The following is a 72,089-nucleotide window of genomic DNA, read 5'->3' as shown; positions in this document are numbered from 1 at the left end:
AATCGACTATTCGCAGACGATTAATCGTTTTACACAGCTGGATGCCTACCCCTTACCGGGGATGGACGCCCTGGTACGCCAGGTGGCCCTGTATTCCGTTTATAGCACTCTCGATCTGCGTGGTGCGTATCATCAAGTCCCCATCTCTAGGGCTGATCGCGTCTTTACAGCCTTTGAATCGGGTCAGCGGTTGTACCAGTTCACGAGACTTCCCTTTGGGGTAACGAACGGCGTCGCTTGTTTTCAGAGAGCTATGGATGACCTCGTTGCGAAGGAGAATTTGACCGATGTCTTTGTCTATCTGGACAATCTTACGGTTTGTGGGTATGACCAGGAGCATCACGACGCTAATCTGAAACGCTTCCTCGAGGTCGCGCGGAAATATCGCTTAACCATGAATGAGGCGAAGTGTCAATACTCTCTACGCACGGTAGACCTTTTGGGGTACACCGTGACCCATGGCTCCGTCTCTCCGGATAAGGAGCGTCTGCGCCCTTTGCTCGATATGGCTCCGCCTAGCGATCGGGCTTCGCTGAAACGCGCTCTAGGGCTGTTCGCCCACTACTCAAAGTGGGTGCAAAATTTCTCCGCTAAGCTCCGCCCCCTCGTGGCCTGCGACACTTTCCCCATGGGCCCGGCCGCCCTGGCGGCCTTCGAGGGCCTTAAAGTCGACATTGCTGGAGCCGCTATCGCGACGATTGACGAGAGTGCCTCTTTCGTTTTGGAGAGTGATGCCTCTGATCATGCGATAGCGGCGACTCTCTCCGAAGGAGGCCGCCCTGTGGCTTTCTTCTCGCGGACTCTCACCTTCGCCGAGCGGAGGCATTCGTCTGTCGAAAAGGAAGCGTACGCGATCGTCGAATCAATTCGGCGATGGCGTCCGTATCTGCTTGGGCGGAGTTTCCAAATCATCACGGACCAACAGAGTGTTGCGTTTATGTACGACACCTTACATGCTCAGCGCATTAAGAATGAGAAAATCACCCGTTGGCGTATCGAACTCGCCGACTTCTGCTACACCATCAAATACCGCCCGGGGAAGGATAACCTGGTCGCTGACGCCTTATCGAGGCCAGCCACTTGCGCGGGGGTTGTAACTTTGGAGGGGCTGTGCACTTTGCACAGCACTATGTGTCATCCCGGGGTAATGCGCTTCGCGCATTTTGTGCGCGCGGGCAATCTGCCGTACTCGATGGAGGACATCCGCCGCATCTGCCGTGATTGCACGATCTGTGCGGAACTCAAACCGCGTTTTTATAGCCCCCCTCTGGGGACACTCGTTAGGGCTACTAGACCGTGGGAGCGCTTGGCGATGGACTTCAAAGGGCCGCTGCCGGTGTCGAGCAACTCTCGCTATCTGCTCACTATCGTCGATGAGTATTCCCGATTCCCCTTTGCTTACACGTGCGGGGATATGTCGGCTGCCACGGTTATTCGGTGCCTGCAGAATTTGTTTTCTATGTTCGGGTATCCGGCCTACGTGCATACCGATCGGGGTGCGGTGTTCCTGTCCCAGGAGGTGAGGGGCTACTTGCTCCAGCATAATGTCGCTTCGAGCTACACCACCCCGTACCGGCCCCAAGCAAATAGACAGATCGAACGCTTTAATGGGATTATATGGCGGGCCGTCATGCTAAGCCTTCGGACCCTCGGCCGAGGCCTCGATAAATGGGAGTGGTCGCTGCCTGCCGCTCTAAACTCGATCCGGGCTCTCCTATGTACTGCCACCAACCAGACTCCTCACGAACGACTGTTCCACCACCCTAGAAGCTCCGGCAGTATCCAATCTTTACCCAGCTGGCTCGCTGAACCGGGGCCCGCCTATCTCAAACGAGCGGTTCGCACTAGCAAGTACGACCCCCTTGTTGACAAGGTGCAGGTCCTCCAGGCTAATCCCGAGCATGCCCACATGTTAACGGCGGATGGCCGCGAGTCTACTGTCTCCGTACGCCATCTCGCCCCATGTGGGGACGACGACAGGGATATCGACGAACCCGTCTACGAGTCTATGGACTCTATCGAAGCTTCCTCTATGGAACTACCACTGTTACTCCCGTCGTCCCCCGCTCCCGTGCCCGAAGGCGCAGGGGCGCCCCCTCCGACTCCAACCTCCGGCGGCTATTCCGACGCGGGGGACTCCGGGCTAGGGGACGCCGTGCCCGGTAGATTCCGAACACGAACTGGCAGGGAGGTTCGCCGCCCCGACCGCTACGGGTGGACCGACTGACGTGGATTGACGTGACCCTTTGGTTTATTGCTGATGCTTGCTTGCAAACTGCCGAGCGGTAGTATAGTTCTAACGGCGGGGAGAATGTAGTGAAATTATACCAAGGTGAACCCAGGGGTGCTCGCTACGGAAGGGGCCGTCTATAAGACCCGGGACAACCGGGGCGTGCGGACACTTCAGCGGAACTCACTGTGACATTATCCAGTAGTTTGAATGGTATGTACGCCCCCAAATGCTGCGCTGACGATGCGCTGCGCTAACCATTGTTATATTGAAACTTCCATTGCTGCTCTTGAAATACTCTGATTTAATGCCTGTTGCATGTATGTATTTTTACAGGATGTACTGCAGATCTAAATGATATTAAAACCTACCCAGAGGTCAAGTCGTGTCTGAGCTTGATTTTCACGACAATCAATATGGATTCAGACCAGGCCACTCTAATCTGGACATTCTGCTTCTGCTGTTTCAACAATGGATGGAGGTCCTCAATGCCAAACAGGAAATTAGAGCTGTCTCCCTTGACATAATTATGTTATGCCTTCGATACGGTCAGGCACCCCGTCCTGCTCACCAAACTCTCCTCTTATGGTATCCATCAAAATCTCCACACATGGCTTGCGGACATCCCCTTCCTGTCCAGGCTGGAGTTCCTCAAGGCAGTGTTCTGGGCCCTGTACTTTTCTGGGAGATATGAATGATCTTGCCGAATCTCTGGAAAATCCTGTCGATCTCTTTGCTGATGACTCCACTCTCTGCCGCTCCATATCTCAACCCTCAGATCGGCAGCAGCTGCTTCACTCTCTGCAGACCTCGATAAAATTACAAGACATGATGGAACATGTGTTTCATTCCTGACAAATCTCACACTCTCACCTTGTCTCTCCAAAAAGACCATCTAGAAAACCCTCCCATCTACTTTCTGAACAATCCACTCGAAGAAGTTCTGTCACTCAAGTGTTTGGGTCTTGTTATCTGCCGTGATCTTTCTTAGGAAAAACACATTTCCAAGCTGGCCTCCGAAGGCAGTTTCCGACTGGGCATCCTCAGTCATGCGAAGTCCTTTCTTGGCAATACTGAGCTTCTCACCACATACAGTGCATTCAGAAAGTATTCAGACCCCTTCACTTTTTTCACATTTTGTTATGTTGCAGCCTTATGCTGAAATCGTTTAAATTCATTTTTTCCCTCATCAATCTACACTCAATACCCCCATAATGACAAAGAGAAAACAGGATTTTAGAAAGTTTTGCAAATTTATTGAAAAGAAAAAACTTAAATATCACATTGACATAAGTATTCAAACCCTTTGCTATGACACTTGAAATTTAGCTCAGGTGTCTCCCATTTCTCTTGATCATCTTGGAGATGTTTCTACACCTTGATTGGAGTCCACCTGTGGTAAATTCAATTGATTGGACATGATTTGGAAAGGCACACACCTGTCTATATAAGGTCTCACAGCTGACAATGCATATCAGAGCAAAAACCAAGCCATGAGGTCGAAGGAACTGCCTGCAGAGCTCAGAGACAGCATTGTGTCGAGGCACAGATTTGGGGAAGCCTACAAAAACATTTTGCTGCATTGAAGGTTCCCAAGAGCATAGTGGCCTCCATAATTCTTAAATGGAATAAGTTTGGAACAACCAGGTCTCTTCCTGGAGCTGGCCGCCCAGCCAAACTGAGCAATCGGGGGAGAAGGGCCTTGGTAATAGAGGTGACCAAGAACCTGATGGTCACTCTCGCTGAGCTCCAGAGATCCTGTGTGGAGATGGGAGAAACTTCCAGAAGGACAACCATCACTGCAACACTCCACCGATCTGGGATTTATGGCAGAGTGGCCAGACGGAAGCCTCTCCTCATTGAAAGACACATGAAAGCCTGCTTGGAGTTTGCACAAAAGCACCTAAAGGACTCTCAGACTGTGAGAAACAAGATTCTGTGGTCTGATGAAACCAAGATTGAACGGTTTGGCTTCCGTCTGGCCACTCTGCCATAAAGCCCAGATCGGTGGAGTGTTGCAGTGATGGTTGTCCTGGAAGTTTCTCCCATCTCCACACAGGATCTCTGGAGCTCAGCCAGAGTGACCATCGGGTTCTTGGTCACCTCGCTTACCAAGGCCCTTCTCCCCCGATTGCTCAGTTTGGCCGGGCGGCCAGCTCTAGGAAGAGTCCTGGTTGTTCCAAACTTCCTCCATTTAAGAATTATGGATGCCACTGTGTTCTTGGGAACTTTCAATGCAGCAGAATTTTTTTTGTCGGCTTCCCCAGATCTGTGCCTCGACACAATCCTGTCTCTGAGCTCTGCAGGCAGTTCCTTCGACCTCATGGCTTGGTTTTTGCTCTGATATGCATTGTCAGCTGTGAGACCTTATATAGACAGGTGTGTGCCTTTCCAAATCATGTCCAATCAATTGAATTTACCACAGGTTGCCTCCAATCAAGGTGTAGAAACATCTCAAAGATGATCAAGAGAAATGGGAGACACCTGAGCTAAATTTCAAGTGTCATAGCAAAGGGTTTGAATTCTTATGTCAATGTGATATTTAAGTGTTTTCTTTTCAATAAATTTGCAAAACTTTCGAAAATCCTGTTTTCTCTTTGTCATTATGGGGGTATTGAGTGTAGATTGATGAGGGAAAAAATGAATTTAAACGATTTCAGCATAAGGCTGCAACATAACAAAATGTGAAAAAAGTGAAGGGGTCTGAATACTTTCTGAATGCACTGTATGTGTTAGCTCTTACACGAGCCTCATCTTTGTATGCAAAATAAATAAATAAATATATATATATATATATATATATATATATATATATATATATATATATATATATATATATATATATACATATATATTCTCCACCCTCTTGGAAATTCTGATCATGTTGCCATCAAAGTTAAGGTTTCTCATTCTTCATCAGCACACCTAGGAAAGTTGCGAAGATTATTCAAAGGCCTGACATTTCAAAATATACTGCAGCAGATAGAATCCCCACAATAATTGTTTTGAAGATGTGTTCATCTTTGAAGATGTTGCCATCGCAGTCTGTCAGCGACCAGGTGATGTTGATTAGTCAACTAATGGCACAGATGACGATGAAAATGGAGGAGGGACAGGCTGGCTGGCTTAACGCATGACATGCATGTGGAGCAGGCAGAGGTAAAGGCTGATATGAAGGCTATGGCCAATTAGATAGCCGCAAGTCTCGAGGCTGTATGGGGAGAGGTGAGGAAGCATGTGGATGGTGTCCGGAACGAGATGGGAGCAGGTGAGGCTAGAATGATGGAGGAGACCAATGGGATAAAAGAAGAGGTAAATGGACTTAAACAGGGTAAAAAGGACTTGTGGAGGGCCAAAAAGAACTGAACAAGCAAATCGGAAGAAATAAAGGATCGAAGGGCAGCTCAGAAGGATGTAAAAAGAGAAATGTTGGTAAGTAAGAAATAATGTAAAATGGGACATGATAACCTAACCCAGAAGATAAAACAAATGGGATGAACGATAGAGACAAAAGAACAAAAAATAAAAGAAAGAATGGAAGACACAAAAGTAATCTTAGAAGACGAGTTAAAGGGGGCAAAGCGGGAAATAATAAGGATAGAAAATGAAATGAAATGGATAAAGGCAAAGAAGAATGATTAGAGACAAGCGAGAGGGCAAATAATGTTAAGAAGGAGATCATGGAATGTGTGGAAACAATGTGTAAAGATCAGGATAGCACATGGCAGGTGCAGGTGGAGAGGATTTGAGCGATCAATGCGGACCATTACATGACGAGGTGAGGCTGTGTGAACTGGAGCGAATGCATGGTGTGAAAGGGTGCGTGCTGAGTGGGCAAATTAATTGGCAGGCTATGGATGTGCCGCCAAACTTTCCCGCAGAGGGAGGCTGACATGGGATAGAATATTGAGTGCAGAAGTGGCTTAAAAGCTGGAATGCCAGAGCAATCGCTGCTGTTTGAACGCGCTGGGCACCCGAGGAGAAGCTGCCTACCTGTTCATGCCATGGAAGGATCGTCTGCCGAAATCAATTGTGTTGCCAGGTTTTGTGGTCTCAATCGGTGTCAGTAGTTGCTTAACATTCCGCCGGGCCGCGCTCCGATCCACGGCACAGCGGCCCGCGGGTCCAGAGGTCGGGGAGAGTCCGAGAAGTCCCACTCATGACGCACCTCAAACCCCGCATCTGCAACAATATTTTCACTCTGTCTGCTGCTTTGCAGTCAAACAAAATTGCAAATCATTCCAAACAGGAAAAGTGCTGTTTATAATGACATCATAAAGGACATAAACAACAGGCACAAATAACCAATGTAACGTGTTTGATAGAGTGATGTAATACACACTGTGCAACGCCAGTAAATGCCAGAAATTTTTTAAAATTAGTTTTTACAATTTTTCTTTTATTTCAACTGAATTAAATACTTAAACACTGTTGAACACAAATCACGTTCTTGTTACTTCCACTATCCTCCAGTTTAGTGGTACTTGGACGTGTTAAATATGGTGGTGTATAAGAGTGATGTAGAAGACTGCTTCAATTGCACTTAATGTCCAGAATTTTTCTTCTTAACAATCCTTAACTTCATTATCTATCTATAATTCCAGTAATCTCTGTACGTTTGTACGTTTGTTTGTCTGTGACCGCTGTTTCTCGACAACCACGGGTCCGATATACTTTTAACTTGCCAGGTATATTGCTGGGGACCCGAGGATGTGCCTTTTCAAGGTTTCATATTAATCGGACAATTACTTACCGAGCTATGTCCAAAAAACGATTCAACCAATCAGAGAGCAGCGAACTATCGCGTGTGCCGAACGTGGCGGACACACTCTGCCTCGGATGGCACATTTGAGAGCGTATTCATTTATTTCACGTTTGCAAACTATGTTGGCGCTAAACTATGTTTTAAAACTAATAAAAACGAATTTGCGATTCATTCGCTTTCCTGCGCGTTTGTGCACGCGATGGCGATTTCTTTACCAAACTCCGGAAGCCGTTCGCTTTGGACCAAACCATTGCATGTAAATAGAGGGGGGGGGGATTGTCACCGTACTCGCAAGCCGTTCGCTTTGGACCAAACCATTTCATGTAAATAGAGGGGGGGGGATATAATTTTAGATATAGATATAGTACGGGCAATGCCCTAGTTATATTTAAATTGAAGTATACATTCCATGACGTAACATGTTCGATGAAATCTCAAGATGGTTCTCAATCTCATTTCCCTGCAAAAGACTGACGCTGATTTGTACACAGGTGATGTCTATCCTGTAAATGTGGAAAGCAGACAACATAACGACGATTCATCTGTCACAGAAGATTCAAAATGTGCTTCTGCAAAGGAAGGCTCAGATGATATTCACATGACAAACGGAAGTGCTTCCTGTTTTGCAACTGGTGAGTGGAAACGTAAAACATTAACATACAATCTTTTGTGTTGAGAAAATTTATAATTGTCAGAGAAGTGTTAAATATTTTGCATTTTGATTTTGACCAAAAAAATAAAATGTGTTCTTTGTTTCTGTAGAACAATCCAGAAGGAATGTGAGACAAATAAGGACAAATCACAGCTTGACAGTGAGGAAGAATCCTTTTTTGAAGAAACAATCACGACATCAAGACTCACTTCCTATAAAATACAAGTGCATGTCTGGACCTCGCAACACCAAGATTAATATTAAATTAAACAAACACAAGAAGGTTCTAGAAAGGCGAATATGTTATAAGTGTAATGTGTGCAGAATAGATTTTGCTTCAACGAGTGACACCAACATACACATGAGGATCCACACTGGAAAACTCCCACACAAGTGCTCTGTCTGTGATAAAGGTTTCTTGACAAAAAGCCAATTGAATAGACACATGCAGACCCATACAGGAGAGCAACCTCACAAATGCTCGATATGTGACAAAGGTTTCTCTCAAAAAGGTAATTTGAAATTACATATGAGGATCCATACAGGAGAGCGACCTCATGAATGCTCGATATGTGACAAAGGTTTCTCTTATCGTTGCAATTTGAAATTACATATGAGGATCCATACAGGAGAACGTCCTTACAAATGCTCGATATGTGATAAGCATTTCTCTCAAAAAGGCGAATTGAAATCACATATTATGATCCATACAGGAGAGCGACCTTACAAATGCTCAATATGTGATAAAGGTTTCTCTCAAAAAGGCAGTTTGAAATTACATATGATGATCCATACAGGAGAGCGACCTCACGAATGCTCGATATGTGATAAAGGTTTCTCTCGAAAAGGCGATTTGAAATTGCATATGAGGATCCATACAGGAGAGCGACCTCACAAATGTTCAATGTGTGATAAAGGTTTCTCTCGAAAAGGCGATTTGAATAAACATATGAAGATCCATACAGGAGAACGGCCTCACAAATGCTCGATATGTGATAAAGGTTTCTCTCGAAAAGGCGATTTGAAATTGCATATGAGGATCCATGCAGGAGAGCGACCGCACAAATGCTCGATATGTGATAAAGGTTTCTCTCGAAAAGCCGATTTGAATAAACATATGAAGATCCATACAGGAGAGCTAAATCTGAAATACCGGGATATGAAAAATGACGTCTAGATGATTTCGAAATTGAAGAAACCTGAAATTATACCAGTGATAGTCAGAGCAACAGGGAATCTGGATGATCAAGAAACCCGTAACTGAGTACTTTTTTATATATTTTTTGGATACAAGATCGAGGCTCATGAAAGACCTAACATTAATCGCACAAAAAGTCAAACCGACACATAAAACACAAAATAAGGGGAGCGGTAGACAAGATGGGGAGAGAGGGGAAGGAACAAACACAACATTTGAGAGCAGGGACATCGAGAGATCTGTGGGAGGGAGAGGGCTTGGGGGGAGGTGGGAGAGGTATAGAACATATGGACACTGCGAAGGCCTTCCAGGAAAGAAGTTGGAATTTCAAAAAAAGTGGATCTGGGGTGAATTAACGGGGGTAGAAAAGATCAAGGTTTTGGATAGGGGAAGATAAGAGATGGTGGTGAACAGCTATTTTAAAGACCTGGAGGGAGGAGTGGGATTGAAGGGAGTGGGGGAGTTTGTTCCAGAGGCAGGAGAAAAGAGGAATGAAGGAGTGAAGGTGAGCAGAGAGTCTAGATTTTGGCAGTTTAACCATAAGAGGGTTGCTGGCAGATCTTGTGCGACCTGTCGGAATATTTGGGGGACAGAGCACAGAGAGAGCTGGGGGAGCAAGGCGGGAGAGGAGTCGGTAGAAGACAGAAAGACCACCAACCTGCCTGCGGTGAGTGAGTGAAAGGCTCTCGGAGTTAGCTTCATCGCAGGAGATTCCAATGATTCTGAAAACTTTGGTTTCAACAGCGTGAAGCCGAGCTAGGTGTGAGGCAGGAGCACCGGCCCAGAGGGGGGAACAGTATTCCATCGAGCTGTGGATGAAAGTCTTGCATGTGGTGAGGAGCTCAGGTGTGCCAAGGAAGGACTTTGCATGATGGAGAATGCCCAGTCGGCGACTGGCTTTGGAGGCATGGCCAACTGATAAGTAATCCTGATCAAACCGAGAGATGTTCACCAAACCAGTTGAAAGCCTTGCAATAGCATTTACCATCATGGCATGACTGCACTTCATGCCATCACTGATTACTGCCAAGCAGCTCAGTTACACAGGTCCCAACGTGGAAGGCCACACAGCTGGTTGCTACCACATTTTAATCAACATCAATGGTAATGCATTGTTAATGGAGGGAATACCTTTAAAAATGCAGACTTCCAAAGAAGAGAAGAGGGGACTGACCCTCCCTCCCCCCCCTCCCCCCCCCAAGAAGTAAGAATGATTCCAAAATAATAATTATTTTTTTTTTCCAAAAACAGATCCTTGCAACTACAGACCAATGAGACTGCTCCCAATCATCAGCAAGGTAATGTAATCCATCATCACACCTGACATTAAATCCTTCCTCTTCTCCAATGGTTTGATCTTCGATCGTCAATATGGATTCAGACCAGGCCACTCTACTCTGGACATGCTGCTTCTGCCGTCTCCACAAGGGACGGATGTCCTCAACGCCAGACAGGAAATCAGTGCCTTCTTCCTTGACATATCTCGTGCCGCTCTAGCACCCCGCCCTGCTCGCCAAACTCTCCTCTTATGGTATACATGGAAATCTCCATGCATGACTCATGGATTTTCTCCTGTCGTATTCAACGTGGGGCTCTAAATAGAATTCTCTCATCTCCTCTTCCTGACCAGGCTGGAGTTCCTCAAAGCAGTGTTCTGGGCCCTGTACTTTTTCTCATTTTCATCAGTGATCTTTCTGACTCGATGGAAAAATCTTTATATTTTTTCTGATGACTCCACCCTCTGCCGTTCCATTTCTCATCCTTCAGATCAACAGTTCAGGCCAAAAAGCAGCCTCTTGACTCTGCCAACTTGGATGAAATTACAAGCTGGTCAAACACATTTAACATGTCTTTCAATGCAGACAAATATCACACTCTCACGTTGTCTCTCCGAAAAGACCATCTGGAAAACCCTCACATCTATTTTCTCAACAACCCTCTTTACTTCGGTTCTGTCACTCAAGCTTTTGGGTCTTGGCATCCTCCATCATGTGAAGTCCTTCCTTGGCACTGCTGAGCTGCTCACCACCTACAAAGCTTTCATCTACAGTTTGATGGAGTACTGCTCTCCCCTTTGGGCTGGTGCTCCTGCCTCATACCTCGTGCGGCTTCACGCTGGCTTTTAGGATTTTGGCATCTCCCATGATGAAGCTTATTATGAGGGCCTTTCACTCTCTCACAACAGGCAGGTTGTCGGTCGTTCTATCTTCTATCGACTCCTGTCTGGCCTTGCACCCCTGCTCTGCCTGTGCTCTGTCTCTGAAATATTCCTGCAGGATGCACAAGGCCTGCCAGTAAACCTCTTCTGGTGAAACTACCACAAATCAAGTCATGGTCGCTGAACTTTGTGTTCGTCATGGGTATGCAATTATGCATGCAGAGGTTGGCCTCGATCTGTTCAGTCGTTTCGGCCAAAATTGGTTTTTTGTGATTTTTAAGGCTTTTCCCTTTAAAGAACATGATGGCCGAACCACGTTCTATCTATCCTATTTGGGCCAAGTGGCCCATAAGTCTGCAGTGCGTGCTCTCCAGTCTGCCCTGTTTCTGGCTACCGGCTTGGCTTCATTCGATGATCTCCATCCCATCTCTTTTCTTTTTCCACTGTTCTCCTCCAGGTTGTTCTAGGACATCCTACTTTCCTTCTTCCCTTAGGCTTCCATGCCAATGCTGTGTCACACAGTTGTTGTCATCATTCATTCTTATCACATGTCCAATCCATTTCCATCTTCTGATCTTGACTTCATCACTGATCATTTTGGTTCTTTTGAGTATTTCTTCATTTGATACGATGTAAGGCCATCTAATTTGCAATATTCTGCGCAGACATTTGAATATAAATGTGTCGAGTTTCCGATTGAATTCATTCATTCATTCATTCATTCATTCATTCATTCATGTGTTGAGTTTTCGATTGTCTCCTTTGTTGATCTTCCAAGCCTCACATCCATATAACAGTACTGATTTGACAGGTGAGTTAAACAGTCTTAATTTAGTTTTCAATGTATAAATTGTTGAGCTCCTATTTGTTTGAGTTTCATGAAGGATACCAAAGCTTTACAAATTATGTTCCTAATATCTTCTTCCCCTCCTCCTTGTTTGTTGACGACGGCTCCTAGGTAGGTGTACTTATCGACTTCATTTCGATGTTGGTCTCCAATTTGAATTCTGTTGTCATTTTTATTATTTATCCTCAAAACCTCGGTTTTCTTCTTGTTTATTTGGAGTCCTGTTTTTGATGTGAATTGATTCATTTTTTGTACTTTCGTTTGCATATGTTGGTAGTTTGATGATAAAAGGGCAATGTCATGAGCAAAGAGCAAGTCCTCCAGGTTGGTTGTACACTTCCACCTTATCCATGTGCTATTTCCTTCTGTTGTCTTCCTAATTATCCAGTGTACTACGAGCAAAAATATAAAACCGGACATTACATCTCCTTGCTTCACTCCCGTTTTTACCATGAACAACTCCGATTCCTCTCCCTCTTCCAGCACTGCACACTCACTATCCTCATACAAGATCTGTACCATTCTGATAATTTTGTAAGGGATTCCATAACTAGCCATGATCTTCCAAAGGCTTTCTCTGTGCACAAAGTTAAAGGCTTTCTTCAAAGTCCACGAAAGTGATGTATAGGGTTGCCTGCCACTCTGCGACCTGTTCAATTATGTTGCGCAGAATAAAGATTTGCTCCACTCTGCCTCGACCTCTCCTAAAGTCTGCTTGCTCATCCCACAACTTGTTGTCAACTCCATCTCTAACTCTGTCCATCAGCACTCTTCCAAATACTTTACTTGAAACGGATGTTAAAGTAATTCCTCGCCAACTTCTACATTCCGTAAGATTGCTTTTCTTTGGTATCTTGACAATTAAACCCTGTTTCCACGCTTTAGGTACTTCCTCTTTATCCCAAATTGTTCTGAACAAGTTGTCAAGCCATTCCTCTGTTGTGTTTGTCCGCTTTCAATAATTAAGCAGTAATTCTAATCTTGCCTCCAGATTTACCGTTTTTCATCTTCTTTATTGCTGTTAGCTTGTTTATTGCTTTATTTTTGACATATGACTTGTGCTGATTTCTTTGATAACAGGATCACACTCCTCTTCTGTTATACTTTATAGGATATCATCAGGTATTGGTCTATTTAAGATTTCTTCAAAATGTTCTCTCCACCTTTCCTTCCTTGCTATTTTTTCTGTTAGTAGAATTCCGGTCCTGTCTTTAACTGCATTCATAGTTTTGCTTTTTTCATTACCGAGGGTCTCGGTGATCTCATATAGCTCTTTCGTCCTTCCATTACCTGCTGCTTTTTCACCTGTCATAGCAAGGCCATCTGCGCATTTTCTTCTCTCCTCTCATGCTTTTCTTAACTTCTTTATCCTTATTCCTGTATTCTATTTCTAGGTTCTGGTTGATTCTGTCTGACTTTGCCTGTTCCACATTGCTCTTCAATCTTCTTCTCTCCTCAACTAGCTCCCAAGACTCCTTACTGATCCATGGTTTTTGACCCTTCTTTTTGTAACCCAGCACTTCTTTTGCCGTTTATTGTATTCTTTCCCAAATGCTGCCACTTTCTCTCCACTATGTCTTTTGATTCACCATAATCTTGCAGCACATCATACTTGTTTCTTATCTTCAATGAGAACGATGTTTTGATAGCTGGTTGTTGCAGTTTGATTATATCAAATTTCTTTCTATTCTCCTTGGTATTTTGTTTTCTCTTTAATTTCAGTTTGATTTATGTTTTTCACTAGTTGGTGGTCACTTACAATATCTGCACCCCTCAAGACTCGGGTGTCCATTATTGGTGTCTTATGTTGTTTGCCTTTACCATCACATGGTCAATCTGGTTATTTGCCTTTGCTCCTGGGGAGGTCCATGTTTGCCCTCCGTTTACACATATCAAAATCCCCCCACCCCCTAAGTCTTACCTTATGTGGGAAAATGGTGCCAGTTATCACAAGATTATCGAGTCCACAAAATTCAAGAAGCTTTTTTCCATTTTCATTTCTTTCACCTAATCCATGACTTCCAATGACTAATATCCTACATTGTTGTCTCCCACTTTGGCGTTAAGATCACCCATTATTATCAATAAGTCGTGTTTGCGGACCTCATCGGCCACTGACTGTAATTGTTCAAAAAAGCTTTCTTTGTCTTCCTCACGTGCATCATTGTAGGTGCATAAGCTTGAATCACAGAAATCTTCACATATTTGGAGAAAGATCTAGCATATATTATCCTTTCATTGATCGGTTTCCATTCAAGTAGTGTTTGCTCAGCCTTATTGGACATAATAATTGCAACTCCATGGTAATGTAAATTATCTTCTCTCCCTGAAAATATAACATTCTCTCCAGAATTCAACTTGACTTTTCCATACCCTGTCCACCTGCATTCACTCATCCCCAATATATCAATATCGTAGCTAGCCATCTCCTTAGCAAGTTGAGTGGATTTACCAATCGAGTATCGTGTTCTTGCATTCCAGCATCCTACATTAATTATTTATTTTGGCCTGATTAATCGGCCACTGAACGTGATTTCGGCTTTGGTCCAGAAGCATCTTACTGTTCACAAATCTGATGTCTTCAACTTCTGAGATTTGGATCGTCGCTTCACCATAACCATGACCAGCATCAGCTGGTATTTGAGTTTCGCTTGCAGTTACCGTCTCAATAGCTTTGAACTGAGCGGGTTGTTAGCCCTATGCAGGAGCTTTATTTTAGGGGTTTTCCTTCCCTTAGCTAAAGCCTCGTTGGCCTAACACCTCAAGGTGTTAGTTTCCGGGGTGCACCTACGTGGAGGTGAGGTTGACTTAGGTGCTCTGTGTTTCACCGGCAGACTGCTATTTTTCAGACTGCTATACTGAGCTAGCCGGACCCGACACCACTGGCTGTGATGTCGAGCACATGAACACCCTCGCACCCCAATCGCAACCGAGACCGCTTTAGACCCCGATTAATTTTTTTTTTTTAAATGCTGCAAATGAACGTTGATACATCATGGGTGATGAACAGAACGTTGTGGTCTAGTTTAATCGTAATTGTATGTGTATTTTCTGAGAAGAAATAAAATACCTATTTTGGGGGCCATTCTTAAAATTTCAGGTCAATCAGATGAAAATTGACAATTTTATATGATGCTGACTTTTGACATTTGGACAAAATTATTCATTTGCATTCTCCTATTATCATAATAAAGGTTTGGTGAAAATTTGATGCCAATAACTCAAATGGTGAAAACGTTATGGCCTGTACACACACTCCACACACCACACACACACACACACACACACACACACACACACACACACACACACACACACACACACACACACACACACACACACACACACACACACACACACACACTTAACTGCACTAACAAACGGTAATTTTGGAAGTCAGACCGAGCTAACCATTATTAATACGAGTGGGCCCATTGGTACCAAATTTTCATTGGTAGTCACTGCCTTGTAGCATACCTGCCTGCCGGATTCAGAGGGTTCTTTTGGATCGTTGATTTATCTGGGTCTTTTGGGTCCTTGGTGACTTTGGGGTTTTTTGTGTCCTTGCGGAACTTTTGGGTCATCAAGGACTTTTTGGGTCCTTGGGGACTTTTGGGTCATCAAGGACCTTTTTGGGTCCTTAGGGTCTTTTGGGTTCTCAGGGACATTTGGGTCATCTGGGTCTTTTGGGTCCTTGGGGAATTTTGGGTCATCAAGGACTTTCTTGTGTCCTTGGGGTCTTTTGGGTTCTCAGGGACTTTTGGGTCATCTGGGTCTTTTGGGTCATCAAGGACGTTTTGGGTCATTGGGGACTTTTGGGTCTTTTTGGTTCCTAGGGGACTTTTGGTTCATCTGGGTCTTTTGGGTCCTCTGGCACTTTTAGGTCATTTGGGTTTAAGTGTTAAAGGGTCTTTCAAGGTCTAAGCCTCTAAGGGGTCTCAGCAGTCGAAAGGGTTAAAATGTACATTTGAATGGCATGTAATAAATTAATCGACGTCAAAAATCCTCACACACAAACACAACTTCTCCATTCATAGTAGATAAAGCCCCTGCATCCTCCTCACCCCACCCCCCCCCCCCCCCGAAATGTAGAAGTCAAACTACACCTATGGTTGCCACACAACAACCGTTCACTGGAGCCAAGCCTTCGTTAGTGATCACCATTACATCTACAACAGTGGAGTTTACCCCCTCAAGCAGGGGCAGTGTGACGACTTCTGGCACTTGCAGCATCTCAAGGGAGCCGGAATTTAAACATGCACTGGGAAAGACGAATATCCAATTTATTTGAGATGGGATGGAAGGGGAGCTGAAAGAGAGAACCACCGAGGAGGTGTCAACCTTAACCCCATCCCTGACCGTGGTGAGACTCCGAGGGTCGACAACTCCACAGTCCGCTAAGTCGCTCTTAATTTCATCAATTTCCATGGACGGTTCCACCCCTTGCATGACTCCGCGGCTGTCCCTTATCTACCTAGGAATTTGACACGAAACCTGATCCTCGACAATGCGACCCTCTCAACACCTCGTCACGATCCTCTCAACACCTCATCACCATCCTCCTAGCACCTCGTCCGGACCCTCCCAACACCTCATTCCGACCCCTTCAGCACCTCGTCCCGACCCCTCAACACCTCGTCCCGACCCCTCAACCCCTCGTCCCGAGCCCTCAACACCTCGTCCCGACCCCTCAACACCTCGTCCCGACCCCTCAACACCTCTTCCCGACCCTCTCAACACCCCTCTCCCGAACCTCTCAACACCTCGTCCCTCTGAGCACCGATTTGCATTCAATTAATAAATCGCCAGATCTAAACTTTTTCGCGCTCAAAACGTCGCCGAATTCTTTTTTGGATAAATTCCACCAACCTAATAGGATTATTCGGATCTAACGGTTTGGATCCATGGGAGGCCGATACTATCACCAATAAATTTGACTTGGGGATCTTCAGGGAAAGGGGGAGCCCTACGTTTATATCCTGAGGGGGGGGGGGGGGGGGGATGAGGAATCCATGTACTAGGCATAGGTCGAGATGATTAGTGATGACCACACCCCAGAACTTTAATTGGTGTGTTCATTAGCAAATTTTTAGTTTTTGCCAAATCGAAGATTTCTCAACTCAGCAAAGGACTTCTGTGACTCACTGGGATTGACACAATCTGTCAATTTCCCGACCCGGATCTCAGCCAATGGAGTTTCTTCTCTTCTAGACTTGGTTATGACAAACTTCCCTGCTAATGTCTGCTGCTCTTCTTCTGCTCCAATCGGTTCTTCTGATCATGTGCTTGTCAAAGTGGACATCTCTCTGGCCATTCTCAGAGAGCCTCCTCAGCGTCGAAGAGTCTGGCATTTCACTCAGGCCGACTGGGACGGGCTTCAAGCAGCCATCAATCGTCTGGATTGGTCTCCCATCTCCACTGCCTCTGACATCAATTCTTCCTGGGAATTCTTCCAAAGCAAACTGATCTCTCTCATGCACAGATTTATCCCATCTCGTCTTCAGTTGTCTTACCCTTCCTCCCGTCCATGGTACACCGAATCTTGTGGTGAGGCAGTTGCCCTGAAACAACTTGCCTTTGCCTCTTGGAAGGCTAATCCAACTGAAGGCAATCTCAGTTCCTTCCACCAAGCTCGGAACAAGTGTGTGTCTACCCTCAGGAGTGCCAGGAAGCACTATCTCTCCTCACTCAAGAATGAACTCTCAAACCTGTCTCCTTCCTCCAAATCCTGGTGGCGTCTGGTCAAATCCGTTTCTGGTGTTTGTTCCCCCTCCATCCCCTCCCTTACCTCAAATGGCCACACAGTTGACATCGCACGTGACAAAGCCGAATGCCTCAACTCTGTGTTTGCCTCAAAATCTTGAGTCCCAAACCCATCTCTCTCTGTTCCCACCTTTCCCAGTCGAACCCAACTGCTCCTGGACTCTGTGTCCTTCTCTCCTGACAAGGTGGAGGAGTTTTTGTCTAACCTCGACTCTGATTCTGCAACTGGACCAGACGGCATCAGCCCACGGGTCCTAAAATCCTGCTCTGCCGCTCTATCTCACCCTCTCTCTGTTCTTTTCACCCTATCATTTGCTCAAGGTCATCTGCCAGCATCCTGGAAATCAGCAAACATTACCGCTTTACACAAAAAGGTGCAAAAACAGATCCTTTTAACTACAGACCAATCAGCCTGCTCCCAATTATCAGCAAAGTCATGGAATCCATCATTGCTTCGGATATGAAATCTTTCCTCTTCTCCAATGGCTTGATCTCTGATCATCAATTTGGATTCAGACCAGGTCACTCTACTCTGGACATGCTGCTTCTCCTGTCTCAACAATGGATGGAGGTCCTCAATGCCAAACAGGAAATCAGAGCTGTCTCCCTCGACATATCACGTGCCTTCGACACGGTCTGGCACCCAGCTCTGCTCACCAAACTCTACTCCTATGGTATCCATGGAAATCTCCACGCATGGCTTGCGGACTTCCTCTATGGTCGTAGTCAACGTGTGGCCCTGAATGGACTTCTCTCATCTCCCCTTCCTGTTCAGGCTGGAGTTCCCCAAGGCAGTGTGCTGGGCCCTGTGCTTTTTCTGGTCTTTATCAATGATCTCTCCGACTCTCTGGAAAATCCTCTCTATCTCTTTGCTGATGACTCCACTCTCTGCCGCTCCATTCCTCTTCCCTCAGATCGGCAGTCTGCAGCCTCCTCACTCTCTGAAGACCTGGACAAAATCACAGACTGGTCAAACAAGTGGAACATGTCTTTCAATCCTGACAAATCTCACACTCTTACTATGTCTCTCCGAAAAGATCGATTGGACAACCCTCCCATCTACTTTCTCAACAACCCTCTCCAAGAAGTTCTGTCGCTCAAGCTTTTGGGTCTCACTATCTGCCATGATCTTTCTTGGGAAAACCACATTTCCAAGCTGGCCTGCAAAGCCAGTCGCCGACTGGGCATCCTCCGTCGTGCGAAGTCCTTCCTAGGCACACCTGAGCTCCTCACCACATACAAGGCTTTCATCCGCAGCTCAATGGAATACTGTTCTCCCCTATGGGCCGGTGCTCCTGCCTCACACCTAGCTCGGCTTCACGCTGTTGAAACCAAAGCTTTCAGAATCATTGGAATCTCCCGCGATGAAGCTATCTCTGAGGGCCTTTCACTCACTCACCGCAGGCAGGTAGGTGGTCTTTCTGTCTTCTACCGACTCCTCTCCGGCCTTGCTCCCCCAGCTCTCTCTGTGCTCTGTCCCCCAAATATTCCTACAGGTCGCACAAGATCTGCCAGCAAGCCTCTGATGGTTAAACTGCCAAAATCTCGGCTCTCTGCTCACCTTCACTCCTTCATTCCTCTTTTCTCCCGCCTCTGGAACAAACTCCCACACTCCCTTCAATCCCACTCCTCCCTCCAGGTCTTTAAAACAGCTGTTCACCACCATCTCTTATCTTCCCCCATCCAAAACCTTGATCTTTTCTACCCCCACTAATTCACCCCAGATCCACCTTGTTTGTAATTCCAACTTCTTTCCTGGTCATCCTGGCAGTGTCCATATGTTTTATGCCTCTCCCACCCCCTTTCCCATGCCTCCCCCCCAAAGCCCTCTCCCTCCCACAGATCTCTCGATGTCTCCATGTCTCTCGGTTCCTGCTCTCAAATGTTGTGTTTGTGTCCTTCCCCCCTCTCTCCCCATCTTGTCTACCGCTCCCGATGCTTTTTGTTTTATGTGTCGGTTTGTCTTTCTGTGTGATTAATGTTCGCTCTTTCACGAGCCTCGATCTTGTATACAAAAAAACAAAAAAACAAAAAAAAAAACTCTTTTGGTTGATCTTGTGTAGTTGGTGTAGGTGTAGTTGGTAGTATTGTGAAAGAAAAGAAGAAATTATTTGATTTTGGTGAAGATCTGGATCCAGATTTTAAAGAGATTTTGACCATTGAGAGATCAGACAAAAACCGATATATATCACGTGATGTGAAAAACTTGTGGACGGATTACAACAAAACTTGGTTCATGAGTTGGAGAAGAGACAAGAACAAGCGATTCGGTTTTGGTTCAAGTGGGATCCAGATCCGAGCTATTCGGGTCCGATTTAACAAAACAGAAACTGTTCACCTGGTGCAGGTGTGCTCTCAAACAGAGTGCTGTTCTTGTTGAGCTATGTTTCGCTTTTCATCACCGCTCGGTTAGTTTGGTTGCATCAACATCCTCGGGTAGTTTGGTTGCATCATCATCCTCGGGTAGTTTGGTTGCATCATCACCACGCTGGTAGTTTGGTTGCATCATCACCGCTCGGGTAGTTTGGTTGCATCATCACCGCTCGGGTAGTTTGGTTGCATCAGCATCCTCGGGTAGTTTGGTTGCATCATCACTGCTCGGGTAGTTTGGTTGCATCATCACCGCTCGGGTAGTTTGGTTGCATCATCACCGCTCGGGTAGTTTGGTTGCATCATCACCACTCGGATAGTTTGGTTGCATCATCACCGCTTGGGTAGTTTGGTTGCATCATCATCCTTGGGTAGTTTGGTTGCATCATCACCGCTCGGGTAGTTTGGTTGCATCAGCATCCTCGGGTAGTTTGGTTGCATCATCATCAGGTAGTTTGGTTGCATCATCATCCTAGGGGAGTTTGGTTGCATCATCACCGCTCGGGTAGTTTGGTTGCATCATCATCGCTCGGGTAGTTTGGTTGCATCATCATCCTTGCGTAGTTTGGTTGCAGCATTATCATCGGGTAGTTTGGTTGCATCATCATCGCTCGGGTAGTTTGGTTGAATCATCATCAGGTAGTTTGGTTGCATCATCATCCTAGGGGAGTTTGGTTGCATCATCATCGCTCGGGTAGTTTGGTTGCATTATCATCCTCGCGTAGTTTGGTTGCATCATTATCATTGGGTAGTTTGGTTGCATCATCATCGCTCGGGTAGTTTGGTTGAATCATCATCAGGTAGTTTGGTTGCATCATCATCCTAGGGGAGTTTGGTTGCATCATCATCCTAGGGGAGTTTGGTTGCATCATCACCACCCTGGTAGTTTGGTTGCATCATCATCAGGTAGTTTGGTTGCATCATCGCTCGGGTAGTTTGGTTGCATCATCATTCTCGAGTAGTTTGGTTGCATCATCATCCTCGGGACAGGAGTTCTGATTTTTAAAACCACAACATTCCACCGAACTCACTGGTTATTTCATTTACTAATGAACCTTCTTTTGTCATTGTGCAATATATTATAATGTGCATTTGATAAACAATATCGATATGTATTAACAAAAGCAATTATAAAATTTTAATATGATTATTGTTGCATTTGTATATATCAAATGAGTTATTCATTATTACACTTTACCTGCTTTTTTACCAATACTAACTGTCTAACTTCACCCCTTAATTTTATAAAAGTCCCGTCCAGTTAAACATCAGGGGAAAACGTTTTTTAAAATCGATTAATCACATGACAATGTTTTCTTTCCTTGAGCATTTCCTTTACGCCGTGTTTATCACCACTCACGAGGTGATGTGTTTTGTGGGTAAAGTGAGACCCACCCTCGGTCTCATCTCGAAACATTGTGGACCACGATTGGTCTCGCGTTACCTCTCATCTCTCGTGATCTCAGGTTGCATTGATTGCATGACGTCATTTAATTTGGGGATCCATGAGCACGTGACCATTATACACGTGCGTTAATCTGCCATTGCGGAAAGAGCAGCGCTCATTCACACGTGTTTCATTCCTAACCCGGAAGCCATCCCTGCTTCTTTAGCTTTTGTTTTATTTTTGCTCTGTAATGTGGCGGTGGCACACGAATTACTGACGTCACAAAGGAGCTTCTTACAAAGAGGAAGAAAAACGTTGCGCCTAAATGGGAAATATTCAATGACGATGAAGAGCTTCCGGGTGATCTTGCAAATCTCGTGCTGTGACTGTGGCGAAGGTTCACGTGATCGGATTTCATCTGAGGAGGTTTGTTCGAAGATTCTCATTTTACTAGTACCGACTGCAAAGCCGCAATGAGCCGGCGAAGCCAAAACCTCTTGCCACTATTTTACCCATCACCATGGCATCAGTAGGTTAGGTAGTTGGTAGTAGGTAGGTAGGTAGTTGGTAGGTAGGTAGTTGGTAGTAGGTAGGTGTAGTAGGTACCGTACCTGGTAAGACTTGGTAAAAGAGAACAGCAGACAGTCCTCCCCAATACCTGCATACCTCTTGCCACTATTTTACCCATCACCATGGCGTTGGTAGTAGGTAGGTTGGTAGTAGGTAGGTGTAGTAGGTACCGTACATGGTAAGACTTGGTAAAAGAGAAGAGCAGACAGTCCTCCCCAATACCTGCATACCTCTTGCTACTATTTTACCCATCACCATGGCATCAGTAGGTTAGGTAGTTGGTAGTAGGTAGGTAGCTAGTTGGTAGTAGGTAGTTGTAGTAGGTACCATACCTGGTAAGACTTGGTAAAAGAGAAGAGCAGACAATCCTCCCCAATGGCAATACCTGCATACAATACAATAAATGTCACAAGAAGCTTAAGGAAGTAACTATACGATGTGCTAGCTTAAGGCCTATTTTTAACTGGGCTTAACATACGTTTTCACAGTAAGTGTGTAGTCTTCTAACTTCAGTCGCTGTCAGGCGCCAGGACTGGTTCTCTGACTCTCCGGGCACGGCAGCTTCGTCCACCAGAAGACGTTAGCTTGCAGTGATTAATTAGGTGAATTCCATCTCAACTTCGGATATTTCCGGCCGTGAAAAACTATCCGTATTTTAAAACTAAATATGTAAACCGCTTATACCATATTTCTGGCCGTGAAAAACTATCCCGTACGGCCGCAAGATTTCTACAAAATAATTCTTCGTCAATTTTAGAATATTTGACGCCGTTTTCACCGTCCGAAACGCATAATAATAATTGGTTCTGGTGTTTGATGACGATTTTCGTTGAAGATAACGAGGTTGGTCTTAACGTATTTTAATTACTAATGAGAGGTTTCATTAGATTATGAATCAAAGAACGACGGGTGAAACAAGCTCCGATTGAACTTTTTCGCAATTGTTTTATGCAAACTTCCGCATCCGGTCGATGGCTGTCTCCAGCACTATCCAGTGAGTGATTTCATTTTAGACATATTTTTGCAAATGCTCGACTCTCATTGGGTCCGGTGTTTGGTGACGCGTTTTGTTGAAGATAACCAGGCCCGTGTGGGCCGATGTTGGTCTTAAATTATTTTATTAATACATCGGAGGTGCATAAGATTGTGAATCAAACGACGACGGGTGAAAGAAACTCCTAATGAACGTTTTAAATTTGTTATGCATACTTCCGCTTCCGCAAGATGGCTGCGCCCACTGCGCTTCGGATTCTCGAGCCAAGGCATAATCAGGTTTTCAACATAATACGTACTCGTTTATTGACAACACCGGCTTTGCCGGCTATTAATATGACCCTACTGCATAGCCCACTGATCTTTATACGAACTGGATTGCAGGCTCGACGCCAAATCAACGCTAATCGGTCCATTCGCTGTGAAGTCACCGGAAGTAGATTCGTCACCATATTGGTTCCCACAGAAAATCTGCGTCCATTCATTGTCTTTATCAAAAGACAATGCCTGCTATATTTTATACTAGTACCGACTGCAAAGCCGCAATGAGCCGGCGAAGCCAAAACCTCTTGCCACTATTTTACCCATCACCATGGCATCAGTAGGTTAGGTAGTTGGTAGTAGGTAGGTAGGTAGTTGGTAGTAGGTAGGTAGGTAGTTGGTAGTAGGTAGGTGTAGTAGGTACCGTACCTGGTAAGACTTGGTAAAAGAGAAGAGCAGACAGTCCTCCCCAATGGCAATACCTGCATACAATAAATGTCACAAGAAGCTTAAGGAAGTAACTATACGATGTGCTAGCTTAAGGCCTATTTTTAACAGGGCTTAACATACGTTTTCACAGTAAGTGTGTAGTCTTCTAACTTCAGTCGCTGTCAGGTGCCAGGGCTGGTTCTCTGACTCTCCTGGCACGGCAGCTTCCTCCACCAGAAGACGTTAGCTTGCAGTGATTAATTCGGTGACTTCCGTCTCAACTTCGGATATTTCCGGCCGTGAAAAACTATCCGTATTTCTAAACTAAATATGTAAACCACTTATACCGTATTTCTGGCCGTGAAAAACTATCCCATACGGCCGTGAGATTTCTAAAAAATAATTCTTCGTCAATGTTAGAATATTTGACGCCGTTTTCACCCTCCGAAACGCGTAATAATATTTTTTCAAATGCTCGAATCTCATTGGTTCTGGTGTTTGATGACGATTTTCGTTGAAGATAACGAGGTTGGTCTTAACGTATTTTAATTACTAATTAGAGGTTTCATTAGATTGTGAATCAAAGAACAACGGATGAAACAAACTCCTATTGAACTTTTTCGCAATTGTTTTATGCAAACTTCTGCATCCGGTCGATGGTGCCCACCATTGAGCGCTTTCATTTTAGAAATATTTTTTCAAATGCTCGACTCTCATTGGGTCCGGTGTTTGGTGACGGGTTTTGTTGAAGATAACCAGGCCCGTGCGGGCCGATGTTGGTCTTAAATTATTTTATTAATACATCGGAGGTGCATAAGATTGTGAATCAAACGACGACGGGTGAAAGAAACTCCTAATGAACGTTTTAAATTTGTTATGCATACTTCTGCATCCGCAAGATGGCTGCGTCCACTGCGCTTCGGATTCTCGAGCCAAGGCATAATCAGGTTTTCAACATAATACGTACTCGTTTATTGACAACACCGGCTTCGCCGGCTATAAAATAATTCAATCGAAATTTCAACAAAACATTCGATTCAAATTGACTTCAGACAGCAAGTTGCTGTGAGGAAAGATGCCGTCCTGTACAGCGTATGGATGTGCAAAGTCCAATGACTAGGACTCCAATGTATCAAGGGCCGAGGAAGACTGCCTTCATCGGCTTTGTGGCGAGTATGGAAAGCATGAGAAAATTGTTCTCAGAACTTGTAGACAGTGCGGATGCCCCCATGAAGTATCTACTGACGTACAAATTCAGTCAAGACCATCTGGAACTTTTCTTCGCAGCGGTACGTTCATGTGGAGGATTTAACAACAATCCTACGGCTCGTCAATTTCAGTCGATCGACAAGAGCCTCCTAATGGCGACATCATGTAAAAAATGGAACTGGAAACTGTTCTCTCTTAGATCATCACACTGACATTCTTCCAGTTCAGAACATTACACAATCGACAATCAACATTGCACGCAAATATGACATCATCGACAGACAACCATCACAAGATGACCATGACTACACGCCATGATTACACGCGTGTCAACGACTGCTTATGAGGCGCCTTTTTTATAATAAAAAAGGTAAAAAATCAAACATTTAAACAGCCTTGGACGTGCACCTTGACCCCATGGCCAAGGCACAGCGTCTATCAAGGCTGTCCCATTAGCATACACATGCACCTCAACCCAAAGGCTGAAGCACATGGTCATTCAAAACACATGCATCTTGACCCCGAAGGGCCAGAACGCATGGTCATACAATAGGACCCCCCCTCCATAGGAGTGAGTCCACCACTCCACCTGACCCAGGATCACAGTGTTTCTCCTGTCAGGTAAGGTCAACGCCAAACTTCGAAACAGTTTCACAATACAAAGAGGCGGCTGTTAGCTACATCGCTGGCTATGTAGTTCGCATGATGAAGAAGAGAATCGACTGCATGTCTTGTGCGATAGCACTTACTACTTCAGATGGTAGTTGCCATAATTTCTTGAGGATGAAAGACCACGGGGGCCTCCAGAAAGCATCAAGCGTCATTGCCACATGCTTGGAAACAGAGAAATGTTTTCAACGACGACTGAAGACGACAAATGGGAATGTTCCTCAAGGATCCGGGATTTCAGCTGCGGTATCCATGGCTGTTGTGAGCAATACTGTTCATATGGACTTATTTCCTGAACTGCACTCACACCAGTTTGAAACTGCAGTGGAAGATAATCATATTCACAACCTCGTGAAGATAGCAGCTTCTTGTTATTGTCGAATCAAACTCTTTCATCTTGGGGAAAAAGAGACGGACACCATCACCGGAGAGAAAGTCAGGAAGCAGATGTCCAAACTGATTTTATTCAAGCACCAGTGAGATTAGAGAACACACATGATACAGTGTACACATGTTGCTATTTTATATTCTGTAATTATAATTTATCACAATTTGGCAATATCCTGACATGTCTTGGAGGAGAATAACAAAAATATTTACTATGACCACCATGTTTCTCTGCCCAGAAGTATAACTCAGAAGTTTGTTTTCACTATACTCTTCTGATTCTGATTCTTTGATAAATGGATGCAATTTATTTTCAATGGTACTCACTTCAGTAGGAATATTGTGCCATGTGGAATGAAAAAACAAAACAAAACAAAACCAACACTTAACCACAAATATGGTATACAAGTATTCACATACCAATTTATTTTGCAGTTTCATGTTATATTAATCAGCCATGAAAAAGTAAACGCAGTCCTATTTTCCTATTCTTTAAATTTTTAAAGAATATTTAATTACTATTAATATTTAATATTAATATTAATATTATTTAATATTTAATTTAATTTATTTAATTATATTTAATTATTTAATTATATTTAATTATTTAATTATTTAATTTTTATTATTAATTATTGGAATATTTAATTTATTTAATATTTAATTAGAGGGAATTTAAAGAATTTAATATTTAATATTATTATTTATTATTAGAATATTTAATTTATTTAATATTTAATGAGGGAATTTAAAGAATTTAATATTTAATTATCAGCATATTTCCGACGAAAATTCCACCTTCCCACTTTATTTTATTCCATTCCGAATTGATGTTAATCCGTTCCAGGGTTGAAAAAGCATTATTACAGGATGGATGAAATGCCATCGTAAGTTGCTTACGGTTATAAAAACCGCAGCGGTCGATTCGAATGAAGAAGAGGAATCACATTACATCGGTAAATGACATTCGTTTTGGGGAATCGTGGGGGAGCAAAGATGGCGGACAAATGGCTTCACAAAATGAGCTTCCCTTCCTAACCAGTTAGTATAGAGATCAGTGGCAAAGCCGCAATGAGCCGGCAAAGCCAAAGCCTCTTGCCAGTATTTTACCCATCACTATGGCATCAGTAGGTTAGGGAGTTGATAGTAGGTAGGTGTAGTAGGTACCGTACCTAGTTCAAAATGACACCATTTGCATTATGGATGAGATTAAAATTTATAAAATTTACTTCTTGATTAATTCGGTGAATTCCGTCTCAACTTCGGATATTTCCGGCCGTGAAAAACTATCCGTATTTCTAAACTAAATATGTAAACCGCTTATACCATATTTCTGGCCGTGAAAAACTACTCCCCACGGCCGCGAGATTTCTAAAAAATAATTCTTCATCAATTTTAGAATATTTGACGCCGTTTTCAGCCTCCGAAACGCTTTTTTGAAATAATTTTTCAAATGGGTGCCCGCGGAACTACGTATCTTCCGGTTGGTGCACCCTTCGTGACAACAGTCACGTGATTGGATACGTTGAAAACAAACCACAAAAGGGCACGTGTTACAGCTTACTTCCGGTAGTTTCGCCCTCACCTATGCTCGAATCTCATTGGGAACGAGGTTGGTCTTAAAGTATTTTAATTACAAATTAGAGGTGCATAGGATTGTGAATCAAACAAAAGACGGGTGAAACAAACTCCTATTGAACTTTTTCGCAATTTTTTATGCATACTTCCGCATCCGGAAGATGGCGGCCTCCATGGAGCGATTTGGTGCGTCAAAGCTTCGAAATTCTCAAAGGATCCAGCAAAATCTGGCTTTTCAACATAATACGCATTCATTCACGACACCGGCTTCGCCAACTAATACTAGTACCGACTGCAAAGCCGCAATGAGCCGGCGAAGCCAAAGCCTCTTGCCACTATTTTACCCATCACTATGGCATCAGTAGCTTAGGTAGTTGGTAGTAGGTAGGTGTAGTAGGTACCGTACCTGGTAAGACTTGGTAAAAGAGAAGAGCAGACAGTCCTCCCCAATGGCAATACCTGCATACAATAAATGTCACAAGAAGCTTATGGAAGTAACTATACGATGTGCTTGCTTAGGGCCTATTTTAAGAAATTTTAACTGGGCTTAACATACGTTTTCACAATATGTGTGTAGTCTTCTAACTTCAGTCGCTGGCAGGACTGGTTCTCTCCGGGCACGGCAGCTTCCTCCACCAGAAGACGTTAGCTTGCAGTGATTAATTCGGTGAATTCCGTCTCAACTTCGGATATTTCCGGCCGTGAAAAACCATCCGTATTTCTAAACTAAATATGTAAACCGCTTATACCGTATTTCTGGCCGTGAAAAACTATCCCATACGGCTGCGAGATTTCTAAAAAATAATTCTTCGTCAATGTTAGAATATTTGACGCCGTTTTCACCCTCCGAAACGTGTAATAATATTTTTTCAAATGCTGGAATCTCATTGGTTCTGGTGTTTGATGACGATTTTCGTTGAAGATAACGAGGTTGGTCTTAACGTATTTTTATTACTAATTAGAGGTTTCATTAGATTGTGAATCAAAGAACGACGGGTGAAACAAACTCCTATTGAACTTTTTCGCAATTGTTTTATGCAAAATTCCGCATCCGGTCGATGGTGGCCACCATTGAGTGATTTCATTTTAGAAATATTTTTGCAAATGCTCGACTCTCATTGGGTCCGGTGTTTGGTGATGCATTTTGTTGAAGATAACCAGGCCCGTGCGGGCCGATGTTGGTCTTAAATTATTTTATTAATACATTGGAGGTGCATAAGATTGTGAATCAAACGATGACGGGTGAAAGAAACTCCTAATGAACGTTTTAAATTTGTTATGCATACTTCCGCATCCGCAAGATGGCTGCCTCCACTGCGCTTCGGATTCTCGAGCCAAGGCATAATCAGGTTTTCAACATAATACGTACTCGTTTATTGACAATACCGGCTTCGCCGGCTATAATAGACCTTATGCATATGACGTCACACCCTTAGAAATGGAAGTGCGCCCCCTCTCAGAGGGCAAACAATACTGCTACTGCAGCAATGCTGCCAGAACTACACTGCAAATCCTGAGCAGTGTCCCATTCATGAGCAGATTCCACCTGTAGGAGGGACTGAAACCCAAACGGAACTGTCTTTCAGAGACATTCGTGCACTGGAAAAAAACGTGGAGAAACGACAAAAGGACAATATTGCCCTCAGAACTCAAGTGTGTGACCTGGAAGAAAAGATAAGAGCAACAGGTCTGCAGGAACACTTTCAGAACAACGATTGAAAACTCAGATTTTACACGGGACTTCCTTTTTGTGCAATTTATTTTGCCACTCCACGTTTACATCATGTGCTCTCCCAACGTGTAAAAAACTCACAAAGTTTGGTCAAGTGCTAATGTTCCTCATGAAGTTGCGATTGAACATTTTTGACGAGGACCTAGCTTACAGATTCGGAGTCAGCCAGTCAACCGTTTCACGAAACTTGCACCGCGTTCTTGATGTAATGTTTGTAAAGATTCAGTCTCTGATACACTGGCCCAGTCGTGACGCTCTCCGTCTCAGTATGCCGTCATCGTTCAGGAAATTTTTCAGGAAATGTGCAGTTATTATTGACTGCACTGAAGTGTTTATAGAGCAGCCGTCCGATTTACTGGCAAGGGCACAAGTGTGGAGCAACCACAAGCACCATTCAACTGTAAAGTTTCTAATTGGTATAACACCACAGGGCTCAATATGCTTCCTAAGCAAGTGTTGGGGAGGAAGGGCAACAGACACTGAGATAACGGAAAACAGTGACCTCATGAATAAACTGATGCCAGGGGATCTTGTGCTTGCCGATCGTGGTTTTTTTGTTGATGAATACTGTGGAATGGCGATGGCCGAGGTGAAGGTGCCCCCATTCACCAAGGGAAAGAAGCAACTTGAAAAAGTTGAAGTTGACTGGAGCAGAGAACTTTCTTGAGTTCGGATCCATGTTGAACGGTTAATTGGAATGGTGAAACAAAAATATACTGCACTCCAAAATCGCATTCCCATCACACTGACAGATGATGGGACATCGCCAGAAGCAACTGTGAACAAAATCGTACAAGTTGCGTGTGCTCTCGTAAATCTTTGTCCAGGAGTAGTTCCTATGGACTGATTATCATGGAAGTGTTATTTTATGGATCAACAGCATTACCTTATTAGTGATACACATTGTTAAATACGCACATGAAACAAAACAAAATGACAAGTAATATAAAGTTGCAGCAGTTTTATTGTTACAGTTGTGTCAGCTTCCAAACATATGTACACGTATCATGTGCAGCTTCATTTATTGTTCACCCAAAATATGTCGTGTATAATTTTCTACAGAAACATTTCAAACATTACTATATCCATTGTTACTTCACCAAAACATATTTTTTATGATTCAATCACCATGTGGAATTAGTTGACGCAGTTAGTTGCGATCGCAGTTGACTCACACATGAACGCGTCGTCAGGGCCTTTGTTTGCCCTCTAAGATGGCGTCGCGATTGGTTGTTAGGTGCTTCGTGACGTCAATGCATAAGGTCCATACTTACGCGTTCATTCACAACGCCGGCTATTAATTCAGAGTGTAATGGCTGCCTGATTTGAGAGTGTACCCACATTCGTTTCCATGGCAATCTAATATTTGAGGGGTTTTGCCGTGCTGGTGGTTGTGGCGGTGTAGCGGCTGTGTGAGAAGTGTTTTTAATCAGTGGTTCAACTAGTGCTTTTCGTAAAAGCAATTTGTATCTCGGATTTGTACATCATATCTCGGAACATCATTAGGCTTCATAGTTAGTTTCATCTTTCACTTAGAGAAGTCTTTCGGACATTTCATGTTGTGTCGAGCTGGAGCGTGCGCAAAGGAAGAGGAAGAGTGCATGACACGGTGTGAAGAGGTTAAACACTGAAATCTTTAAAAGATTAATTGAGGATCCAGAGTTGGTATGTAATTCCATTTGGTTCTTTGACACATAATACATTTGGTGCTTGAGCTGTAAGAAATGGATTTGATGTGCATTTGCTGCTTTGTGAGGTAAATGCTTTGTAAACGGTTTGGATTTCGCCATTGCTAATTTCTCATACTGTATACAGAACGACAAACTGCTGCATGATTGTGTTGAAGCCGAATGTGTGAACTGCAACAATGGAGATTTGTTAGTAATTTGCTGTTTGTTTCTCATGTTGTAGTTTCACGGAGTCGACGAATAAAACGCCTTCTGTACGAGACCAAAGGTTTGCTGTAATCCGATTGGCACGGTGTTCTTCCTCTTCACATCGCGTGCCACAGGCCAAAGTGGTTCTTCTTCTTCATAATCTTATCCCGAGCGGTTACAATCAGTGTAACGGTCGGTAGGTCCCACAGACATTGTTATGGAACTGGACACTGCAGCGTCATGCTCCAATATTTCAGAAACTGTATATTATGATAAGGTGTCTGAATTTCGATTGTACAACAACATAACTTTGCGTACTTGTACGGGGGGAATTTGTTATTTTTGTTGGATGTACCAAGTTACCAGTTACGGTATCTGGATAACCAGGCTTCCTGTGAGGTTCCCACTGGATGCCTATTGTTCTTGTTACACATTTTGTGGAGATGATTCGGACAAAACTGTTCGAGCGAGCTCGACGAAACTTTAACTCGTTGTAGATACCAATTTAACTTGGTGCATCATGAATTTTGTTTTTGTAATTTTGACTTACATTGGCTGCCATTGCCTATTATGTCATACGCATTAAACATCTCTCCAGAATCGTTAACGGATAAAGGCGACATTTAAAAAAATATTATCGCCTCGGCATGGGGATAAAAGTTTGTGGGGGAAAAAAAGTCATTGGTCATGTGATTTGGCGGCCATATTGGATTGAAAATAAAACTTTTTAAAATCTTCTGCGAAACCGCTTGTGAGGTCAATACAAAACTTGAAACGCATGTTTACATTCCAATGGGGGAAAAGTATTTGCAAACTATGATGTCATCAGTCATGTGGTTTAACTGCCATCTTGAATTTAAGCAAAAAATGAAACATGTTCTGGAGTATCTCAATGGATCAATGTAAAATGTCATACATATCATTAACGACTGATATGGCAAATATATTTGTGAACTATGACGGCATTAGTCACGTAATATGGCGGCCGTCTTGGAGTTAAGGAAAACATTCAATCATTTTTTTTCTCCAAAACTGCTGAACGGATCAATGTGAAATTTCATATGAATGATCAACTCTCCATGAGGAAAAAAAATATTTCTGCAATGAATTTATTATCATAATTATATGCGATACACATCAAAGTACTTTGAAAGGAATACTGGAATAATAGACTAGAATACTCGGTATATTGGACTAGAATACTTGGACTGCCGCTTCCGGTCTTGCCGGCGAGGTTTCGTTTATTCGCAGCTGTCCACGCTCTCCATCGAAATCGAAGTTAAGTAATTGTTCCTATTTGTATTTTCGTTATAACTATTTATTTCATGGTGTTGTACATATCGTGTGTCCCGAGGAAGATTTTCGGTGCAAATCTTTCATAGCTGTATAGAAAATCGTGTTAATTCGTGTCGTGTCTTTTGAAGCCTTGTACAGTGTCCAACCTTGAGGCTTTGTTTTTCTCTCAGCGGTCCATCGTTTGTGCTCCAATAACTTTCGTTCTCTGCTTTTCCCAGTCTTTTCACCCCATAGCCTACTTCCTTGTTTAAAATCTCAACTAAAAAAAAACAAAAAAAACATTTCCTTCTCTGTTCTTATTCTTTGTTCTCATTCGTTTATTCGTTCGTTCGTTCTTCGACCACGTGTTTCTCCCCCATTTCCCCAGATAGTTTTCACTGTTATTAACCTTAAAATGTTTACACTTTCCCCTCAAGTTCTGTATTCCGTCGTATATTATAACACCTTTTTCTTCTTCTTTAAAAGGCTGCTTTCGACTTGCTCACCAAATCTATTCATCCCCAAAAAAAAATCCTTCTCCTACAATGCCTCTTTTCTACATTCCCTAAACTCTCCTGCACTCCATCCTCCCTTCAGCGTCCTTAAACGTATTTTTGACTCGAAGGTCACAAGAAACTCATTTTGCAATAAATGTTCGTTTCCCATTAATCGTACACTTTCTAAAATCCAATCTCACCTCTCCCCTCCAAATCTTCCCCATAACCCCTCCCCTCCAAATCTTCCCCATCACCCCTCCCCTCCAAATCTTCCCCATCACCCATCCCTTTCAAATCTTCCCCCTTTCCCCTCCCCTCCTAATCCTCCCCATCACCCATCCCTTTCAAATCTCCCCCCTTGCCCCTTCCCTCCTAAACTCCCCCCACACCCCTCCCCTCCAAGACTCCCCCTCGCCCCTCCCCTCCTAGACTCCCCCCTCACCCCTCCCCTCCAAATCTCCCCCATATCCCATCCCTTTCAAATCCCTCCCCTTGTCCCTACCCTCCTAAACTCCCCCCTCGCCCCTCCCCTTCAAATCTCCCCACCCTCATTTCTTCTCAATTTCCCCCCTCTCACTCCCCCTCCTCAAAGCATCCTCCCCGCTTCTTCCCCCTTCCAACTCTCACCTCCATCTCCCCCAACCTTCTGCCTCGCTCTTCCCCCTCCTCAAATAACACCTCATTGTGCCTCACCCAATCACCATCAAACCTTTTGTCCGCCCCATCCTTCCCTTTCTCCGAGCTATTCTGAAATCTCTGACACACCTTCAACAGCTCTCCCTACCTCTTCCACCTCTTCCACATCTTACCCTACCCCTCCTCCCCCCTGTTCTGTATCCGATGCTCCCCCTTCCTCTTCATTAACGGTATGGACCTCAAACATCCGGGGCCTTCGATCAAACCTAACTGATCTCTCCATACAGGTTGCTTCTGTCAAACCAGACGTGAGCTGCTTAACAGAAACTTTCCTCCTTCATGATGTCTCTGATTCCTTAGTATCTCTCCTGGGTTACTCCCTCCTCTGGTATGATAGACCTGAGCCTCGTCCTGGAGGTGGGGTTGCTATCTTTATCAAAAACTCTCTTCCTCACTCGCCTTGCACTGCACTCTCTCCACCTCACCCCCAGGAATACATCTGGCTACGGCTTCTCCTTCGCTCCAACCTCTTGTTCATATGTGTGTTGTACCGTCCACCAAACAGTGATGACTCCATCTACATCTCGCTGTCTGATAATATGGACCAACTTCTATCTACTCATCCCAACTCTCTCTTCCTCATATGTGGTGATTTCAATATTGTCACCATGCCAGTTGGCTGGGTGTGGGTACCTCTCTCACCAGCCATGGCTCCTCAGCAAAGGACTTCTGTGACTCACTGGGACTGACACAATCTGTCAATTTCCCGACCCGGATCTCAGTCAACGGAGCATCTACTCTTCTGGACTTGGTTATGACTAACTTCCCTGAAAATGTCTGCTGCTCTTCTTCTGCTCCAATTGGCTCATCTGATCATGTGCTTGTTAAAGTGGACATCTCTCTGACCATTCTCAGGGAGCCTGCTCAGCGTCGACGAGTCTGGCATTTCACTCAGGCCAACTGGCACGGTCTTCAAGCAGCCATCAATCATCTGGACTGGTCTCCCATCTCTACCACCTCTGACATCAACTCATCCTGGGAATTCTTCCAAAGTAAATTGCTCTCTCTCATGCACAGATTTATCCCATCTCGTCTTCAGTTGTCACACCCTTCCTACCGTCCATGGTACACGGAATCTTGTGGTGAGGCTGTTGCCCAGAAACAACTTGCCTTCGTCTCCTGGAAAGCAAATCCAATGGAAGGAAATCTCATTTCCTTTCACAAAGCCCAAAACAAGTGTGTGTCCACCCTCAGGAGAGCCAGGAAACAATATCTCTCCGTTCTCAAGAGCGAACTCTCTTATCTCTCTCCCTCTTCCAAATCCTTGTGGCGTCTGGTCAAATCTGTTTCTGGTGTTTGTTCCCCCTCCATCCCCTCCCTTACCTCAAACGGGCTGACTCCGCACGTGAAAAAGCTGAATGCCTCAACTCTGTGTTTGCCTCTAAATCTTGTGTCCCAAACCCATCCCTCTCTGTACCCACCGTACCCAGTCGTACCCAGCTGCTCCTGGACTCCGTGTCCTTTCCCCCTGACAAGGTGGAAAAGTTTCTGTCAACCCTCGACTCTGATTCTGCAACTGGACCTGACGGCATCAGCCCACTGGTCCTAAAATCCTGTTCTTCCGCTCTTTCACTCCCTCTCTCTGTTCTCTTCACCCTCTCTTTTGCTCAAGGTCAACTGCCATCTGCTTGGAAATCAGCCAACATCACCACTTTGCACAAAAAAGGTGCAAAAACAGATCCTAGCAACTACACACCAATCAGCCTTCTCCCAATTATCAGTAAAGTCATGGAATCCATCATTGCTTCGGATATGAAATCTTTCCTCTTCTCCAATGGCTTGATCTCTGATCATCAATTTGGTTTCAGACCTGGTCACTCTACTCTGGACATGCTGCTTCTGCTGTCTCAACAATGGATGGAGGTCCTCAATGCCAAACAGGAAATTAGAGCTGTCTCCCTCGAAATATCACGTGCCTTCGATACGGTCTGGCACCCCGCTCTGCTCACCAAACTCTCCTACTTTGGTATCCATGGAAATCTCTACGCATGGCTGGCGGACTTCCTCTCTAGTCGTAGTCAACGTGTGGCCCTGAATGGGTTTCTCTCATCTCCTCTTCCTGTTCAGGCTGGAGTTCCCCAAGGCAGTGTTCTGGGCCATGTGCTTTTTCTGGTCTTCATCAATGATCTCTCTGACTCTTGAAAATCCTCTCTATCTCTTTGCTGATGACTCCACTCTCTGCCGCTCCATACCTCATCTCTCAGATCGGCAGTCTGCAGCCTCCTCACTCTTTGCAGACCTAGACAAAATCACAGACTGGGCAAACAAGTGGAACATGTCTTTCAATCCTGACAAATCTCACACTCTTACGATGTCTCTCCGAAAAGACCGACTGGACAACCCTCCCATCTACTTTCTGAATAATCCTCTCCAAGATGTTCTGTCACTCAAGCTTTTGGGTCTCACTATCTGCCATGATCTTTCCTGGGAAAACCACATTTCCAAGCTGGCCTCCAAAGCCAGTCGCTGACTGGGCATCCTCCGTCGTGCGAAGTCCTTCCTTGGCACACCTGAGCTCCTCACCACATACAAGGCTTTCATCCGCAGCTCAATGGAGTACAGCTCTCCCCTCTGGGCTGGTGCTGCTGCCTCACACCTAGCCCGTCTTCACGCTGTTGAAACCAAAGCGTTCAGAATCATTGGAATCTCCCGTGATGACGCTATCTCTGAGGGCCTTTCACTTACTCGCCGCAGGTAGGTTGGTGGTCTTTCCGTCTCCTACTGACTCCTCTCCGGCCTTGCTCCCCCAGCTCTCTCTGGGCTCTGTCCCCCAAATATTCCTAAAGGTCGCACAAGATCTGCCTGCAACCCTCTTATGGTTAAACTGCCAAAATCAAGACTCTCTGCTCACCTTCACTCCTTCATGCCTCTTTTCTCCCGCCTCTGGAACAAACTCCCTCACTCTCTTCAATACCACTCCTCCCTCCAGGTCTTTAAAACGGCTGTTCACCACCATCTCTTATCTTCCCCAATCCAAAACCTTGATCTTTTCTACCCCCGCTAATTTCACCCCAAATCCACTTTTCTGAGGTGACTTTTTACTTCTTTCCTGGAAGCCCTTGGTCTCCTTGCGTTTTATACCTATCCTGCCTCCCCCCAGGCCCTCTCCCTCCCACACATCTCCCGATGTCCCTGCTCTCAAATGTTGTGTTTGTGTGCTTCCTCCCATTCTCTCCCCATCTTGTCGACCGCTCCAGTTTTTATATACTTTGTTTGCTTGTTTGTTTGATTTGTTTGTTTGATAAATGTTAGCTCTTTCATGAGCCTCGACTCTGTATACAAAAAAATAAAAATAAAAAAATAAAAAAATATGTGCTTCTCCAGGATACAACAGGGATCATCTGGATTCTGGTCAGGTGTACCAGATATACTGAGCCGACAAAGCTAAAGACTCTGCAAATCTGTTTTGCAATTTTATAAAATAAACGGGTTAAACAATACAAAGTCTCCCATAATTATTTGCTTCAGCCGGTGATTATCCGAGATACCAGTGTGTACCCCGGCACCGGTGTGTACCCCGGTTTAGAATAGGTACACCGTATCCCTGTGTGTTGTAAGAGGCGTCTAAAAGGGTTGGTGTCAGGAAGGGCATCCGGCCAGAAAAACATGCCTCAAAAAGAGAACCATGACATTTACAACTACATATGGGCAGGGTACATCCCGAAGTACCCCGTGGGGGACCCCACTCCCTCACGTCAAAACTCAAGGTGGGGAACCTGATCGAAGCAAGGGTGGAAATCACTCCATTTATGACGACGAAACGTCTGATGCCCGAAGTGGAGATCGGTTTCTGAGGTTTGGGACATGGAATGTAGGGACAATGACGGGGAGATCAGGAGAAGTGGTGGAAGTATTGGTCAGAAGAAGAGTGGACATATGCTGTGTGCAAGAGACGAGATGGAAGGGAAGTGGTGTGAGAATGGTGAAGGGCAGGCAGGGACAGAAATACAAGTTTGTGTGGCAAGGGTGCCCGGAGGGCGTGGATGGCGTTGATGTCCTGTTTTCTGAGGAGTTTGTAGACAGTGTGGTGAGTGTGACTAGAGTGAGTGATAGGTTGATGATGGTGAAAATGATGATTGGAAAGCTCTTGGTGAACATCATCTCGGGATATGCTCTGCAGGTTGGTCGGAGCGATGAAGAGAAGGACAAGTTCTGGTGTGCAATAGAGAAGCTGTTGAAAAACGTGAAAGATGAGGAGGTTGTTGTGGTAGGAGGAGACCTAAATGGACATGTGGGAAGGAGTATGGGCGGTTTTGAGGGAGTTCATGGGGGTTACGAAAATGGTGTGAGAAATGGAGAAAGTGAAAGGATTTTGGAGTTTGCTGATGGAGCTGATTTGTTGATTTGTAATACTCCTTTCCATAAAGAGCATAATAAGCTTGTTACATACACGTCAGGTGGGTCGACGACAACCGTTGACTACCTGATGGTGCGTAGGCGAGATAAGGGGCACCTCCGGGACACAAAGGTGATCCCGGGGGAGGAGGCTGTTTCACAGCACCACTTGGTTGTCTGCGACATAAGGGTGAAAGGTGCGAGGAGAGCTTGGCGGGTGAAGTACCAACCGAGAATGAAGGTGTGGAGGTTGAAAGAGGTGACAGCAAGGGAGGCATCAAAAGAGAGGCTGAGTAGGGTAGAGGATGATGTGGTTGAGCTTGAAAGTGGTTGGATGTCAATGAAAGATAGTCTGTTGGGAGCCGTTGGTGAGGTATGTGGATGGACAAAAGGACCACCAAGGCACTTGGAAACATGGTGGTGGGATGATGAAGTTGGAAAGAGGATTGACGAGAAGAGGAAGAAGTTCAAGCAGTGGCAGAAGTCGAAGGGCACGGGGGCAGAAAAAGCAGAGCATGAAAGTTATAAGGCAGCCAAGAAGGCTGCAAAGAAAGAGGCAGCAATGGCGCAGGAGGCATGCAGGAAAATGTTCGGAGAACGCTTGGATTCTGAAGAGGGTCAGAGAGCAGTATTCAGGATTTCAAAGCAGATAGCGAAAGAGGTGTGATGTGATGGGGGTGAGTTGCTTGAAGGATGAAGTGGGACAAATTGTTGTGGACCCAGATGGAATTAAAGGAAGATGGAAGCGATATATGGAAATGCTGTTGAATGCAGAGAATGAATGGGATGGCAACATGGAGAGTAACCCAGTTTTAGGACCGGCAGAGAAGATAACTGAGAAGGAAGTTGAGGAAGCGATAAAAGCAATGAAGAGTAGAAAAGCGGGAGAGCCAACAGGAGTTGTGGGAGATATGTTGAAGGCAGCAGGAAGTTGGGGTGTGAAGAAAATGACAGAGATCTGTAATGTGGTGGTGAAAGAAGGCCGCATTCCAGTGGATTGGGAACGGAGTACTCTCGTCCCTCCATACAAGTGGAAAGGTGACCCTCTGGACTGTGGCTCGTATCGAGCGATAAAGTTATTGGAGCATGGAATGAAGGTATTGGAAAGGTTGTTGGAGAGGAGGATAAGGAAGAAAGTGAAGATTGCCAAAATGCAGTTATTATTTATGCCAGGAAGAGGAATGACAGATGCGCTTTTTATTGCAAGGCAGTTGCAGGAGAAGTACACGGAGAAGAGGAACAAGTTGTTTTTTTGGGTTTGTTGATCTGGAGAAAGCATTCGATAGGGTTCCATGCAACGTAGTGACATGGGCATTGAGGAAGTTAGGAGTGGAGGAATGGTTGATCAGAGTAGTGATGACAATGTACAAAAGAGCACGCACAGCTGTAAGGACGAGGGACGGAAACAGTGGTGAGTTTGAGGTGAAGGTGGGAGTGCATCAGGGGTCGGTACTAAGTCCACTACTATTTGTAGCTGTGATGGAAATGCTGGTTCAGAACGTAAAGGAGGGTTTACCATGGGAGTTGTTGTATGCAGATGATCTGGTGTTGATTGTGGAAAGTATGGATGGACTGAAGGAAAAGATGAACAAGTGGAAGGAATGTATGGAGACAAAAGGTCTGAAGGTGAATATTGGAAAGACGAAGGTAATGGCAAGTGGTAAAGCATTAGGTGAGGTGGAAAGAACTGGGAAGTGGCCGTGTGCTGTGTGCAGAAAGGGTGTCGGAGTTAACTCCATTCAATGTACAATGTGCGCTGAGTGGGGTCATCAAAAATGTAGTGGTCTGAGAGGGTCATTAACCAGTGTGGCAGCTAAATTCAAATGTAAGGTGTGCACAGAGGGAGCTGCAGATGGAGGAAAAGTTGAGTTAGATCTTGGAGACGGCGTGAAGCTGGAAGGTGTGAAAACATTTTGCTACCTCGGAGACGTACTGAATGGAGAAGGTGGATCAGACTCGGCAATGGTTGCTAGAGTGAGATGTGCATGGAAGAAGTTTCGGGAACTGAGTGGCGTGCTGATGAGGAGGGGGGTGTCGTTGAATCTGAAGGGAAAGGTGTATGCTGCATGTGTGAGAAGTGTTATGATTTATGGGAGCGAGACATGGGTAATGAACGTATAGCAGCAACGAAGGCTGGAAAGGGTGGAAATGTGAATGGTTCGGTGGATGTGTGGAGTATCGTTGAGAGAGAGGAAGACAAATGATGAATTGCGAAAGATGAAGGGAATAGAGCCTGTGATTGATGCTGTGAAGAGAAACAGGTTGAGATGGTTTGGTCATGTGTTGAGGAAGGATGAAAGTGACTGGTTGAGAAGAGTGATGGAAATGAATGTAGAAGGAAGTAGAGGACGGGGCAGACCGAGAAAGACTCGACTAAAGATGGTGGAAGAAGAAATGCGGGCAAGGGGGTTAACAAGGGGAGATGCAGAAAATAGGGCAAAATGGAGAAGATTGTCATGGGGACCGCATGGCTAACCCCCGATCTAGCAGGGAAAATGGCCTTAAAATACATGTTGTTGTTGTTGTTGTTAGTGATTATCCGAGGGGAGTGGCGTCTTTCGAGTCTCGTGGCTCTGAAAACGCCATTGAAGCCAAAAGAATCACAACCCTAAGTTAACTCACAACCCGGTCTCTCTTTTCAGTACTCCAGATCATGGCAAAAGCAAAAATTAGGAATGCCGGTCCTGAAGCTCACCTGAATCAGAGCAACAGTCACTCAAACCCCTCGTAGACCTCCTTAGACCCTGATTTTTCTTATGTGCTGTGAGCAAACTTTGGTATCAGATATGAAGCTTGCAACGAAGTTTCATCAAAATGGTGTGTTTGGTTCAAGTGATAATGACTGAAATGTTTACGGACTCGGTCACTCACTTACCGACAGACTGCTTGATCGCATAAGCTCCAGTGGTGTTGTGCCAAATTGAGGTGCCCGAGCTTTGCAGAAATGTCAGCCATGACATCATCACCAGATCTACTTGTCGCAAAAAGTTTTAATATGACGCTAACCATTTGAGTTCCCCGAAAATGAGTGATACCTTTTACCTTGGTTAATAAAAGATAAGCCCATTTTACCACGTGCATACGTACATACATACACATAAAAACATACACATAAACACATTAACACACCTGCACATACGAGCACCTGCACAAAAACATACACAAATACACATACACACACGTCATACATACACACATAAACACACACACACACACACACACACACACACACACACACACACACGCACACACACACACACACACACACACACACACACACACACAAACACACACACATAAACACACACACAAACGCACACATAAACACATAACACACATAAACACATCACACACATAAGCGCATACACACACAAAAACGCAAACACACACAAAAACGCATACACACACAAAAACACAGACACACACAAAAACGCAGACACACACAAAAACGCATACATACACATACATACACACACGTAAACACACGTAAACACACATAAACACACATAAACATACATGCATACACACAAGCACACATGCATACACACACACGCATACACACACGCATGCATACACACACACGCATACACACACACATACACACATGCATACATATAAACACACACATAAACACACATAAACACACACATAAACACATATATATATATATACACTGTCTCTTCCGTGCCTGTTTGTGTCTGTCTGTTCCACCACAGTCTATATCTATGCCTGTCTCTACCGCACTGGATTGTTTCTGTCTCTGCCATGCCGGTCTGTCTGTGGCTGTATCTGCCGCACTGGTCTGTGTTTGTCTCTACCGCACTGGTCTGTGTCTGTCTCTACCGCACTGGTCTGTGTCTGTCTCTACCGCACTGGTCTGTGTCTGTCTCTACCGCACTGGTCTGTGTCTGTCTCTACCGCACTGGTCTGTGTCTGTCTCTACCGCACTGGTCTGTGTCTGTCTCTACCGCACTGGTCTGTGTCTGTCTCTACCGCACTGGTCTGTGTCTGTCTCTACTGCACTGGTCTGTGTCCGTCTCTACCGCACTGGTCTGTGTCTGTCTCTACTACACTGGTCTGTGTCCGTCTCTACCGCACTGGTCTGTGTCTGTCTCTACCGCACTGGTCTGTGTCTTTGTCTGCCCACTGGTGTGTGTCTGACTCTGTCGCACACCAAGCAAACAACAATCAGCCTTCCATGCATACATCTCCCATCCAAGCACAAACCTAGTTTCTGAGATGACAGGATTATGCGTGTTGAACCTGAAAAGTTTAACTTCCAGCAAAGTGGAGACTCCTTGGTGCATGTGTGAGAGATAATTGCAGTGAGAGGAAAATAAAAACAGGTTTTATGTGTTCGTGTGTATTAAACAAGAGGATCAACTCTGACCCTGAACGTGACATGATGCTGATGTCGAATGCGTAAATATGCCAACACCTCACCTTCAAATTAGGATAGTAAAGCACGGTGCTACGCGCGCTTACTTGCTACCAAGGAGGAAGCGGACAACGCGGTTAAACAAAAGAGTCTTTATTCTCAAGAGGTCACTGTAGCACTGGCGCGCTCCGGGCTGCGTGCCCAGTGTATATCCTGAGGCCACGCCTACCCCTCGGGCGTGGCCGCCGCCCACTTGGTGCGCGGAATGATGTCACCACGCCAGTGGGCTTTCGTGTCCGCCACACGCGCTCCCCCAGAATTCCCGCGCACCTGGAGGGCCAGTTTGCGGGGCAAACGGATGACCCGGCCGAAGCACCCTCTGGCGACCGGCGGCGTCCGGGGTGCAGGGATGCCAGCTGGGATGCCCCCGGCTGTACCCAGGATGGGTGCCGGACCGGGGGGCGGCGTGCCGGCGGTGCTGGGTGGTGCCGGGGGTCCGCCCACCGGGGGGCGGCCCCGACGCGGGGGCCGAGCCACCGGCGGTGGGTGGTCCACGTCGAGGTGTGCCGGCTTGAGTCGATCCACCGAGACGCGGTCGGGAGTACCGCCGATGTCCAAGGTGAAGTATTTCACCCCGGTCTCCAGCACGTGGAAAGGCCGCAGTGGTGTCCGGTGGGCGTCGTGCCGGACGAAGACATACTCGGCGGTGCGAAGCTTGGGGGCGACGTGCGTGGGTGGGTGCCCGTGGTGCGCCGTCGGCACCGGGGCGAACCTCCGGGCGGTCTCCTGCGCCGCGGACCAAGGTGCCGTGGGGTTGGGGAGGAACTTGCCCGGCACCCGCAGCGGTTGTCCAAAGACCAACTCCGCCGCGGATGCGCGCAGGTCCTCCTTGGGCGCCGTCCGGAGGCCCAGCAGGACCTAGGGGAGCCTGTCGACCCAGCCGCCGTCACGGAGGGTGGCCCGGAGCGCGGCCTTCAACGAGCGGTGGAACCGCTCGCACAGGCCATTAGCCTGGGGGTGGTAGGCCGTGGTGCGGTGCAGCTGGACCCCGAGCCCCCGCGCGACCGCCCCCCAGAGCTCCGAGGTTAACTGGGGGCCGCGGTCAGACGAGATGTCCAAGGGGGCGCTGAACCGGGCGACCCAGGTGGCGATGAACGCCTGCGCGACGTATGCCGCCGTCGTTGACGCCAAAGGCACGGCCTCCGGCCACCGGGTGGTGCGGTCCATCCTGGTCAGGACGTGGGTGAAACCCCGCGAGGCGGGAAGAGGTCCCACCAGGTCCACGTGAACGTGGTCAAACCGACATTCCGGCACCGCAAACGGGGCCAATGGGGCCTGGGTGTGTCGGTGCACCTTCGCGCGCTGGCACGCGAGGCACGTCCTGGCCCAGCTGCGGACGGCCTTCCGGAGGCCATGCCAGACAAACTTGTCGGCAATCAACCTCTGGGAGGCCCTCGTGCCCGGGTGGGCCAGGCCGTGGATGGAGTCGAAAATCCGGCGCTGCCAGCCCGCGGGCACGTTGGGGCGAGGCCGCCCGAGGGAGACGTCGCACCAGAGGGCCGTGCCCGCGCCGTTGAACGGCACCTCGGTGACGCAGAGGCCCGTAACGGCGGTCCGCAAGGCCTGGACGTCGGGGTCGGCGGCCTGGTCCGCCGCCATCCGGGTGTAGTCGATGCCGAGGTGGACCGCATGGGCAACGGACCGGGAAAGGCAATCCGCCACCGGGTTGTCCTTCCCCGCGACGTGCCAGATGTTCGTCGTGTATTCGGACATGGCCGAGAGGTGACGCTGCTGCCGGGCCGACCACGGCTCGGCGACCTTGCCCATCGCGAACACCAGTGGCTTGTGGTCGACGAAGGCCGTGAACGCACGGCCCTCGAGCAGATGGCGGAAGTGCCTGACCGCCAGGTGGAGCCCGAGCAACTCGCGGTCGAAGGTACTGTACCGGCGTTCGGGTGGGCGAAGCTGCCGGCTGAAGAACGCCAGCGGTTGCCAAGCTCCACGCACCCATTGCTCGTGCACCGCGCCCACCGCGTAGTCCGAGGCGTCGGTGGTGAGGGTGATCGGTGCATCGGGCGCCGGGTGCGCGAGCATGGTGGCGTTAGCCAAGGCGAGCTTCACGCCCACGAACGCCGTGTCCATCTGCTCGAGTGTCCAGGTGACGTCACCTTTGCCCGGCTTCCCCCGGAGGGCCTCATGCAAGGGGCGCAGGAGCTGGGCGATGCGGGGCAGGAAACGGTGGTAAACGTTTACCATGCCCAGGAACTCCTGGAGCCCCCTGATCGTGCGGGGGCGCGGAAACCCCTTCACCGCCTCCACCTTGGCCGGTAGGGGGACGGCCCCGTGCCTGGTGACGCGGTGCCCCAAAAAGTCGATTTCGGCGACACCGAACTGGCACTTGGCGGGGTTCACGATCAGGCCGTGCTGGCCCAGACGTCGAAGAGCATGTGGAGATGGTGTAGGTGCTCTTTGCGGGACGCGCTTGCGACGAGGATGTCGTCCAGGTATACGTACACAAAATCCAAGTCGCGCAAGACGCTGTCCATGAGGCGCTGGAACGCCTGAGCCGCATTCTTCAAACCGAAGGGCATCCGAAGAAATTCGAAAAGACCGAACGGCGTGATGACAGCCGTCTTCGGGATGTCCTCCGGTCTGACAGGGACCTGGTGGTAACTGCGTATGAGGTCCACCTTCGAGAAGAAGGACATATTCGCCAAGCGGGCGGAAAAGTCCTGAATATGGGGGACGGGGTAGCGGTCGGGGGTGGTGGCGTCGTTGAGACGGCGGTAGTCCCCGCACGGTCGACATCCCCCGCTGGGCTTGGGCACGATGTGGAGCGGCGACGCCCAAGCACTCTCGGAGCGCCGCACGATGCCGAGCCGCTCCAGTGTAGCGAACTCCGCTTTAGCTACCGCGAGCTTCGTCGGCTCGAGGCGGCGTGCCCGGGCGTAGACCGGTGGCCCGGCAGTGGGGATGTGATGTTCCACCCCATGCTTGACGGTCCCCGCCGAGAAGGTGGGCCTCGTGAGGGCCGGGAAACGGGCGAGGAGGCGGGTGAATTCGTCCGCTGCCGGAAGCGTGCAGATGAACCTGGTCGGAACGGAACCGCTCAGCAAGCCGCTCGATGAGCCGCTCCGTGAGCTGCTCAACGAGGCGGGCAACGCGCAAGCGAGCGAGCTGAACGTCTCAACCTGGACAAGCCTTCTGTGCTTGACGTCGACCAACAGGCCATTGGCACAGAGGAAGTCCGCGCCGAGCAGTGTCATAGGCACGTCGGCAGTGACGAACGACCATCGGAAAACCTGCCCTCCGAACCGCAGAGAAAGGCAGCATTTTCCGTACATGCGAATGGGCGTACCGTTGGCAGCAAGCAGCACGGGGCCCCGGCCCGCGGACTGCTTGTCGGACGTACCGGCGGGAACGACACTCACCTGCGCTCCCGTGTCGCACAGGTAACGGCGCCCGGATAAGGTGTCCGTTATGTATAGGAGGCTGTTTAATCGGCCGGCACTCAGTGCCACTACCGAGGGCCGGCCCGGGCGTTTCCCGACCTGCCAAATGAGCACGGCGGGTGACGTGGCCGAACCTAGCGTGGAAAAAACACCAGGTTTGCCGCAAAGCCGGAGGCCACGGTTTCCGCGGTGGTGGTGGGCGTGGCGTGGTGGCCGCCACGAGGCGCCCCTCGGAGCAGGGGTGGGCACCCGCAGGAGGTTCGGGCTTGGGAGCCACTACGGCCGCACCAAAACTTGCCTGCGTGTCCAAAGCCTCGTTGAACTTGTCGGCCTCGGCCGCGAACGCACGGGGTTCCGTCGTCGCGGAACCGGCCAACGCGAGGCGGACTCATGCCGGCAGCTGGCGTCGAAATAACGCCCGGAATAGAGTGTTCGGGGTTTCGTCGCCCATGAGCGACAGCATATGGTCCATTCGGACCGACGGTCGCGTGTCACCGAGCTCGGGGAGGTCCAAGAGGCGATCGGCCCGTGCGTCCACTGTGAGGCCGAACGTGGCGAGGAGGAGGCGCTTGATCGCCTCGTACTTGTCGTGGGCCGGTGGGTTCCTCAGGACCGACACGACATGGGCGGCCGCGCCGGCCCCGAGGGAGGCGACCACGTGGCAGTAGCGTGTCTCGTCCGCCGTGATGCGTCGAAGCCTGAACTGGGCTTTGGCCTGCAGGAACCAGATCTCTGCCTGAGTTTCCCAGAACTCGGGGAGCTTCATTGCTACCGCGTTGGTTGCCATGTCGGGTGGTCAGCGACGGCTGACCAGAACGTCGGAGGTCACCAATTAAAGCGCGGTGCTACTCGCGCTTACTTGCTACCAAGGAGGAAGCGGACAACGCGGTTAAACAAAAGAGTCTTTATTCTCAAGCGGTCACTGTAGCACTGGCGCACTCCGGGCTGCACGCCCAGTGTATATACTGAGGCCACGCCTACACCTCGGGCGTGGCCGCCGCCCACTTGGTGCGCGGAATGATGTCACCACGCCAATGGGCTTTCGTGTCCGCCACAATAGCATCCATGTGCCACTCAGGTCTTTGAAGACAGATTTTTGGTCACAAATACATGGAATTAGAGTGGCCGATGCAGCTTACGCCTTTATTATGGGTTCATCAGAATAATGTACAGGTAAATCATTTGTTTGTGACCATGCTTCACAGCTCAAAGGTGAGTGTGGCTGTGTCGTACGTATACTGTCAGTCTAAATGTGGTGATGAAGCTGGATACGTTTAGCTGTATACGTGATCAAGTTGGATAAGATAATAACTCGCAAAACATTCCAAGCTGAGTAAAGAAAATAACATGGATAACTTTTCTGTGATTAACATAAGCGTTGTATCCTTGGCAGGTCATTGGTGAAATGGAGAGCTTCTTGGAATGGCTCAAGTCCCAAGGCCTGAGAGCAGAAACAACCCAAGCAGTGATCGATAAGCTTGGAATTGAGGATCAGAAGGTTATTCGAGCTTGTACTGAGTCGGATGCATTGCGGACCGAGGTCCTCTCTCTCGCCAAAGAGAAATTACAATTTGCAATGTATGCTGACTTCTGTAAATTTATGAATTCTTTTTCGAAGCCGCAAGATGTCCACATTGCAGGTTCTTCTCTTTTGGGAGGTATTTTCATCAACTTAGAGAATGTTGTTCGGGAACTTTCCAGTTTGTGTGAAAAGATTTTCGGATCCCAAAATGTGCACCTGGACAACGTTTCTGGTTTCTGTGGAATCGGGCTCAGTGATTTCTGCAGTCTCCAATTTCAGGATGATGGATTAACACCCAAGTCTGGTACGTGACTTATTTTTTAAATGCAACAAAGCATGTCAGGAAGTAACCTTTATGTTCTGTGATTAATTTTTGTCCTCCGTCGCACCGCGGAACGAAAGGGGGACTATGGTTTTCCCCTCCGTACGTCCGTCCGAGTGGGCGTGCGTAAGCGAAGGACCGCATTCGAATTTGGTGTGTGGGTGCAACCCACGTCAAAATCCAATATGGCCGCCGCCATGTATGTCTGACGCCATGTACGTCTGAACCTTGTGAGCAGAATATCTTGAAAAATAAGCGAAGTACCAACTTCTAATCTGGTGTGTGGGTGTATCTAGGCATAAGGAAGAACGCTATTGAAAATTGGGTCGACACGTCAAAATCCAAGATGGCCGCCTTGCGTCTTCTACTTTGTCAACTCACATCACCTCAACGACGGGGGACCTCGGCGTAGCGCTTGTTTATTTTTACCTCTGCCTCCAAAGGTGGATGGAGGTTATGTTTTCACCCCTGTCTGTTTGTCTGTGACTAGGATATCTCAAAACATTATGGATGTATTTTGACGAAACTTTGTGGACAGTTGCGTGTGTGACGAGGACGAATTGGTTAGATTTTGGTGAAGATGTGGATGTGGGTCCCATGAATTCGCCCTACCGCTCACAACAGGAGACTGTGTGTGTGTGTGTGTGTGTGTGTGTGTGTGTGTGTGTGTTTGTGTGTCTCGTTGCTTTTTCTTTCCATACGCGGGTTTCAGAAGGTGGATGGAGTTGTGGAATTAAAATTAATTGCGTACGTAATTTGTGTAAATCGAGTGGATTTCCCGGAGCCTCGACCTTGTCGTTGCAAACACTTAAGTTTTAATTGCAAACACGTAAGCTTCATAAATACACATATTAATCAGTGTTAACTGTATTCTTTGAAAATCTAACAATTCTCTAAACTCCTTAACCGAGATTACAATCCAGACAGGGCCAGCTCGCTCGCGTGCGGAGGCAAACTTATCAAGTTTCAGAGCCTCGCAGTCAAATCAGCCCATTTGGAGAATAAAAAGAAAGTCTCTTTTATTCAAATATTGTATAACAAATAAATGTACTCTTCATACAATACATATATACACATATGTATTGAAGATTTAAACTATAGAACTGAATCTTGTAACAATAATTTGTAACCCTCTGAATCTGAACACTTGTACTCATATTTTCTCCAGGCGGGAGATTGGGATAAAGCAGATAATATCTTCAATCACGCTAATCATGTCATTATCTTAAAGAAACGGCAAGCTTTGTTTATATTACACTCCGGGCCGAAAAAGATACAGAGATAGCGACCTGGAGGAGGCTGCCGTGCCATGGATGAATCCAACAAATGGCGAAATCCCCAAATGTCTGCTATGCTGAAATGTTATCTTTCCTCTCTGACCATCTCCTGACCTCACGCTTTCATCTGCGACCATAAATAGCCATGTAACAGAAAGTTGTAGAGATTCTCAGTCCAGTTTGCCTGTATTGAATGTTGTGTACTGAGCCTATGTGGAGATTTTATTAGCGCTGAGGAAGCGCCTCTAGCGAATGACTTCCAGCCAGTGTAACGCGAATTCCTGTCACAGGAATTCTGAGATCATATAAGTGTGACGTGGCAGTTCCTGATTGGTTCGTGTTGGGGAACCCCTTTTCGCTGCCGACGTGACGTAAATTCGCGCACGCGCACTGGTGAAGCGCGAGATTCGGCCCAAGGTTCTTCTTATTATTATTATTATTTTTGTATACAAGATCGAGGCTCGAACCATGATCGAGGCTCGAAATTCCATGCCCGAACCTCAGCGCAATCCAAGAGGATTCACTTGTTCTGTTTGTGTATGTGTTACTTTGATGAGATTTCTTACTGAGAATTTGCGTATGGAAATTGAAGTGAGTGTTTTGTAATACCTTTGTAAAAGTGAAATGAGATCTCCCACATTCCATTAAAATCAGCCGATTGTCTTCTGAAACAAGTTTGGACCTTAATTATTGAGTCAATGAGTATCATTCAAGGCTAAATTAATTAATACTCCAACAGAGTCATCCCAGTCTCGAAATATCCACCTCTATTTAAGTAATCGTGTGAGCACTAACTTCACTAAAGTGGCTGATATTGTGATTTAATTCAAAAATCTGTGTCCATACCTTAAACCCATTTATTTGACTGGAGGGGGCTATTAGGGACTAGAAATGTGCAGTTGTTATTATCTGAAGGTTTACACAAACGAGTTGTGATCATATTCTAATGGCTCATCATGCATGTGATTCGTGATATTTTTTAAGTTGTTAAATTTTACATAGAGGCACTAATATTTACTGAAGATATACACAGTTGGATCATGTTTCCATGAGTTCTCTGGAACTGGAATATTGAGACCTTTGCAGATGGTTAATGGATTGCTTCACAATCCTTGTTGTGTATTTGGGTGTAGCTCAAACAGCATTTGTGTCCATCAGTTGTTTTCTCGTATAGTTGTGACTGTCTTTCACCAAATGGTGTCAATAAAATCTCGACTATTTTGTTTGCCAGCTCTTATTCCTGTCTTCGCTGTTCCTCATTATCCTTTTACTCCTTATCTCCTTCACCTTCCTGTTCCCTTCTGTCCTTCTGTCTGTTACCATCTGCCGTTCTCATTTTCATCCCATTCAATAATGTTGGTGTTGTCACTCGGTCCACAAGTGTAAGTTGGGTTTGTTTCCCTTCCCCTTTAGGGTGGTTCTTTGTCTCCTCCACCTCTGTCTCACCACGCCTTCACCGCTGGGTCCCCAGTGACGCTGCGCATTCCAAACAATTGCTTCATCGCGCAGTCCCTCCCCACGCAATTGTGGCCACTTTTCCACACGGTTCTTCGGAGCCCCGAACCGCCTCGGAGTGCCTACTCGGGGAGAAAGGAGATGGAAGGGGAGTCGTGGGTCTGCAATGTACACACACCATGTATCGAGCTTCATATCCACTCCTTAAATAACTCTCCGTCCCAATCAGATCTCCAGCCATCTCTCATCTTCAGCTCCTTCCTTTCCTTCCCTTCGTCACCAGTGTCATGGTTTCGGGACCGCCATCGGCGGGTCTAAGCCTTGAGTCCAAGTGAGATGGTTTGACAAGGAGATTATGTGCCAGCTTTTTTGATGCCATCTTGTGTGTGTACATCAGGGTGTATCCATGTCCTTGCTCATTAATGAGGTTTGTCTGTCTGTGACTATACCCTAACTTTTTGTACCATTTGAGCTATGTCAAGTTTTCAACATAACTTTATTTTGAGAATATGGAGAAGCCAAATTAATAATTTGATAAAAAGGCCAAAGGTCAGTGTCACATTAAATCGTCAATTTTCATCCAATTGACCTGAAATTTTAGGAATTTGCATCTTGGGATCACTGCATTGGTTTACCAATCAAAAGCTATAAGCCGATTGTTTTTTGGTTTTGTTTTATCTTTTTTTAGAACAAAAGGTCAAGGTTGCATTAAATCATCATTTTTCATCCGATTGACTTGAAATTTGAGCAGGGTTTGCATATTGGGTTGCTGACGCCCATTGCTTTTGTTGTCAAAAGGTAAAGGTCGCCTGCAATTGTCAATTTTTTGTTGGATATTTTCATCGTGTTTCACATACGGAAGATGAATATTGTCGCGCGTAGCCTCCGGTTAATACCAGAGGCTCGCGGATGGACCGAAAACAGCTTTAATTGAGGTGACGGCCAAACACGGATTCAACTATGGACACGGGAGGAAGAAGGAAAGTGGGAGCTGCGGTAAAGGTTTACCTGGAGTGCGCCGATGGCAGCTTCGATCCTGCAAGGAAATTAAGTCGACACGGACACAAGCTTTTGAATGGAAGGGGAAAATAATACAAGGGTTTATTAAATAAAAGGACGGGGCAGGGAAACGCGATATTAACTAAAACTCCTAAATTGGGATCCCACACACCAGACCTCAAACACAAACAGGGGACTGAATCACGAAAATAACACGTTCGTTATGTTTTGTACGTGGCATGCGGTCTTATCTGATGTCGTCGTCTTGTCCGTCCAATCTCCGCTGCACACCATGAGGTCCCTCGCTCCAGCGCCCAGCACCGCGAAGGCCCGGGCCAGCGCTCACTCCAGGCTCCCCGTGGACCCCCACGAGGTCCGTGCACCGAAGGTCCAACGCGGGGTTGCACGAAGCAAGCGAACGCCACTCAGGCTCGGACTCACAAGCCAACTCTTAAGCCTACTCAACCAGGACCAAGACTGCGAGCCAACTCAACCAGGGACAGGACTCTACTCATCTCAGGATCGCACCGGGACTGCCAGGGCCAAGAATCTGTGCGCAGAGTTCGGCGCGCCACCCAACCAGAGCCTCATAACTTCCCGCCCTTTTTGCCGAACCTCCTCGCGCCTTTGGCGTTGATTCGCGCTTTCCGCGTTGACCAATCACAGTCTTCCTGGGCGTGGTTATAGCTCGTGGCATGTCGCGTGGTCATAATTTGTGCGTGTTGCGTGCTACGCGAGGCCCAGTAGAGATGAAGCTGGCCGCGGTCGACACGGCGGCGCCCCCGAGCCGGCCCCCTTGCCTGTTCGTCTTCCAAAGTCATGTCAGGGAAGGGAATTATTTAGTGTTGCAATAAAGAGCCTAACTAAGTGTCTAAATGAGTGCATTGCAAAAAGGGACAAAGGTGAGATGACCAGGTGAGACACACAGGGGCGTTATCTTTTAATCCCTGCTCTATTTATCACTCGAACATCCTTGAATGTTCACAGGTATACATCTTAACCGACAAACCGGACTAGACATGGAAATTACAAGTGGATTCCTTTCGCGACAGACGAAGCACGTTACCTATTCAGATCTACCTGGCTCTACATATTGCTCCACCCTCCCGACAACAATATGAAGAAGTGCAAGTGGATCAGCTTTACATTTCCAGATGCTTTCTAGTTTTTTTTTTTAAAGTGATTCTTCACTTTTGAGAGAAGCCCGGTGTTGGCTTAGTGGTTAAGTTAACTAGCTTGAGATCTTCGGGTCTTTAGTTTGAGCCCCAGCCATGCTGTAAAAGAACATCAGATGGGTTTATTCAGCTTGTCGTCTTTCCGAGATGCCTGTCAGAAGAAGTGCAGCTTACTGGAAACGGGGCGCAGCATCAGCGGCACATCCATACTCTCAGTCAACATCTGAGAATTCCTTGAGTGATTCATTCGAATGCAGATCTCAGAAATGCAGGTCTGGTCTGAATCCAAAATGATCAGAGATCAAGCCATTGGAGAACTGGAAGGATTTAATTTCAGAAGCGATGATCGATTCCATGACCTTGCTGATGATTGGGAGCAGGCTGATTGGTCTGCAGTTGCAAGGATCTGTTTTTGCATCTTTTTCTGAAAGGCGGAAATGTTGGCTGATTTCCAAGCAGAGGGCAGATGACCTTGAGCAAAATAGAGGGTGCAGAGAGCAGAGAGAGGTTGTGATAGCGCGGCAGAGCAGGATTTTTGGACCCGTGGGCTGATGCCATCTGGTCCAGTTGCAGAATCAGAGTCGAGGTGTCACAGAAACTTCTCCACCTTGTCGGGAGAAAAGGACACAGAGTCCAGGAGCAGCTCAGTACGACTGGTTCAGGTAGGTACAGAAAGCGATGGGTTTGGGACACAAGATTTTGAGGTAAACACAGAGTTTTGAGGCATGTATCTTTTTCACGTGCAGTGTCAGGTGTGTGTCGCCGTTTGTGGTAAGGGAGGGGATGAAAGGGGGAACAAACCAGAAGCAGATCAGACCAGGTGCCACCAGGAGGGAGACAGGTTTGAGAGCTCAGTCTTCAGAATCGAGAGATATTCTTTCCTGGCTCTCCTGAGGGTAGACACACACTTGTTCCGAGCTTTGTGAAAGGAAATTTTTGAGAAATTAACATCAGTGAATTCCAGAATTTTTTGGGATGAATTTTACAATCTTTATTTTATGTAAATTGAATTTAAGACTTGAACACTGTTTAACACAAATCACTTTATTGTTACTTCCAATAACCTACAGTTTAGCAGTTCTTGGACATGTTAAATAGGGTGGTGTCTGAGGATGATGTTGAGGACTGCTTCATTTGTGCTTAACATCGGGAATTGTTCTTTTTAACAATCTTTAACTTCATTATTCTATTTAAATTGAAGTATACATTCAGTGGCGTAACATGTTCTATGAACTCTCAAGATGGTTCTCAATCTCATTTCCCTGCAAAAGACTGACCCTGATTTGTACACAGGTGATGTCTGTCCTGTAAATGTGGAAGGTAGACAACACAACAACGATTCATCTGTCACAGAAGATTCAAAATATGCTTCTGCAAAGGAAAGTTCAGATGATATTCACCTGACAAATGGAAGTGCTTCCTGTTTTGCAACTGGTGAGTGGAAACGTAAAAAATTAACATGCAATCTTTTGTGTTGAGAAAATGTTGTTATGAATTTTGGAGTAGGCATATATAGATTGAGGTAGATCTGAATAGCTATCATGCTTCATCTGTCGTGCGAGAGAATCTCACTTGTAATAAGTTCTGTGTTTAGGTGGTTTGTCAGTTAAGTGTGTACCTGTGATCATACGAGGATGATCCGGTTAGGTTGAATAGGAAATAAAGATATTTATTAGACCCGTGTGTGTGAAACCTCGGTGATAATTCCTTTGTCCCGTGTGGCAACACACCACATTAGTGGGGCAGATTTGTGAAATGATTGTGGGTTTTGTGGTAAAAGCACCAAAATTGGTATATATGATGTTAATGACCTACTAATTGATTTTAGATATATACTCAAAGGCAAAAGTTATTGTGACACACAAACAACAAACAGAATCAGTGTTAAACTTTTACTGCCACGAATGAAATGTTATTACATGGAAAGACAAATGTTTCAAGGTATGGTAACGATCAACAGTCCATAAGAACAGTGCACCTGGCATATGCAAATGAGCCACAACACAAGAGGGGGTTCACAAGCAAGTTCACACAGTCAGTAGCGAGTGTGTCCACCTTGTGCATTGATGCAGGCCTGGCACCTTCGCCTCATTGAGGCCACTAAACATCGATGAAAGTCCTTGGGAAGATCATTCCATATCCGAGGAAGGATTTGGTGGAGTTCCTGCAGCGTTTTTGGAGGATTCGGATGACGTCGTAAACGTCGCTCCATTTCATCCCAGACGTGTTCAATGGGTGACAAATCAGGGGATCTTGCAGGCCAGGGTAACACATTAACATTGTTCTGATTAAGATACTGCTGTACAACTCAAGCAACGTGTGGTCTGGCATTATCGTGTTGAAACGTCACTCCAGGGCCGTTCTGTTGCAAAAACGGTAAAGCGGCCATTTGCAAAATCTCGTCTCGGTACCTCACAGCATTCAAGTTCCCCTCAATCACAATCATTGGCGTTCTTGCTGCAGCTGTTATCCCACCCCAGATCATAATGCCCCCACCTCCAAAATGATCCCCTTCCAGAACACATGGCCTGATGTAACGTTCACCTGTGCACCTGTAGACACGTGTCCTACCGTCAGCTCGGTGAAGCTGTGCCAAATGGTGTTTCTATGGATGTTGAATTGACGAGCAACATCACGCTGCGAGGTACCAGACTGAAGCATACCTATAGCTCTCCATCTGTCATTTTCCCTGAGGCGTGGTATGTCGAACTTGTTCCAGAACGATGAATAGAGGTGTTTTTCTGACTTCTGCACTTCTTAAGACTGCATTGAGTGGAAATGATAAGCGTCTGGTTGTCTGGCCTTTTAAAGTGAACATTGCTGGCCATTTTTCTCGAATATGTCATGCTTCTTGCAAATTTCGTGCAATTCGAACAACAACTGCTTGGTTGCGTTTCTTCGACCATTTTAACACTCTTTCTCTGGTTCAAATCCAAAAATTCATTCACAAGATTACCAATGAAAAAATTCCATGTCACAATAACTTTTGCCTCTGAGTATAGTACCAAGCAGGATTTTTTCCGAGAAGCCCATAAAGTGGAAAATTCCAAAATGGCCACCGGCCGATTCGAAATATCTGTTAATTGTCATATCTTTATGAATAGTCAACGCAGAAACCTGAATGAAGTGTCTTTTTGTATGTTTCTGTACATGATGAATCCAATGGAACCATTATTTGCTTTGAAAAATGCATATAAATCAATATAATGGTCAATTTCAGGTTGAAATTCAAGATCGCCACCATTCGATTTGTCGATATCTAGCAAATGTCATGTTATACACAGTAATTCATATCACACCATGGATGAAGTATGTTGTAGATTTATTCACATATGTCAGACAAAATGGCACCACTAATTAAGAAAAGCTGAATTCATAGTGACCAATGGCAATGCCAAGTTCTATGATATCGACCGGATACATAAACAGTCGACTTTACTTTATCATTTATACTACGAGTTGCAAATTCTAAATCATATTAAGATGGAGGAAAAAATACCACACAAACTAAGTGACATATTATATAGATCTACACATTTGTATCCAATGCATATATACTCTATGCATTATACATTAAATAACACTTCCCATACCATACATCATTACATTGTTGCCGATTACTTTGAACAACACCATGAATTTTGCACTTTTCAAGTTTCTGCTGGTTCATTTATAGAATATTTACCCAGCGTCGAGCCTTAAACATATTCACACTTCTGTGTTGATTATGACATGTTGGACATTGGGTTTAGATATTAAGTAGTACTTAATAAGTACACTCTGGCTGAAACATTTCCCTCAGTGCGAAAATGTGTATGGTTTTTCTCGAGTGTGGATGTTTATGTTACATTGAAACAACTATTAGTTGCTCTCATTGTGGTCACAATTACCACTGCAACGACAGAGTGATGTACATTTAAGAGCAGCTCTAACACACTTGCATAGTCCCCTACAACTTTTCTGGCACCCACACCTGAGCAACTCGGAACAAGATGCCACTTCCTCTGGTAATACCGTCCATAATGGTTGCCAACCCTGTGTGGCACTCTTCTGCCAACCACATGTCTCTGGTGATGGAGGTACTGGACAATGGACAAGTGCCTGTCCCCACACATGTCCACCTTGGTATACTGCCCGTTTTGTGTGCTGTAACAGTGCTCCTCTGGGTGGTATGGTGTCGATGGACCTCGCTTTTGTAGTGAAGATGTGTTTCCTAGCTGAATCAACGTTAGATTCTGTGCATGTGCGGTCGTACAACAGGACGACATACTTCTCGAGCACAGACATGCAATCATTGAGCGACGTCGGGTCCGTTAGCAAGGTAGAGAATACTGGTGTCACTTCAGTGAAGGACTTCCATGTGTCGAACGCAGTCTTTTTCCCCCGACCAGCGAATGACGACACCGTATCACAACCAGTGAAGGCGTGAAACATAGGAAGTGCACGTGCCTTCTCACTACCAAGCTCAGTGGCAATATTGTGGGCAGGAATGTACCTCAGGTGCTTTCCAGTGCCAAAAGCAACCCAAATTTACGTGTTTTCAAGGCGTGCCACAGTAGACACTGCCAGGACGAGCACGTCTGTATCCACAGTATGCAGCATGATTCGGCGATACACTCTCCTTGCTGCATCAACTGTATGAAGGAGCATCCGTGTGTCTGCCTCCTCATGCGTACATGGTGCTAGAGATGAGATGTCCTGGTGAACTCTCGTGCAGAGCACATTCTGACCGCATGTTGTATACACATCCTTTTCCCGCAGAAAGATGTTCTACAACCTAAATTGGCAAAGAAAAGAAGCTAGATTAAATTTCATGTCATTGATATTGTGTAGTTTACAATCGATTCTACATGTATATGGTTTTTTTTAAAGCCAGTGAAATACTGAAAGCTTACCTGGTGTGCCAAGAAGTCGAATAGTTCTGTCTTGTTGTCTGCCAATCTCAAGAATTCTTGCCAATTTCCTGGGATCATGTTGGATGGTGCAACACGCCGCCGAACACCTTTTCCTCGATTCTCTCTCGCAGTGGTCTTCAGACTCTCTTCCAGGTACACATCCCAAATTATGTCAATTCTCATCACGTTGCGCAGCTGTGCTTTGACATAAGGCAGAAATACCTGTGTAGCATATTCTTGGAACGTTTTGATGCCAATGGGCCTGAGCATGTTGATGATTGCAGCACCATCCAATATGATGACATCAACTAATGGAGCATCCCCACATGATGTGCAGCACCTTTCCAGACATTCAACAAGATCAGACTTCGACCCAAACCTTAGTTTTCCCAGCTGCGACAATGACGGAGGGTAGGCATGATTCTCATGCTGGAAGAAATTGTCCAAGTCTCCGTCATGGGTTTGACAGGCAATGTACAGTCTGGAAAACAATGCACAGTCACTCTTGAGTGATGTCACGATCTGTTTCGCTTTGGACGGAACTCGACATGGTGGTCGGCTGAACAAAGGCATCTGATTTTTACATATGGGATCAGATACTGGTGTAATTCGCTCCGTCACTCGCTCAGTCATGTACTTGTCATACTGTTCCTGGCCTGTCTTCTCTATCGCACGCACAGTTTGGACAACAGCTGGATCAGCAACATCTCGGCTGTCAAGTACCAGGAGGTCATCACTCTCTTCCATGAATGGATTTCCCATGTCTTCTATTACTCGAACAAGAGCAGCAGTCTCCTTAGCAAATGCGACTTGTGCTGAAGCAGTATGCTCGTGGTGCCTGAGAGTGGTCTTATCAGTTTTCCTAGGACCTAGATCCAGACAATTGACCTCAAACTCCTCAATGACCCTTGCTAGTTCTGGTCCCGCCACCATCCAACGGAGTAAGGCTTTTGGATTTTGCAGCAACCCGACTGCTCCACCATCTCCTTTCACGACCTTGTTATTTTGTTCGTGTGCATGATCGATAGCTAAGGCAGAGAATGGACTCCTTTACACCATAGTAAAGGTGTTTATTTACACCATAGTAAATCCTTTACACCATAGTAAAGGATATTCTCCTTTACACCATCTTCTGTCTTCCTGCTGCTGGCATTGTATAATTTGACAAGGCAATTTGAGTGGTACTTCGCTTCCTGGGCCACAAGGTCACGAGGACTGATTTTCGCAGTCAACCTTTGATCCTGTATTTTTAGTGCACATTGCCTAACCCTATGTGTTAGTTTTGGTGTCATCGCTTCATGCAGAGGCGCCATCTCCGTTCCAGATTCATCACAGAAGAAGCATTTTGAATCTTCTGGAGAATCTCTGTGTTCAGCCTGCCTTAACATGTATGGTATTTCTCCAGGGGTATTGGTACATGCAGTTGGAAGTGAAGCTCGTTCAACTCTGGCGAGACGACTGGCACAGCACTTCAAGCGGCATGATGCATGCCATTGGGCATGATTGCGTGCCAGTGTGTGTCCAATACCGTCTCCTTCATCAAGCCTACTTATATCGATAGGTAATGGCTGGCTGTCCAAATTGAGAAAACTGTTCAAGTTATCACCGAGAGTATGATATCCAGCACCGACGGGACGTTTTGATTTGGCTGGACAGTTCAATGGTTTGTCTGAACGTTCCTGGCATAAATAAAGCACAAAGACTCCAGTCAATAGGTTCATTTGTGGCCGCAGGTGATCTTAATGTCTCTCTATGAACAAGCTTGCACTTCTTGTGTGTCGACATGATTTCAGTCACTTCTGTTCAGTCACCTACAACGAAAAAAACATTAATATTATAACGACAATAACCTATTTCGTTTTCCCACACCTAATTACTACAAGATCCTGCAAGGCACGATGGACAATCTAAGCCAAACGATGATGCAATGAGGTGAGGGTATCATTGTATTCCTCCTGTTTGGAAGGACATATTCATACGATATACATATTTTGGGGAAGATATGACACTCGGTATGGGTGCCGCATGACACAAATCACAACCATGTTATTGTTTTTTTTATTGATGGTGTGAATGTGGCTGAAATATGTATACTGTCTAATATATAAAATACACTTCATCCATGGTGTGATATGAATTACTGTGTATAATATGACATTTGCTAGATATCGACAAATCGAATGGTGGCAATCTTGAATTTCAACCTGAAATTGACCATTATATTGATTTATATGCATTTTTCAAAGCAAATAATGGTTCCATTGGATTCGTCATGTACAGAAACATACAAAAAGACACTTCATTCAGGTTTCTGCGTTGACTATTCATAAAGATATGACAATTAACAGATATTTCGAATCGGCCGGCGGCCATTTTGGATTTTTCCACTTTATGGGCTTCTCGGAAAAAATCCTGCTTGGTACTATATCTAAAATCAATTTGTAGGTCCTTAACATCATATATGCCATTTTTGGTGCTTTTACCACAAAACCCACAATCCTTATGGATATATACACAAATCTGCCCCACTACGTACATTAGCTAGATCCATTAGTGCACCACATTAATTAATTCCCCCTCCACCACAAGACAATAAGACTGACCAGGAAAACCAACAGGCAGCGGCCGCGCAGTACGCCACCATGGCGATGGAACATCGTGCAAGGCAGGCTGACGCCACGCCCACTTCGCGCGTGATTGGTCAAGAGGGTTTTGATGGGAAGATCGCACCGTGGGGTAAGAAGCTGGCCCCTGATAGTTGGAAGGAAGCGGCAGACTGATTGGCCACCGGCGGATGGCATTACATGAAGGGCAAAAAGCACTCGGCCAATGAGAGGACACCAACGCAGTGAGAAGATTCGAGAAGTCGAGGGGCAGCGCGCTGGTTGAGGTAGAGGAGGGCTGACGTCACGTGACGGCGAGTAAAACTTCTTGCTCGCCGGCATTTTCCTCTCTTCCCTTGGCCTCTTGCTCTGGACTGTCACTTCGTGCTGGACCTGTTCTTGCCTTTGGACTTTGGTGGAGAGACCAGCGCCGACAATCATCCTCCCCTGTTGTTCGTGCTCCTGGTGCCTGCGTGCTGTGCTGTGTGGCGCAGGACGGACTGTGCAGAGAGGGGTGTTGGCGCCAACGCCCGAGCGGTTCGCGTCAACCGGAGCGCGGTCGGATGACTGCGCTTGGAGCTGACCATCCCGGACAATTCCTGACGACTACTGAGACAGATAAGCACAGACGTCCAAACAACGGTTCCTTTGATTGATTCTCCCATTGTTTCTTATCTGAAGTCTGGTGTGGGGACGTCCCAATTTAGGATTTAGTTTCTTCCGTCGCGTTTCCTCGTTCTCGGTTCCGTTAATAAATATTTATTGTTGTACATTTTACCTCCGTCTCGGGTTGAGTTCATAATTTGCAGGGAGAAGACATGGTCGGGGCCGAAAAGGTAAGCGTGGCATCCTCCCCCAATCCCCTGGCCCGTGTATCGATCCGCCAATGGATTGAATAAATGCCTCCATTGAAGCTCGGTTCCATCCGTGGTGACGCTCGGTGTTAACTGAGCCAAACCACACGACAATATATAATTTTCGGAAATGTGTTACATATTTTTCATTTTGATTTTGGCAAAAAAAAACAAACACAATGTGTTCTTTGTTTCTGTAGAACAATCCAGAAGGAATGTGAGACAAATAAGGTCCAGTCGCAGCTTGACAGTGAGGAAGAAGCCTTTTTTGAAGAAACAATCACGACATCAAGACTCACTTCCGATAAAATACAAGTGCATGTCTGGGCCTCGCAGCAACAACATCAATATTAAATTAAACAAACAGAGAAAGGTTCTAGAAAGTCCAATACTTTATAAGAGTAATGTGTGCAGAATGGATTTTGCTTCAACGAGTGACATCAAAATACACATGAGGAACCACACTGGAAAACACCCCCACAAGTGCTCTGTCTGTGATAAAGGTTTCTTGACAAAAAGCAATTTGAATAAACATATGAAGATCCACACAGGAGAGCGTCCTCACAAATGCTCGATATGTGACAAAGGTTTCTCTCAAAAAGACAGTTTGAAATCACATATGAGGATCCATACAAGAGGGCGACCTTACAAATGCTCGATATGTGATAAAGGTTTCTCTCTTAACATCAGTTTGAAAAGTCATATGATGTTCCATACAGGAGAGCGACTTCACAAATGCTCGATATGTGATAAAGGTTTCTCTCACAAAAGCAATTTGAAATCACATATGAGGATCCATACAGGAGAGCGACCTCACAAATGCTTGATATGTGATAAAGGTTTCCAGAAAAAAGGCGATTTGAAATTACATATGAGGATCCATACAGGAGAACGACCTCACAAATGCTCGATATGTGATAAAGGTTTCTCTCAAAAAGGCAATTTGAATTCACATGTGAGGATCCACACAGGAGAGCGACCCCACAAATGCTCGGTATGTGATAAAGGTTTCTCTCATAACATCAGTTTGAAAATTCATATGATGTTCCATACAGGAGAGTGTCCTCACAAATGCTCAATATGTGATAAAAATTTCTCTCGAAAATACAGTTTGGAATCACATATGAGGGTCCATACAGGAGAGCGACCTCATGAATGCTCGATATGTGATAAAGGTTTCCAGAAAAAAGGCGATTTGAAATTACATATGAGGATCCATACAGGAGAACGACCTCACAAATGCTCGATATGTGATAAAGGTTTCTCTCAAAAAGGCAATTTGAATTCACATGTGAGGATCCACACAGGAGAGCGACCCCACAAATGCTCGGTATGTGATAAAGGTTTCTCTCATAGCATCAGTTTGAAAATTCATATGATGTTCCATACAGGAGAGCGACCCCACAAATGCTCGATATGCGATAAAGGTTTCTCTGACAACAGCAGTTTGAGAAGGCATATGATGTTCCATACAGGAGAGCGTCCTTACAAATGCTCGATATGTGATAAGGGTTTCTCACAAAAAGTTGATTTGAAATTTCATATGAGGGTCCACACAGGAGAGCGACCTCATGAATGCTCGATATGTGATAAAGGGTTCTCTCATAACAGCAGTTTGAGAAGGCATTTGAGGATCCATACAGGAGAGCGTCCTTACAAATGCTCAATATGTGAGAAAGGTTTCCCTCAAAAAGGCAGTTTGAAATCACATATGAGGATCCATACAGGTGAGCGACCTCACAAATGTTCGATATGTGATAAAGGTTTCTCTCTTCGCAGCAATTTCAAAAGGCATATGAAGTTCCACACAAGAGAGCGTCCTTACAAATGCTTGATATGTGACAAATGGTTCTCTGAGAACAGCAGTTTGAAAAGGCATATTAAGATCCATACAGGAAAGCGTACTTACAAATGCTCGACATGTGACCAAGGTTTTTCTCATCGCAGCAGTTTGAAAACGCATATGAAGATCCATACAGTAGAGGTGAAATGTGAAATACCAGGATATGAAAAATGAGATGAAGAGGATTTCAAAATTGAAGAAACCTGCAATTGTACCAGTGATAGTCGGAGCAACAGGGAATCCAAATGATCAAGAAAACCCAAACTGAGCACTTATAAAGCATTTCAGGGATTATCACGACAAACAAACTTCAGGTGGAGGCTGTCAGAAGTTCAGTGAGGATTCTAAAACGACCCTTTGGAACAAAACGATGAGAATGAAGTTTCACAAACTGGTTCATGAATAATGATACTTTACCGAATGAGGAGGTGGAGATTTTGAGTTCTGGGAGAACTGCCTCACACCTCCTAAAACCCACCTATGGAGATAACAACCAATGACAGCGTCCTTACAAATGTTCTATTTGTGACAAGGATTTTATTTCGAAACGGAGCTTGAATTTCCATAGTGCATCCCACGCTGGAGTGCTGCACAAAAAGTGCTCTGACTGTGGGAAAAGTTTTGCTGAGAAATGTTTGTTAAATTCACAAAGCTTTACCCATACTGGGTTGTACGTTCCGCCTTTGTAAGTGATCCTCAGCAGTAGGCAAGGCCGTTTGGGCATATACGGTGCATTCAGAAAGTATTCAGACCCCTTCACTTTTTTCACATTTTGTTATGTTGCAGCCTTATGCTGAAATCGTTCAAATTCATTTTTTCCCTCATCAATCTACACTCAATACCCCCATAATGACAAAGAAAAAACAGGATTTTAGAAAGTTTTGCAAATTTATTAAAAAGAAAACACTGAAATATCACATTTACATAAGTATTCAGACCCTTTGCTATGAGACTTCAAAATTAGCTCAGGTGCCTCCCATTTCTCTTGATCATCTTTGAGATGATTCTACACCTTGATTGGAGTCCACCTGTGGTAAATTAAATTGATTGGACATGATTTGGAAAGGCACACACCTGTCTATTTAAGGTCTCACAGCTGACAATGCATATCAGAGCAAAAACCAAGCCATGAGGTTGATGGAACTGCCTACAGAGCTCAGAGACAGGATTGTGTCGAGGCACAGATTTGTGGAAGCCGACAAAAAAATTTCTGCTGCATTGAAGGTTCCCAAGAGCACAGTGGCATCCATAATTCTTAAATGGAAGAAGTTTCGAACAACCAGGACTCTTCCGAGAGCTGGCAGCCCGGCCAAACTGACCAATCGGGGGAGAAGGGCCTTGGTGAGAGAGGTGACCAAGAACCCGATGGTCACTCTGGCTGAGCTCCAGAGATCCTGGGTGGAGATGGGAGAAACTTCCAGAAGGACAAACATCACTGCAACACTCCACTGATCTGGGATTTATGGCAGAGTGGACAGATGGAAGCCTCTCCGCAGTGAAAGACACATGAAAGCCCGCTTGGAGTTTGCAAAGAAGCACCTAAAGGACTCTCAGACTGTGAGAAACAAGATTCTGTGGGCTCTCATGTGTCTTTCACTGAGGAGAGGCTTCCATCTGGCCACTCTGCCATAAATCCCAGATCGGTGGAGTGTTGCAGTAATGTTTGTCCTTCTGGAAGTTTCTCCCATCTCCACACAGGATCTCTGGAGCTCAGCCAGAGTGACCATCGTGTTCTTGGTCACCTCTCTCACCAAGGCCCTTCTCCCCCGATTGGTCAGTTTGGCCGGGCGGCCAGCTCTCGGAAGAGTCCTGGTTGTTCGAAACTTCTTCCATTTAAGAATTATGGATGCCACTGTGCTCTTGGGAACCTTCAATGCAGCAGAAATGTTTTTGTTAGCTTCCCCAAATCTGTGCCTCGACACAATCCTGTCTGAGCTCTGTCGGCAGTTCCTTCAACCTCATGGCTTGGTTTTTGCTCCGATATGCATTGTCAGCTGTGAGACCTTATATAGACAGGTGTGTGCCTTTCCAAATCATGTCCAATCAATTTAATTTACCACAGGTGGACTCCAATCAAGGTGTAGAATCATCTCAAAGATGATCAAGAGAAATGGGAGGCACTTGAGGTAATTTTCAAGTGTCACAGCAAAGGGTCTGAATACTTATGTCAATGTGATATTTCAGTTTTTTCTTTTTAATAAATTTGCAAAACTTTCTAAAATCCTGTTTTCTCTTTGTTATTATGGGGTATTGAGTGTAGATTGATGAGGGAAAAAATGAATTTAAACGATTTCAGCAGAAGGCTGCAACATAACAAAATATGAAAAAAGTGAAGGGGTCTGAATACTTTCTGAATGCACTGTACCTTCTCAGCACAACTTCTCAGAATACCATCTGTAACCCCTGACAGCCACCCAGCACCCTGAACCCCTCGATGAATCCCATACGTCTGACTGTCAACAGAATGTCCACAAAAATGACTGCAAATTGGTGTCAGAAGGCAACAAGAATCTCAAAATGCTAACCCCAACCACGTCCTCAAACTAAGTTTGAAGAAAATGACAGCTTAAAAAAAAGATGTAACATTTATAAATTTGGTTCTGCACATTCACATAATGGAGAACTGTTGATAAAAATTGCTGCCATAAACTCAAATGGTAACAAAACTTAATCTCTCAATCTGATCTTGGATCTCACTGTGTTTCTTTCAGGGCTTCTTTGCTTGCCAGTTTGTCATTCTTATCTGTCTTTGCCCATGTATACAGGAAGGTTCCATTTGAGGTTTTTGATTGTGACCAGTGTTTAGGAATTTTGTTTTCCAGCTAATTTAGTTGTTTTTATTGTCCCTTTTTGGTTATGCTCAGACGGCATCTTTCCATGGCAGTTTGAACATCAATTTTTAATCGATCTTTGCTGTAGTCCATGTTTCATTGCCATGTGTGATGTGGGGAGAACACACTTGTTGTAAAATTGTTTATCTGAAGAAGATTTCTGCCTATGTTTTTCATGAAACTTGAATTTGTGAAGGGTTTCACAATAAAGAGAGGTCCTCGAAGCAGAAATCTTCGTCTGTGTTATTAACCTCGGCAGAGGATAGGGTATTGCGTTTGAGTCAGTTTGATACTTGGCAAAAAAATTTTCAAGTATGTTGATCAATCTGGTTTGTATGTTTTTGTGTTTGTTACTTCGCCAAAAAAAACAAAAAACATTTTCCAAGTATGTTCATCACTCCGGTTTGTGCGTGTGTATGTGTGTTTGTTTGTGTGTTTGTTTGTTTATATGTCCGCTCACTTATACTTGCCTTCAGGTCACAATTTCAACTCTGTCTTCACCAAACTTCACCAAATGGTGGAGTTTGTGGTGGAACAACATCCTATATATTTTAAAGGCCAACATAGGCCAATGGTCAACCCCTTTTTTAATTTCTAAAATCCTCAATTTTCATCCGATTGACTTGAAATTTGAAGAGGATTTACATATCAGCTAATTGAATTCAACCACCAACTATTTTTGAGATCAGCATCGGCCAAAAAGTAAACATAGGCCAAAGGTCAACCCACTTTTTTCTAATTTCTAAGATTCCCAATTTTCATCTGATTGTCTTGAAATTTGAATGGGATTTACATATAAGCTAACTGAATTCAACCAACAATATTTTTTGATCAACATAGGTCACGAGGTCAACGAAGGCCAAAGCTCAACAACAATTTCAAATTTCTAAAATCCTCAATTTTCATCCAATTAATTTCAACTTTGAAGACGATTTGCATATTAGGTCACTGAATTCTCCCACAAATTATTTTTTTTCGGTCAAAAGGATGCCCTCCTGAGTGCTATGCTATTTCGTTATGTTTTGCCAAGTGTCACTCTGAGTGATTTTTGATTTGTGTGTTTGTCTGTCAGGTAACTTATACTTGCCTACAGGTCACAATTTTAAACCGATCTTCACGAAACTTCACCAAATGGTAGAGTTAGTGGTCCGACAAAATCCTATATATTCTTTTATGTCAAAAGGTCAACATAGGCCAAAGGTCAACAACTTTTTTCCACATTTCTAAAATCCTCAATTTTTATAGGATTTACATATCGGCAAACTGAATTCAACCACCAACTTTTGGGTAATTTGGGTCGTCAGGGACTTTTGGATGATCTGGTTATTTTGGGTCATCTGGGTTTTTGGGGTCTTTTTTTGTCATCAAGGACTTTTTGGGTCATCTGGTTTTCTTGGGGACTTTTGGGTCTTCGGGGACTTTTCGTCATCTGGTTATTTTGGTTCATCAAGGACTGTTTGGGGAATTTTGGGTCATCTGGATCTTTTGGGTCCTTGCGGACTTTTGTGTAATCAATGACTTTTTGGGTCCTCAGACTTTTGGGTCATCAAGGGCTTTTTGGGTAGTTTTGAGGTATTTGGGTCGTCAGGGACTTTTTGATCATCTGGATCTTTTGGGTCATCAAGGACTTTTTGGGGAATTTTGGGTCATCAAGGACCGTTTGGGTCATCTGGGTTTTTTGGGTACTTGGGGACTTCTGGGTCATCAGGGTATTTTTGGGTCATCAAGGACGTTTTGGGTCATTGGGGACTTTTGGGTATTTTTGGTTCCTCGGGGACTTTTGGTTCATCTGGGTATTTGGGACTTTTGGGTCATCGTGATCTTTCTGGTCACCTGGCACTTTTGGGTCGTCGGGATATTTTGGGTCCTTGTGGTCATTTGAGTTTAAGTGTTAAATGGTCTTCCAAGGTTTAAGGGGTCTCAGCAGTCAAAAGGGTGAAAATGAAAATTTGAATACCATGTAATTAATTAATCGACGTCAAAAATCCTCACACACAAACACAACTCCTCCATTTATAGTAGATAAAGCCCCTGCCTCCTCCTCACCCCCCCCCCCCCCCGAAATGGAGACGTCAAACTACACCTTTGGTTGCCACACAACAACCGTTCACTGGAGCCAAGGCTACGTTCGTCAACACCATTACATCTACAACAGTGGAGTTTTCCCATTCAAGCAGGGGCAGTGTGACTGGACTTCTGGCACTTGCAGCATCTCAAGGGAGCCGGAATTTAAACATGCACTGGGAAAGACGAATATCCCATTTATTTTAGATGGGATGGAAGGGGAGCTGAAGGAGAGAACCACAGAGGAGGTGTCAACCTTAACCCCATCCCTAAGCGTGGTGAGACTCCGAGGGTCAACAACTCCACTGTCCGCTAAGTCGCTCTTCATTTCATCAATTTCCACGGACAGTTCCACCCCTTGCATGACTCCGTGGCTCTCCCTTATCGACCGAGGAATAATTTGACACGAAACCTGAGCCTCGCCAAAGTGCGACCCTCTCAACACCTCATCCCGACCCTCAACACCTCGTCCCGGCCCTCTTAGCACCTCGTCCCGATCCTCTTAACACCTCGTCCAGACCCTCTCAACACCTCGTCCCAACCCCTCGACACCTTGTTCCTACCCTCCCACCATCTCGTCCCGACCCTCTCAACACCTCCTCCCGAGCCTCTCAACACCTCCTGCCGACCTTCTCAACACTTCGTCCCGACCTCTAAACACCTCGTCCCGACCCTTCAACACCTTCAACACCAAAGACTGTGGTTTTCCCCTCCGTCCGTGTGTGTGTGCGTGCGTCCGTGTGTGTGTGCGTGCGTGCGTGCATGCGTGCGTAAGCGAAGGACTGAATTCTAATTTGATGTGCAGGTGCAACCCACGTCAAAATCCAAGATGGCCGCCGCCATGTATATCTGAAGCCATGTATGTCTGAACCTTGTGAGCGTCGGGACAGTCTCAACACCTCATTCCGCCCCTCTCAACACCTCTCCCCGACCCTCTGAACACCTCTTCCCGATCCTCTCAACACCTCTTCCCGACCCTCTCAACACCTCTTCCCGAGCCTCTCTACACTTCTTCCTGACCCTCTCAACACCTTTTCCCGACCCTCTCAACACCCCTTGCTGATCCTCTTAACACCTCTTCCTGATCCTCTCAACACCTCTTCCTGATCCTCTCAACACCTCTTCCCGACCCTCTCAACACCTCTTCCCGACCCTCTCAACATCTCTGCCCGACCCTCTCAACACCTCTTCCCGACCTCTCAACACGTCTTCTCGACCCTCTCAACACCTCGTCCCTCTGAGCACCGATTTGCATTCAATTAATAGATCGCCAGATCTAAACTTTTTCGCGCTCAAAACGTCGCCGAATTCTTTTTTGGATAAATTCCACCAACTTAATGGGATTATTCGGACCCAACGGTTTGGATCCATGGGAGGCCGATACCATCTTCTATCTATATATACAAAGGAAAGTTTTTGTTTGTTTGTTTGTTTGCCTGCGTGTGCTGATCTCCTGAACGGTGAAAGATAGGAGGAAACTTCGAAAGCAAAAAATGTTGGGACGGGCCCCGGGAAGGTTGTAGGCTCAGTGGCGAGGCCGGTCGAGGCCACTTCGGCCGGGCTGGGCCCATTCCGCAATTAAAAGCTGAGCTGAATTGTAAGAGTCAATCTTCTACGGCCACGAGTAAAAGCTGAATTATAGTAGTAAATGCATTCAAAAAGAACTAAAAATGTCGTGACGGGTCCCTGGAAGGTTATAGACGAGGTGGCGAGGCCGGTCGAGGCCGCATCCGCCGGGCTGGGCCCATTTCGCAATTAAAAGCTGAGCTGAATTATAGTGGTCAATCTTCTGCGGCCGCGAGTAAAAGCTGAATTATAGTCGTAAATTCATTCAAAAAGACCCCGGGCAACGCCGGGTGCTTTCAGCTAGTCACCAATAAATTTGAGGGTGAGTGAGGTGAGGGTTTGATTGTTGTGAGGGTGAGGGTGAGGTGGGGGTGAGGAATCCATGTACTTGGAATAGGTCGAGCTGATGAGGAATCCCGTTAATTTCACCCCAAATCCACTTTTTTGAAATACCAACTTCTTTCCTGGAAGTCCTTGGTGTCCTTGTGTTTTATATTTCTCCCACCCCCCCCCCCGCGCCTCCCCCCCCCCAAGCCCTCTCCCCACCCACACATCTCCCGATGTCCCTGCTCTCAAATGTTGTGTTTGTGTGCTTGTGCTTCCTCTTCTCTCCCCATCTTGTCTACCGCTCCCCCTTTTTATGTGTTTTGTTTGTCTGTTTGATTTGTTTGTGTGGTAAATGTTAGCTCTTTCACAAGCCTCGATTCTGTATTCAAAAAAGAACAAAAAAACAACAACAAAAAAACTCACCGGTTAATTCATTTATGAATGAACCTTCTTTTGTCATTGTGCAATCTTACTATAATTCACCAAATGTCTGTCTGTCCATCTGTCCGTCCGTTCCCAGATACCAATCCTCGGACCCCCTGGAGGAAAATAGGCGATATTATTTTCCCAATTTCAGCTTTGGTCTCCAGCATTTTTGTCCCCTGTCGCACCATGGAGCGAAAGGGGGACTGTGGTTTTCCCCTCCGTCCGTGCGTGCATCCGTGCGGGCATGCGTGCGTAAGCGAAGGACCGAATTCTAATTTGATGTGCGGGTGCAACCCACGTCAAAATCCAAGATGGCCGCCGCCATGTATATCTGACGCCATGTATGTCAACCTTGTGAGCGGAATATCTTGAAAAATAAGCGAAGCACCAACGTCTAATCTGGTGTGTGGGTGTATCTTGGCATAAGGAAGAAGGCTTTTGAAAATTGGGTCGCCACGTCAAAATCCAAGATGGCCGCCACCATATGCATGTCTGAACCTTGTGAGTGGAATATCTTGAAAAATAAGCGAAGTACTGAAGTGTGGTGCTGCACACACAACTTGCTTGCCAAAGAGGTAGGCCACAACCCATTTGATAACCAAAAGAGTATTTATTAAGAAAGCTCAAACTGCAGCACTGGGCGGGCTCGAGCTTGGAGCCCACATATATGTGCTGAGGCCACGCCTAGTCCCCGGGCGTGGCCGATCGTTCGATAGGCGGGGCATGCCTTCCAGTTCCGCGCCTGGACGTTTGCGCCACCTGCTGGTGCGCTGAATTCGTGTCCTCTTGCTTGTGTCCGCCACACGTGCCCCCCCAGAATTCCCGCGCACCTGAAGGGTGAGTTTGCGGGGAAGCTGGATGACCCGGACGAAACGCCCCCTGGCGATGGGTGCCGGTCTGGGGGGTGGCGGGCTGGGGGGTGCCGGGGGTCCGACCGCCGGGGGCGGCCTCGACGTGGAGGAGAGCTGCTGGCGGGGGTGCCGGGGGTCCGACCGCCGGGGAGCGGCCTCGACGCGGAGGCAGAGCCGCCGGCGGGGGGGGGGGGGGGGGGAGGTGGTCCGGATCGAGGTGGGCCGGCTTGAGGCGGTCCACGGAAATGCGATCCGGGGCACCGCCAATGTCGACCGTGAAAAATTTGTCCCCGGTCTCCAACACGCGGAAGGGCCCGTCATACGGGGGCCGTAGCGGTGCCCGGTGGGCGTCGTGCCGGATGAACACGTACTTTGCCGTGCGAAGCTCCGGGGCGACGTAGGAAGGCGGGCAACCGTGGTGTGCCGTTGGCACCGGGGCGAACCTCCGGGCGGTCTCCTGAAGGGCGGAGCGCTGTTGTGCCGCGGACCAAGGAGCCGTGGAGTCGGGGATAAATTCACCCGGTACCCGCAGTGGTTGCCCGAAGAACAGCTCCGCCGAGGACGCGCGCAGGTCGTCCTTGGGCGCCGTCCTGAGGCCCAGCAGGACCCAGGGGAGTCTGTCGACCCAGCCGCCGTCGCAGAGGCTGGCCCGGAGCGCGGCCTTCATGGAGCGATGAAAGCGCTCGCACAGGCCATTGGCCTGGGGGTGGTAGGCCGTGGTGCGGTGTAGTTTCACCCTGAGCCTTTGCGCCACCGCGGACCAGAGCTCCGAGGTGAACTGGGGGCCGCGGTCGGATGAGATGTCCGAGGGGGCACCGAACCGGTCAACCCAAGTGGCGATAAAGGCTTGCGCCACCTCAGCCGCAGACGTCACCGCCAATGGGATGGCCTCCGGCCACCGTGTGGTGCGGTCGACCATGGTGAGGTGGGTGAACCCCCGCGAGGGGGGCAGAGGTCACACCAAATCGACGAGCACGTGGTCGAACCGCTGCTCGGGCACCATGAACGGGGCCAACGGTGCCTGGGTGTGGCGGTGGACCTTTGCGCGCTGGCACGCGAGGCACGTCCTGGCCCAGTCGCGGACGTCCTTCCGGAGGCCATGCCAGACGAACTTTGCCCCGACGAGTTTCTGGGATGCCCTCGCGCCAGGGTGGGACAGGCCGTGGATGGCGTCGAACACCGGGCGCTGCCAGCCAGTGGGCACGATGGGGCGAGGCCGGCCGAGGGAGACGTCACATAGGAGGGCCGTGCCCGCGGCGTCGAACGGCACCTCGGTGACGCGGAGGCCCGTGACGGCGGTCCGCAAGGCCTGGACGCCGGGGTCAGCGGTCTGGGCCTCCGCCATCCGGGCATAGTCGACCCCGAGGTGGA

The 72,089-nt window shown here is 46.3% G+C and overlaps 2 protein-coding genes across 3 annotated transcripts in view; both read left to right on the top strand.

Moving 5' to 3' along the window:
* Positions 1-12,274, top strand: part of LOC144888175 (uncharacterized) — a 64,099-nt gene extending 51,825 nt beyond the window's left edge. The window contains exons 4-6 of one of the 2 annotated variants that reach the window (XR_013621905.1): positions 7,487-7,627; positions 7,758-9,376; positions 11,141-12,274. Coding sequence is in view for 1 of the 2 variants with exons in the window: in XM_078770434.1 (XP_078626560.1) it covers positions 7,487-7,627; positions 7,758-8,824 (1,208 nt within the window). In the remaining variant the exon portion in view is untranslated. Of the gene's footprint in view, positions 1-7,486; positions 7,628-7,757 lie in introns of both variants that reach the window. The other variant, XM_078770434.1, reaches the window with a different exon arrangement.
* An 18,475-nt stretch (positions 12,275-30,749) lies between these two features.
* LOC137417149 (uncharacterized) lies at positions 30,750-63,886 on the top strand. Its single transcript, XM_068102960.2, has 5 exons — positions 30,750-30,863; positions 31,110-31,271; positions 47,102-47,534; positions 53,752-53,892; positions 61,011-63,886. The coding sequence occupies exons 3-5, from the start codon at positions 47,114-47,116 to the stop codon at positions 62,825-62,827; spliced, it is 2,379 nt and encodes a 792-aa protein (XP_067959061.2). The 5' UTR covers positions 30,750-30,863; positions 31,110-31,271; positions 47,102-47,113; the 3' UTR covers positions 62,828-63,886.
* The last annotated feature ends 8,203 nt before the right edge of the window (positions 63,887-72,089 follow it).

This window comes from Myxine glutinosa, chromosome 1 (assembly GCF_964187855.1).
Source record: "Myxine glutinosa chromosome 1, kmMyxGlut1.1, whole genome shotgun sequence".
Lineage (NCBI taxonomy): Eukaryota > Metazoa > Chordata > Myxini > Myxiniformes > Myxinidae > Myxine > Myxine glutinosa.
This window is presented reverse-complemented; position numbering and strand designations above follow the sequence as displayed.

Bases quoted from the DNA above. Each gene is read 5' to 3' on its own strand.
- LOC137417149 (XM_068102960.2), top strand. From the start codon at position 47,114: ATGGAGAGCTTCTTGGAATGGCTCAAGTCCCAAGGCCTGAGAGCAGAA. The intron at 47,535-53,751 runs GTACGTGACTTA...ATTTGTACACAG, and splicing joins TGGATTAACACCCAAGTCTG to GTGATGTCTGTCCTGTAAAT. The intron at 53,893-61,010 runs GTGAGTGGAAAC...TTGTTTCTGTAG, and splicing joins TGCTTCCTGTTTTGCAACTG to AACAATCCAGAAGGAATGTG.